We start from the raw sequence: 72089 nt of genomic DNA, 5'->3' as shown, positions 1-72089 counted from the left end.
CAAAGAGTCTTCTCAGCATGGATTGTCCTACTAGGTAATTTACATAATTGTTAAATTATGATTTTATGCATTATGAGATGCAATTTTTTCCAACATTTAAATCTTTTACTTATCTTAATAGGTGGAATTCAACATACATCATGTTATAGAATATCGTTAAGTTCACTAAGGTCTTGGATAGAATGGAGGATGAGGATAAAGTTTATAAGAACTACTTCAAAAAGAAAGTTAAACTATCTTCCAGCTCAAGCTATGTTGATAGGATGGAAGAAGAGGATGAAGATGGACTCGGTGATCATGATGGTGATGAAGGTATAGTTAAACCTCCCAATGCCTATAATTGGAATGTGGCAAAGGAATTTCTCACCTTTTTAAAGTTGTTCTATACTATGACTCTTAAATTTTTTGGATCAAATTATGTCACATCAAACACATGCTTTCAAAATATAGTTGCAATTAAGACATGATTGGATTCAATCCAGTTGAATCTAATTCTTTGTTGAGTGACATGGCAGAAAGGATGTAAAGTAAGTATGACAAGTATTGGGGAAAGGCAAAAAACATGAATCCATTATTAGTGATAGCTGTGATTTTTAATCCTAGATATAAATTTTCTTATGTTGATGTTGCTTTTAAACATTTTATTAGTGATTACATGAAGAGGAAAATAATGAAAAAGAAGATTATGGGGCTTTTGCATCGCTTGTTTGATGAGTAATCTGTAACTCTTACAGCTAGTGGTAGTAAACCATCTGAAATTGGTACAGAGGTAGGGGATAGCAGTGTCAGTGGTGGGGGGAAGCAAGTTCCTCCCTCTTTTAAAAAAATTATTGATGTGGCAATGCAAGATTTCTTAGCCACTGCAATGAATAAGTGTCCAAAGAAACCAATTTTAGAGGTGGAAGAGTACCTAAATACAGAATTAGTTGATGCTTGTGATGAGAGTTTTGACATTTTGGCATGGTGGAAAGTGAATTCTTCCAAGTATAAAGTTTTGGGTTTAATTGCATGTGATTTGTTGGCTATGCCTGTCTTTACAGTGTCTTTGAAATCTGCTTTTAGTACTGGGGATCGAGTACTAGATACTTTCAGGAGTTCCTTATCTTCAAAAATGGCTGAGGCACTCATTTGCACCCAGAATTGGCTATCATCAACATCATCCACCCCATTGGAAGAGATTGATATTAACTATTTTGATAAGACTTTACATGCTATTGATGGTAATAATAATATGAATAAGTTATTGTATTTATATTCATTTTAATTCTTCCTATTATATGATATATATTATTACTTATTAATCTAATTATTTTAATTTGTCTTGTAGAGGAAGAGTCAATAGCTCAATCTTCTGCCATATCAAGTGACTCTGAAGAAGATAAATGAGGATGATGAGACTCAATAGATTTTCACTTTAAAAATTAGAATTATTGATCGTTGTTTATTTAGTATTTTCCCTTAAAATATTTGTTCTTGTATTATTCAGAGATTTAAACTTTTAGAATGATGCTACTTAAGTACTTATGTTAAGTTAAAGTGGGATGAAAATCATATGTTTTGATTCTTTCCTCTATTTTTTTTTTAAAGAAAATGGGTGTTGTGGATAAATGGGTGGCCCAGACCCGCCTAGACCCATTTTCAACGGGTGCAAACGAGTATAAGTGATATGGGTGGGTGGCCACCCATTTACCCATAAACGGGAAGGTAACAGGTATGGCCACTAGTGGCTCATACCCACCTGTTTACACCCCTACCTAAGTCCAAACTTTAAGTCCCATCATAACCCATGCTTTACCATTCTACATTACACATTTAATAAATCAAAATCAGAATAATAGCCTTTTATTTGTTTTCAAAATTGCGGGATCCCAACTTCTCAAAACATGTAATTAAATCAATAGGCTAACGAAAGTATGAACACATTTAAAAGACACAAAATATCACAATTTATAACCCTAAAAATGGGTTATACATTGCAGCGTGCAACACATGCGCCGCGGCATGTGGCACAGAACCACCTGCCCTATTTCATATTGCGTCATGCTCCACGGTGGGCACATTATGTGTCACGATGCACCTGTTTGAAATTTTGCTATCATTTTGACAGCAAAAATGATGAACTTCTAGTGTGTGCCATTTTCACATCCAATTAAAGTAATTCAAGCGCCCACACAAAGCTTACGACATGTACTAACTAATGGAATAAGTTTCGACTTGATGTAACGGTCTAATCTAAAATTGAACAGTCAGGTATAAAAAGTCACTTTTTCTTTCAAAAACTTACACTTTAAGCGCTCAATTCTCATTCCTTATCTCATTAGATCGCTTCGGACCTTAAACCAAGTCTAAAAGGACCACATATACTTGATTAACATCATACATATCAAATACCACATCAATAGGCCATTTTTACCTCTCAAAATCACATTACATACTTGTGTTCTTATATGAGGAAAACACATATATAGCATATATTCACACATAAAACTAGACTTGTTCCACTTTCAATCCTCTAACTCTCACATATTGGGCTCTACCTTACCATATGGTTAGAAATCACAAATGTACTCGACTCTTCTAAACAGGGCTCAACCTCACCGTTTGTGTCAAGTTCTTACCATTTGTGTCAATTTCTCACTCTACCACATAAAACACATTCAATTCACAATCAACACATATATATACACTAGTGAAACAAGTTATAACATCATTTACTTGTTCGTTTGCATTTCGGCTGACCCACGTACCCTCCATAGGAGCACCCTTTGCACAATACAACATCATATACAAATATACAAGTAAATTCACATCACAACTCACTTTCTCATATTCACATATAATTATGCATCCTAGTTGGCAACTTAACTCAATGAACAACTTTATACATTTATTTCAACTCAAAGGTAGTCATGCCACTACCTATCGAGGCTACTCTTTCCTCACTTCCTTTCTTGGCCTTCTTAAGCTCTCTTCACCTATGTTTCAAAGTAACAAAGTAAGACATATGTCCTAATAACTAAGAGGTAACTCTAATTACTGATTAGTAAGCAAAATCATAAACAAGCAATAAAGTAGCATGAGTAATGATAGAAGCAATATATGTATATACAGGAATTCATTCTCTTCAACCTCATTATACTCATATAATGCAGTCCTAGTTTCCCCTGATAGAGTAAAATCTATACTCAAACTAGGCCCTCCAATCATGAGGAACAAGGCCTACTATACCATTGCTTAGACCAGGTCATTTTCGTATGGGTGGTCTCCTAGGTCCGTCATGGTCAAGCTCTATGCTCTGGATCATTAGGACTTCCTAGCCTTATATAGAGTAGGACCACAGCCCCCTACCCTAGTCTAAGGTAACCTCATGGATCATTCAATATCCTAGTAGAATCCACTACAGTTTGGTTGAGTCTTTGCTTCATCTAGATTTGTTTGATACTAATGGATGCTTGGATTTTTTTATTTTCTTCATTGTTTCATCAAATTTACATAAAAAAATGTGGAGTTTTAGTGTTGTGCTTATGCTTGGCTGTGGGTTTTTAGCTTGTTTAAGGTTTTGCTTGTTGGTGAGTGTTTCTATACTAACTTTTTTGAAATAAATTCATTTTAAGTGATTGAATTTTGGGTTAAAGTGCTAAACTTTTGTTGCATTTTTAATTTTAACAGAATTTATTGCCTATTTTTTTGTGTTTTTTGTTTGAATAATATTGAACTCATTTGATAGAAAATTTTTTATCATTTAATCCTTTGATTGATATTTGAGTAGTGTATGAAAATTCATAGTAATTGGAATTATTTATGAGTACTTTAAGCCTATTTAAAATTTTCACTTATAAGAATTTTGAACTATAAAGAATATATTATTGAGATAGATAAGTTTAAAGTGCTTGTTGGGTGAATAATAGTACATATTATTGATGATGATGAGTTTTTGTGTTTGAAATGAGGGTAAAATGCTCGAAAAAGTTTGATTTTCAAGTTGTTATGCTGCTGGATTTTTTTTTAAATAGTAATGAAATTTGAAAGTTGTATTGCTTTCAAATATTTTAAACTTTATTGTTATTAATTTGATTGATATTGGGATTGAGTTAAATTAGTATTAGGTTATATTAGACCATACAGAGATTAAATTAGTGAAAAGAGAGAGCAAAATGCCTAGAAAAATCTATTGTTTAAAATGTTATGCTGCTAAATTTTCATTTAAGATAGAGTACTTACAATTAGTTTAATATATCATTAGTATTATCTCAAATTTAATTATCTTAGAGAGAAATGGTGTGTGTGTGTGTGAAAGCAAGTGGCTCATGATTGATTAAGTTAAAAGTTAATCTATTCATTAAGCTAACTCTCTAATATGATTGAGCTACAAATATCATTTCCCTTAACAATTCTTAATAAATTGAGAGAAATGATAGACAGGAAATAGATGTCTGCAAATAGAGCCACGAAAGAATATATGGATGGGGTGAAGGAATTTGTTAGATTTATACTAGAGTATGGGAGAAATCATAATTTTTGGATAGGGAGGCGCGCAGTGAAAGATTAAAATTTTAAAATCCCTATCCTGATATGAACTGAACAAACTCATTTAAATTAAAGTAGATAAAAGAGTTACTTTTTAATTCTTCAAACTTGACTAATGTTCTCTTCAAGAGTTTAGATCTCAAGATCTGACAACATAGATCTACTCCCTCTATCGATATCCACACGAATAGTTCATTAACTAGAACAACATGCTAGCACTCTCAATGTCCATTCTTCTTCGAACGTTAGGTTTTCTTTCTCTAAGGTGTTTCATAACTCTCAAAGTGTTTGGCCGTCAAAACTTTTTTAATTCTCTTCATAAAGCACGTCCCTATCTATATATAATATATAGATTAGGGTTTTTGCCTTCTACTTAAAGAGCCCACAAAAATTTAATTAAATTTATCTCATAAATTTAATCCATGATATCATATATAATTTAAATTTATCTTATAAATTCATATTATAAAACTAACATGATATTCTCTCATATCATGTTAGTTATTAAATTTAATCTATCATATAAAATGAAATTTAATACTAATACAATATAATATAATATAACTACCCAATTTATATAGGGATCGATAATCCAATACAATCTATTATATAACTAGGGGTGTAAATGAGTGGGTACAGGCCACCTGTGCTGTACCCGCTACCTTCCCATTTATAGGTAAATGGGTAGCCACCCACCCGTACAAGCTTATACTCGTTTATAGCCGTTTTTAAACAGGTGCAAACGGGTTTGGGCAGGTCTGGGCCACTCGTTTACCCACAACACCCATTTTCTTTTAAAAAAAGGAAAGAATCAAAACATATGATTTTCATCCCACTATAGCTTAAGATAAGTACTTAAGTAGTATCATTCTAAAAGTTTAAATCTCTGAATGATATAAGAACAAATATTTTAACGGCAAAAACTAAATAAACAAGGATCAATAATTCTAATTTTTAAAGTGAAAATCCATTTCGTCTTATCAATCCTCATTTATCTTCTTCAAAGTCACTTGATACGGCAGAAGATTAAGCTATTGAATCTTCCTCTACAAGATAAATTAAAACAATTAGATTAGTAAGTAATAATATATATCATATAATATGGAGAATTAAAATGAATATAAATAAAATAACTTATTCATATTATTATTACCATCAATAGCACGTAAAGTCTCATCAAAATAATTAACATCAATCTCTTCCAATGAGGTGCATGATGTTTATGATAGCCAATTCTGGGTGCAAATGAGTGCCTCAGCTATTTTTAAAGATAAGGAACTCCTAAAAGTATCTAGTACTCGACCCCCAGTACTAAAAGCAGATTCCGAAGACACTGTGGAGACAGGCATAGTAAATAAATCACATGCAATCAAACCTAGAACTTTATACTTGGAAGAATTCACTTTCCACCATGCCAAAATGTCAAAACTACCATCACAAGCATCAACTAACTCTGCATTTAGGTGCTCTTCCACCTTTAAAATTGGTTTCTTTAGACGCTTACTCATTACAGTGGCTAAGAAATCTTGCATTGCCACATCAATAATTTTTTTAAAAGATGGAGGAACTTGCTTCCCCCTACCACTAACATTGCTATCCCCCACTCTATACCAATTTCAGATAGTTCACTACCACTAGTTTTAAGAGTTACAGAGTACTCATCAAACAAGCGATGCAAAAGCCCCATAATCTTCTTTTTTATCATTTTCCTCTTCGTGTAATCACCAATAAAATGTTTAAGAGCAACATCAACATAAGAAAATTTATATCTAGGATCAAGAATCACAGCTATCACTAATAATGGATTCATGTTTTTTGCCTTTCCCCAATACTTGTCATACTTACTTTGCATCCTTTCTGCCATGTCACTCAACAAAGAATTAGATTCAGCTGGATTGAATCTAATTGTGTAAATTACCTAGTAAGACAATTCATACTAAGAAGACTCTTTGAATCAATTCTCAATTTTTCAACAAGCTCCTTAAATCTTTTAAGCCCACTAGGAGAAGATCTAACAAACTTGATTACATGCCGAATAAATTTAATAGATTGATTCATATCTTTAAGGCCTTCTGAAACAATTAAATTCAAAATATGAGCAGCACACCGCATCTGTAAGAATTCTCCATCACACACTAAACCTCCCAAATCCTTCAAATGCTTTTTTAAAAACACAACAGCAGAATCATTAGAAGAAGTATTATCAACTGTAATTGCAAATACTTTCTCAATACCCCAATAGAATAAACATCCCTTAATTTCATTGCTAATGGTATCCCCTTTATGGTTTTCTACCACACAAAAATTCAAAATTCATTTATGTAATATCCATTTCTCATCAATCTAATGAGTTGTCAAACACATGTAGTTGAAATTTTGAATTAAAATCCAACAATTTGTGGTGAGTGACACACGAACTTTACATTTCTTAAAATACCTTTTCAAATGTTTTGCTTCTTCTAGATATATCTTGTAGCACAACTTACCCATAGTGGTATGAGAGGGGCATGTAAATCTCGGTTCAAGCACTTTCTAACATTTTTTTAAAACCTTACCCCTCCACAACTCAAAAAGGAATCTTATCCAAAATAATGAATTCAGCAACTGCTTTTTTGCATCGTTTTGTATTATACGGGTAATGAGTCATTGATTTACTAAAAGAAGCAGAGAATAAGGACTGTCTCACTTTGGCTTTGTTTGGATTCTTTGGGCAAGAATCAAAATGCTGCCAAAGGTTCTTAGTCCCGGTTTTAGAAGAATGGCCAGCAAAATTCTTTCCACAATAGTTGCATTTGGCCCGATGCTCACCTTTTTTCTTTATAAACTTCTCAAAATGATTCCACATTTCAGATGTTGTGCTCCTTTTACATTTGGAGCATGGTGCTTCTTCAGCTTAGGTAGGTTTAGATTCAATAGTTGCTGCGACGATGGTGGTAGTTTTAGGTTCATAGTCCCCTTCCACAGCTTGCACATTTTCCATAGTGAATTTTAAAGTAAAAACTATATAACAATCAAAACAAACCAATCATAGACATATTTGATATTATGGTATAGCACATTAACAATCACGCACAATACAATTACATTTACTAACAAGTCTTAGGAAATTGACAATGTCTTATAAGAAAGACTAAAGAGTCCCTAGATTAAAAAATAACAAAAAGGATAGACTTAAATATTAAAAAAATGCCACCAACAGAGTACTGAACCAACAACAGCCATCCAAAAAAATTAAATAATATGATCAATATATCTAGAGAATCATGAATCTACTAAACACTCCAACACGCATATAAATTTAAAATTCAATATAACTAAAGAGCCGAACTAGAGTGTTCATATCAAATTACCAATATAGTATAACCAGAGAGTTCAGACTAAAATTCAATATAATCAATATATCAATCACCTAGAAGAACAGAAGTTCGGACCAAATTACCAAAAAAATATAACCAGAGAACTAAACAAAAGAACAAAAATGTACAAATATAACCAGAAAGGAGAAAATGAAATTAGTGACAGTGAAGGTGAACTTGTAAAATGGTGAACACCATATAGTAAACTGAAGATGAAGCTAAAATTCTGAGCAAATGAGGAGGCTCCTCAGAGGAGTTGAAATTCCAAACAAATGTCTCTCGACTGGCTATGAAAAGGCAGCATGTTAGAATAAAGAAAACTTATAATTTTAAAATCAAGATTATAAGCCTCATCACACTCACCAACTCATGCGAAGTCATAACTCACGAACAGAGGAAGGGAGATAGGAGATAGCTGAAGGAAAGTTGGGCAAGGGCGACTGGTTGTGGCGAGTGGCGACGGCCCACTGGCGAAGGAAAACCAGAGGATGAGAAGCAAAGTATAAACTATAAAGGATGAAAGGACAAGAGGTAGCTCGTAGCTTGGCACACAGTACATACTACGTACTACTCACTACTCAGGACGGCAAGACCAAATGACCAGTTTAAGGCACAGCCGCATAGCTAAGTCTCTCACTGTTTCAACTCTCACACATAAACAGCAGAGGCATAGATGCATAGTCGCACAAAGCTGAGCAGATAAGTGATCACTCACATTATTCACGTTCACGGGTTGAATTTCTTGGGGGCTTGGGGCTTAGTTTTCTCTATTTTTTAACAATAATAGCCCAACAGCTCAACCCAGCTGAGGAAGAACTGCTGAAGCTTGAAGTCTGAAGCTTTTTTTAAATATAAATGGGTGGGTATGGTCTGCTTGTAGCCTTACCCATTACCCACCTGTTTATTGATATACGAGTATATACCCGCCCATATGCATTTATTTCCCTTAAATAACGAGTATGGGTTGACCCGTTTAAACATGAGTCGGGCAGGTATAGGGGTTTTTGAGTAAATTGCACACCCCAATATATAACCATATCACATTCATTTTGTCATGAGATATTTTGGTCAAGTGTGAGACATGAAATTGTCATTCTCTTTTACCTGACCATTACTTTCTCAATCTCTGAGTGAACTGACATAATAATAGAAAAACCCTTTCTATTATAGTATAGCTATACATTTTTTTCAATCTTACTCATCAAGGGGCCCAGTAATATCTCTCAATTAATATGAGGGACGAATTCCATCTTGACCTCTTATATTCCTCTACATGAATATCACTAAACTCAATCATTGCCTTTATGATCACTCAGACAAAGGTGACTTTTCACTAGGTCAAAGTTCAATGATCATTATATAGGAATCCATGATTATTTTAGCTCAAAAGACTTAATGATATGGTTACATATGAGATAAACTTATGACTTGTACCATGCAACTTTCTCATAGCGAGTTAATCCAGCACCTCAAACCCTTTCAAGTGCCTACGACTTTGATTTCTATCTCTATAATTAATCAAAACCATATTAGTCTTGTTTCATCTATGATTCCTTATAGATGACTGACTAAGGACATTTAAGATAATTAATATAGTATATCCAAAGATACAGTTATCATAATGAACGTGCAATTAATATGATAACAAAAGAAAAATTCTACAAATAACAATGTTCATAGTACAATGATTAGCCTTAGGGCATAATTTTCAACATACATAACCCAGGCTAGTGGGCATATTAGTTCTACAGTCCATGAATTGATAAGACTCATTGTCAAATAAGAGCACTGGGATGCTTTTGTTGCAAGGCGTCTTGACAAATCATTGTTGGTAAGAATCATGTTATTTTGTGTAATAATTATATACTAATTGATCACTAGGCTCATTATGATTTTTTTTTGTAGGAATTGAACCAAAAGAATAAAGGGTTGAAAGTGAAAAATCTTTTCCCCTTTTTAAAAGAGTACTTAGGGTATTCAAAGATTTAACAACAAGTAATATATTTTGAATTTATTAAATGATATGCAATATATTTTGTCACTAACATTTTCTAATGCATAGATTGATGAAGAGGACACGCCAAAGAGCTTTATATTACAGTCTAAACTTTTTATATTAGGTTGGATAGACAAAGATGCAAACTATACAAGTGAACATGTTCAAGAACTTTTTGAAAATTGTAAGTACTATTATTCTCAAATATAGATAACATGTTAATAATTGCTATTTTTTGGTAAATTAATAATTTCTATTTTAGTAACTTATGTTTTTTAAATTATGATGAACAGAGTGCCATTTCAGAAGAAGTTTCTAAAGGCAAGCTTCCCTTAAACTAAGATGTCTTGGAAAAAGCATTGAAAAATCATAATCACCCAAGTCATGTTAAGGGTGTTTGTATGGGCATCACTAGGAAATAAATATTGGATGAAAAGAAGACTCTAAAAGGTGTGCCTTCTTTAGATAAGTTTAACACGCTAAACGAACAAGTAGAAGTTCCACAAAAAAAGACTGAGGTATTGCTCAAGGCTAATGAGATTAGGAAGTCACCTATGGATCACATCAACCCCAGCAAGATAGATAGATACATTGTGGCACAACAGTTTAGTCAAATTCCTAAGGTATACATTATTTTTTATTCCTTAACTTTTATTCAACATTATTTTATAAATCATATTTATGTTTGTTTAAGATGAGCAAGACTGCATTTTCTTGGCAAATTGTAACACTTGCCTCAAATGTTAACAAAAGCACACCCAACCAAATAAACTAAGTGTGGTTAAGGAGTTGATCCTAAAACCAACTTAAGAAATAAACCATTTAAATTACCAAAAAATATATACAATAGAAAAACAAATATTTAAAACCTCTTAAAACATTTTAACTGATTGCTATATAGCAAACAAAAGTAAATTGAGCAAACAGGGGAAATTAATTGCTATCATGACAACATTAATTTGCTATCATGACATCCTTCCCAGACAAACTTCTGGGAGGCATCAATTCACTATCTAGCCTCTGATTAAAGTGATTTCAAAGCTCACTTGTCACTTTTAATGAGTACTAGTAATATTTTGAATTTCAAAAAGATCTAACAGTCAAATTAAAATTTGGACACATTACAAATTTGGCATTTTTGCTATCCTTTAAACCAATTTTTAGAGTGCACCATTTCATCATCTGACCTCCAATCAGAGCGATTCTAGAGCCCACTCGTCACATTGAAAGAGTACTACTAATATACCAAATTTTAAAAAGATCCAATAGATGGATGAAAATTCGTGCATGTCGCAACCTTAATGACTGTTGTTGTCATGACAGCAATAAATAGTTATCATGACAGCACCTCCAAACTAACTTTCAGAGTGCACCATTTCTCAATCTAATGTCCGATCGAGGTAATTATAAAGCCCACATGAATATTATAAAAGGTTTTACTTGTGTTTCAAATTTCAGGAAAATCCAACAATCGAATTGGAATTTAAACACCCGAATGTAAAAGTACAGCTTTTTGGTAAAAATCATTTTAAAAATTATTCAAATCTCATCCTAAGGATTACAAAATGATGGGAACACTTTGGACATGTAAAATAGGATTAGGAGTACCTAATAGAACATTTAAATAATATAAGAACCCCTTATATTAAAATTTGACCACTTAGTTGCCATTTTTCAAAATAGACCGTAAGCCCATAAAATGCACAAATCACACAAGAGTGTTCAAAAACCAATTCAAACACCATATACTTATATAAATATACATGCTAAATATTTTTAATTGGCTTAGAGATCCCCATAGGGCCCAAACCCCACTCTCTCTATCCAAGATGAATGTTTGTTTATAGCACATAATTCGCAATGCAACCACTTTGCATGTGCTTGTAAAATCACATATATTCATATACATATCAAAATAAACATTTGTTTGTAGTGAAAACTAGGTCTACCAAATAAATTCATCAAAACCATACACCATAACTAAGTCTCTAAGCCACAAGTTTACAAGAAGTAAAAATTCATACACAAGCACATAATTCACACAAATTCACACATACATACATATATATATATATATATATATGAACACATCCTACTAGTACCTTAATCCTAAATATATTACAATAAGTTTTCTCAACAGAAAGAGGTTACAGTTCTTTACAATTCACAAACAACCCCTAACTCTGCTCCTTTTCCCATCTACCACTAGATCCTTCACTTGGATCTGTAAATATTATAATGAAAAGGCTGAGACAACCACAATCTCAATAACAAAGGAATCGATATTCCTTATTATAAGGAAATTCATAGTCAAGTAAATAAATAATAGATTCAAAATAACATATAATTAAGTAATTAAAATGCTTGAATATATGAGATAGGCTAATATGGCCTTTTCTGACCAATAGAATGCCCCCTGACACTCTTTAACTTGTAAGTAAATCTTATACCCACTGTACCTCCACAAGTACAAAATACAAACCAAGGCATGATCTGATCTACCGAACCGCCTGTGCCCCTTCAACGTGAATCCTAAGTAGTCAAAGCTAACTCCTTCCCAGAGCCAGCTCGACTTACTCTCAATATGCCACCATATCCTATGCACTCAACCTCACACTTCATATACCAGATTTCCTCCCCTATTGAGAGGTGTCAAACACTCAATCCACTTATCATTTTAGTGTATGGAGCGCACATTATGAAAGGCAACACTGGGTACTAACAGTGAGCCATAGATTATCACAAGACCACATCTTCCCATTGGTGAACTCCCACCAAGTTCATGCCTCCTACCCTTTTCTACCTTTCTCGAGTATTGACCACTTCAACACTCTAAAATAGTATAACACTCATAATTCATCCCTTAAGCAATTTCTTAGCCTATCTAAGGTTCTAAACCTAGTTGCATTCCCTAAGTGCAACTCCTCATTTTTATGACCACAATGCATACTAATAATCTTATTTTCATAAATAACATAATTATTAAATAGATAGTAAAGATAGATACATTATTATTAAAAATATCCTATAAACCCTTTTAAAACACATTTTATTTCTATTCAATTATTTAAAACATGTAACACATGCTAGATAATATTATCTTTTCAAAAATGGCTAAACAAAGTAATAAAAAATATAAATTTTCCTGTTACCTCAACCCTTTTATACCAAAAGGGTTTTCCCTTATGCAAAAATAAGACTTGGCTTATCCCTTAACTTTCAAATAAATTCCACCAATAATCCCTACAACATATAAGTGATCCACATCAATTATCATGGCAAATAGCATAAAAGAAAACTATAACTCATATCACACAACTTGGGTCAATAAGCTATAATTTATTTCAATAGTCCATATATTAAACTAACCATTCTTATAGTACCACTTAACTACCAAAACCATGTGTTAGCCACTACCAGGCCAATTTCCAAACCATACAATTTTTAATCAACTAAAAAATTTCACTTAGTGTTACCAACTTTCATAATTAGCCCTTATAATGAAAACCAGAGCTTAATTTAAATCTTATTAGATTCAAATAGCATAATTATAACTAAGTCAATAGACTTAAACTATTAAAGAGCAAAACCCAATTCCTTAGGGTTTAATTTTTTCCCTCAAACTCCCTTTTTCATCCAATTGCCTACTAAAAATATTAGAGTACTATATAGAAACTCAAAACAACTCCTAAGGACCCAAATAAACTAAAGCTTACAAGAATAAAGCATTTTGGATCAAAATTTAGAAATTTTCTCTTCTAAAAATTGAAGAAAATCAAGAGGGAAAAAAGAGAATTAAAGTAGGGAGTTTACTATTGTGTAACTGAGCTCGCAATAGTCACAAAGGCTCCTAAATTCGAATACTAGCTTCTCCCTCTTCCTTTCTCTCTCTCTCTCTCTCTCTCTCTCTCTCTCTTTTGTGCTCTTTATTCTTTTCCTTCTGCATTTCATTTTTGTTTCATCGTTCAATCTCCTCTTAAAAAACTTATCATAATACGTTGGAGAAAATTACAAAAAAGGGCCCAACATTTTTTTATTATAGCACAAAAGCCATGGCAACTTTGGTAATTTTTTTCATAATTAAAAATAAAATAAAACCAAAATTTTACTTAGTAAAATTTAAACTCTGGACCTTTTATCAAATTATTCTTAATTTTAATTTAATTATAAATATTTTATTTTAAATTAAATTAAAGTTTTAAAATTCTCAGGATGTTACATAAACAGCCCTAGTCAAGATTCCTAGAGAAAATACTATATACAATAGGCTTATGCTTGCAGACTATTTGTGAGGGTTGATTCTTCAACCTATTAATGCTAATGACTCGTTGCCCTTTCCCACCTTGGATGCAATCATTGTTGGAGAAGCAGGTGACAAATTTGTTGCATGACTTAAGGTTTGCTTCGATATAGGAAATAAAGCACAAAATCAAGAATAGGTATGCCAGTCCTATTTATATATGTGTTGCTTGTATAAATCCCTAGCTATAATTAGTGCATAGCCCAAGAGGAAGAACATCGCTAGACAATTAGGCTAGTTATCCAAGGCTAAGATAGTCATGCCAGATCAATTGCCAAAAACCTACTAGAGTGTGCTAGAGGCATATGCAAAATTGTTTGCTAATTTTACTGTGCTTATCAACTTTGACCAAGGCATGTATAGCAAAGAACAACATGATATGATTAAGGTCAAAATGGTCAATGAAGTCCTCAATCACATTTTGATCAACCAAAATGTGGTCCACTTTTATATGAGATATATATCATTTACATAACCTTCTACTGTACTTAAACTTAATATAATAATTTATTTTTTTCATTTAGGTACTTATATAAAAATTTTATCATCCCTAGTGATCTTGCATCGAAGTTTGTCTTTATCTATCCTTATAATATTTTTTCCTAATTTTATCCTTTATTTATTTATTATCATTTGAATTTTTAGATAACAATTTATTGTTGTTGGTAATTGCAATGAAAGGTAAAATTGAAATGTTAAATATTTTTTTACCAATTGTAAGGATATAACTACCATTTCTTAATAAATGTGAAGTTTGTCTTTGTTTTATATTAAGGATTGGAGGGAGTATATAGCATGGTAGATACCACGTTTGCATTATACTTGAAGTACTGTGGATAGTTGATCATTAATATTGAGAATGTTTACTATGATTTGTCACTTAAATTAGAGGTGTTCAGCTTGTATCCGTCCTAATAGGTCCGGTACCGTCCCGGCTCAAAAAAAATCGAGATAGGACTTTGCAAGATAGGATTAGACCGGACATGGGATTACTATCAAGACATCTCATCTCGTCTCGAATATTATATATATTATTTTTATTTTAAAAATATACATTAAATATATTAATTATATTAATATAATTTATACTTATATTAATTATATCAATTATAATTTCAATACTTGAAATTCTTATATATAAATAAATTTTTTTATATTGATAATTTTAATGACATAGAGTAAAAGGATGATATCTTTTTTTATAATATATAATTATATTAATACAATTTATTCTTATATTTATATATTTAATAACTTTTATTTATATCTATTTCTTGTTTTATGTTCGAAAGAATAATTAGCTTAGCACATCTCAACTAAAGTAGAAGAATAATGATTTAATATTGTGCTTGGCTTGCCTATTATTATTGCTCTTATAGCCTAAAAATTACTTATAATTGCTATCATAATGTGTAGTTATGATTAATATAATTCAATAATTGATTTTAAATTGTTATGATTTGTGTACTTGTGTTATTTTAATTTTAAACTTAATAAATTATATGACTTAAAATTTTAATGAATGGTGTTATCCAAATCTTTCTCTGACAATGTCTAATTTATAGGGATAGCGAGATGTCTTGATCTTGTCTTGGTCCAGTCCTAATTCCTAATGGGATGAGACTACTTTCAAGATGAGATGAGACACGAGACAAAAAGGCAATCCCGATCTTTTTTCGAGAGAAGACACGAGACTGAGGTGTCCTAGTGCCGTCCCTTCCCATAAACACCGCTAACATGAATAACACACGGTCTCATGACATATTATGATATTAGTTTATTAATTTCTCAATTTGTCACATCCTCATTTTATATTTTTAAGTTTAGGTATTCTAATTTTGGTATTATTCTTATACCGTAGAACTCTTTTTACTTTTTAATATATTGATCTTTTTATTTTAAAAAAAAACAGAGAGTCTGATGATGTGTAGGCTCAGTCTTACCTTGATGATCACAGGCTGGGATGTAAATCGGCCTTTCCCTTGGATTGGGCCATTATGCCCTAATATAGATATGTATGTTTTGATTGTTTGATCCTATAAAGGTTTTTTGTTGTTACATCATCATATTAAAAAAGAAAGTACACACGCCCAGCATCCGCATTCAGCGCTCATCAGTGCTCGTCATCAATTTGAGCCTCCCATTTCACTCTAAAATAATTTATGTCATTCATTTAAATTAATTTTTTAGTATTTTTAAATATTGTGTTTATGAATGTAAAAATTTTAAAAAAAATTAATATTAAATCTGGATTGTCTTTAGTGCTTATCAAAGAATGGGCACCATGATACTCATGATCTCTAATGACACCTAGATCATCTAAATTTAAAATTTTTTATTTTTGTTTTACATTTATTAAAATAAAAAATTATAAAAAAATTTAAGAAATCTGTTTATCACCAATTTAGTGGGTATATATTTAATCTAGCAATCAAATTTAAAATTAAAATTTTTACAATTTTTAAATTTGACTGTTCAAATGTATTCTAGACAGTTCAAATATAATGTAAATGACATAATTTAATATTAAAATATTTTATAAATTTTACAAATTGACCATTTAAATATGTTTTAAATAGTTCAGATTTAATATTAAATTTTTTTAATTTTTATATTAATAAACATAATATTTAAATATACTTAAAAATTAGTTTAGATAAAAACTATAGGCATTATTTCAGATTGAAATGGAAGACTCAGATTGAACCATGCATGATGAGCACACAATGCTAGGAGCATTGAATGCGTACGCCGTGTACGCCACACACCTTGCGTTGGTGTATGTTGCTCTTTTCAGGTGGATTAAAGGATATTTTTGCTTCCTTACTATTTGCTTAAGAGTATCTCATACCCTAAATTTATATTTGGTACAGCTTTCTCCCTTCATCAACTGATAATAATGCGTTAGGCACCTTCTCGTTAAAAATTTAATAGTTAGTTAACTTAAAAAAATTATATAAAATTTTGGTTAAATCAATTGGCGCTTTAGCGTATGTTGCAATTGTGATTTTGAGTTGTTTAACAACAATAACCCAAAATCGCAATTGCCATTAAATAACTCAGTTCGGAGTAAAATTGGAACTTAACTAAATTTTATGAACTCATGTTAAGTATTTGATGATCTTAAGATATTTTATACGTGTTTGTGGTTGTGCCTATAATTCTCAATTTCCATTGCTCACATAGTTCTGTTGGGCTGGACATGGGCCTGGTGAGCATGATAGTCTAGAATTAGGCCCTAACATGCATGTATTCAATATATATATATATATATATATTTGGTAAAATGTTTGTGTGTGTATAACTAACAAAGATTAATTTAGTTGTTAAGAATTTGACACATAACCTATGAAATTATGGGATTAAATTTTGTTGTCAATGTGAGGACTTAATTGGTGGATAATCTATAAGTACTTTTGTAAGCGCTTTTTGAGCCTGGAAGCATGTCCTGACTTTGATAAACCCCTAAACCCAACTCAACTAAACTTATTTATTACTGTATATATATATATATATAAACAAACCTTTTTTTAGATAATTTATAAAACGTAATAAATGATTATATTTATTTATTTTGGAATCATCACAATGTAATAAAAAACAATTTTTTTTTTGGTTCGGAAAATTGTTTATCCTTTTACCAGTACTTAAAGTATTATATATTATATAGAAAGGTTTGAAGTCAGGGTCACCAAGCACTTCTAAACAATAATATAGTCGACTACATCCAATATATATATATATATATATATATGCGCTCTTTTATTCTCTTTCTTTTCTTTAAAAAAAAAAAAAACAGGAAAGAAAGAAAGTCCTGGGCATCCACATTCCATAATATTCATAGACCCAGACCAACGACAAGCACTAAACTTGAAATAAAAAAAAATTGAAGTGCATGCTCTTTTTGATATTTATCGTTCATATTTATCTCTTTTTGATATATCCCTTTCTTGTAGTAAGCAATTGCTCTTCCTCATGCGTCGCCCTCCTCCCATACCCAAAACCAAAAGATTTCAGATGACAAAATGTGTTATATTATTCATGATTTAGTTATAAAACGACTTACTAAAACTTTTGCATATATATGTGTGTGTGTGTGTGTGTGTAACTTTGGTTGATGGGGATTTTGGCCTAATATATTAATTAAAATGAAAAAAAAAGATAAAAAAGGATAAATGGGCTTTTGCAAGTATAACTCATACTATAGGACTATATCAAGCAAATATCATAATATTTATTATATTTTGCATTATGTATGGTTTATTATATTTATCAATGATATACCATTGTTATCAATAATAAACTCCTTGTAAATTTTCAATGATAAACTCTTTTTATATTAATAATAAACTCTTTTTTTTTATCTATGTGAACTGGTCATACTCCCAAATTTTTAAAAATTTAGATCATATTTTTGGGTATAAGATTTTTTTTTCCAACCATATAAATTGATGTACATAAGAAACGGGAAGAGAGAAAGAGGAGAGGAAACTGGATAATTTTATTTAAAATTCAAGTTTGAATAAAAATTAGAAAATGCTCAATGAAATGCACAGGAGTTGGAGAAAATTTACTTATTTCTTTTTTCCCCTTTTTTTAAATTTATCTTTGGAAATTTTGTGGTGTAGAAGTTCTGACTTAATAAAATGTGACTTAATATTACACTTAATGTATGATGTTCAGTAGATTGCATAGAATATGATTACATTAGTTAAATAAAAATAATGGACTAGATCTTTGTATTTGTTGCATAAGTTGGGAGATCTTTTCTAGAATAAAAAGAGATGCGAAGTAATAAACATTAAATTTAATTAGACTTGACTTAATATAATATAGGATGTAGTAATTAGAGGGAAAAAAAGAAATGAAAGTCATTCATGTGAAACTCAAACAAAACATAATTTAAAAAGTCTTAATTATTCTTAAAAAAGGAAAAATCTTGATTGATAAGTTATAATATTAAACCATGCTTTGAGTTCAAAAAAAGCATAGCTAAGTAAGTTGTTTATTATTGTTAAATATATCTTCTCTTATCCCATTGCTCTATTACTGCTTTGAGTATTATTAAACTCTAACAAGACCACTATGCCCAGGGATGGATCTACTTGTATTATAGAGGGGGCAATTGCCCCCACAAGCCCAAAAAAAAAATGCACATAATAACTCTAAATATTTTATTTGCCTCCATTTAAAAATTTCAATTGCCCCCGCCCCCTCACAAAAGAAAAGAAAATTCACATGATCCTCTATATTTATTATTGTTAAATATATCTTCTCTTATCCCATTGCTCTATTAGTGCTTTGAGTATTATTAAACTCTAATAAGACCACTATGCCCTAGGATGGATCTACTTGTATTATAGAGGGGGCAATTACCCCCACGAGCCCAGAAAAAAATACACATGATGACCCTAAATATTTTATTTGCCTCCGTTTAAAAATTTCAGCTGCCCCCGGCCCCTCACAAAAGAAAAGAAAATTTACATGATCCTATAAAAAAATTTCACTAATTTCCTAAAAAGTTTATTTGACCAATGTCCTATTTATGTGTTTTAAACTTAAATATAAAGAGTTTTAAAAAGAAGGGAGCAATAGTTTAAAAAATAATTTCTCTAATTGTATGTTTAAATTAAACATTTTGTCACTAAAAAAGTATACTATATAAAAGAATTAAATCTTGTTGGTATATAAAAATTTAGATGTATGAGACAGATTTTAAAAGATCATGAACTGAGTCTTTATCTATTGAACTCACTTTTATCGATCAAAACTCAAGAAACTTAAGTTTTATTAATTAAAAAAAAAAACAGAATTCTAATAGATATAATTTTATGTTATTATAATTTTATATTTTATGTATAGTTCTTTACTGGAATTTAATTTTAATAAATTTTATGTTTAATATAATTTAATAAAAATTATAATTAATTTAGTGATAATATTAATATTTATCTTATGTACAAATTTTGTTCCATAAACTAATTTTTCTAGATCTGTCACTGACTATGCCCATGAAAGGTAAAGATAGGTCACAATTAGCCAATTCCATGAAATAGAGTTTATATGCATATAATGTATTGATATTCCAAACAATAATTAAAGAAAATATCCATGAAATTATAACATAATAATTAGGCCCTGATCAATCTAGTTATGTTAGATTCAACTACTCTAATACTACAAAAATGATAGGAAAGGAGATGAGATTTATATGAAACGAAACTAATACCTAATGCACAATTAATAATGGCAAAAAGTGTAGTGATTTATGAGAAAGTAAAGTGAAATAAACCAATAAAACTCATAAAATATAAAGCTGAAAGTGAGAACAGGCACTCATTTATTATGTCTACATATTTTTGTAAAACAATGGCCCGAAACAAATAAAATATAAATATAATTTGTACTGATTTGAAGAGCTTACAATTTGCTGAATTTTACAAGAAATATTACAATACATAGTTTCTCCCTCCTAAAACATGGACACATACTTTTACTTTCATAAAAGCTTGAAATTACACTTTGATGGCATATAAATTTTTAAGCCAAAAACTCTGTTCACATAGCTCTACAATGGATTTTGTAGCTTTAATTATTGGGAGAATAACAAGTACGGATCTTATAAAAACATTAATGTTAAATTAAAATTTTGATAAGTCATTAGAAAAGACCATTTAAAAAATGTTTTCTTTTTTTAAAGGCCTCAAACAAGATTTATTACTCATGTGATAAATGTAAGATAAATTATTTTTAATATGAACTTGTTACTTTTTACAATTTATTACTTTCATACATATTAAAAATATAAACATCTTATTTTATTTATGAACTTATTATTCATAAAAAATTAAATTAAAAGGTGATTTCGAAACTACATATAAAAAATGTTAATATTATAAATAAAATATAAAAATGTTAATATTTTTTATAAAAATAAAATATAAAATATGTTAACATGATATTATAAAAATTTTATTGAATGTTACTAGTCACGATCACATATACTTTATTTTTTAAAACAAGTAAAAAAAGATAATGAACATAAAAAAATGTAAACCAAATATTGTATTTTGAAAAAAAGTCATTGGTAAGATTTATTATCTATACCACAAATGTATGATAAGTTTTTTTTTCAGTAAAAACTTTTTTTTCTTTTATCATTGGGAGTTGAATTCAGGGGAATGAATTAATCCCTCACAATGTCATGAACCAAGATTGAATCCTCATTAAAAGAAGTATTTACATTCAATGCTTGATCATGCCATAAATATGATTTCTTTCAATAAGAAGATATCGGTGAGCAATTAAAAAAATAACTTATTTTTTTTAACAAAATTCTTTGCTTTGTGCATACTAAAAATATAAACACTTTATTTTATTTATGAACTTATTACCTTAAAATAGAAGATAATTTGAAAACTATATTAAAAAAAGGTATAGGGGGTCCCATAATTACCGTTAATTTCAAATGTTCTGAAACAGTTAATTTTTTTAATTTACCATAGATAATAATATATATATATATATATATATAATAATATAAGATGATTACTCTTAACTCAATTTATAGAGCTCTAAAAATAATAAAATAATAGTTCAAATTTACCAAGAATCAATATATGACAATAAAGTATCTAGATAGTCTAAATATTTTATTTTATTTATAATGCTTAAAATAAATCCTAAATGTTAAATCAAATAATACTAAAACCAAGATAAGAAATCAAATAATATTATATTATATTTTTTTAGCCAACCCTTGTCCTATATTCCATCACAAATCCTAAGAACAAGTTTATTGATCTTTCATATATAAGTCACTTTTAATTATTTTCTGAAATAGAAAAAGATGATTAAACTATAAATGTCATCTGAAAGAAAATAAATTTTTCAATTTACTTTTATTAAATATATCGTCTTTAAAAATATTTTCTTTTCCACATGTAACTTTTTATTCTACATTGATCATTAAAAAATACGAAAGGCCATAAAATAGAAAGAAAGTTATTGATGATCCATCTTTTTATGTATAATTATATAATTATTAAATTAAAAGTACCATCAATTATTTTTAAAAGTTGATTTATATGTAGAATTAGAGAAAATATATTGCACAAACGACGTTTAATAGAGTATTGTAAATCACCAGCCATAACTACGATGATATACCAAATATCGACCCCGGCGACCAAAAATATACTCATTCTGAAAATTGTTTTTAAACGCCCAAAAAAAAAATTGATTTCTTTCTTCCTCAGGTTTTACATCCATTAACCAAACAGGCCAAGCTTTAAGTCCATAAATTCTTAACAAAAAAATTATATCAATTATTTTCACTTATACGTTCCTCATTCATTCATTATAATATATCTTCTTCTTTTTTTTCTTTTTTTGACTCATCTCATCTATTGCAACTCTCTCTCTCTCTCTCTCTCTCTCTCTCTCTCTCTCTCTCTCTCTCTCTCTCTCTCTCTCTTTCAAAAATCAAAAGAAAATAAAATAAAATAACTGACGCCTACATCACCACTGACCAAACAATCCTAAATGACAATAGCATACCACAAGAGATATATCCTTTTTTTTTAAAAAAAAAGTCATACATATCCATAATATGTATGGACAAGCACTAAATTTGAAACCCACCATTGAAGTGCATGCATTGCATGCAGGCGTTCTGACCTTCTGATAACTTGTTTGGACTTATGAAAATAATAATCGGTCTCATATACTCCTCTTTAAATATAAATATGTTCTAAAAATAATTCAAATTACCCAAAAAAATTAATGTGTATATTTTTTTTCTGTCTTATTTACATTTTAAATTTTTTGATTATATAAATATATTTATTAAGTAATTTTTTTAAAAAAGAAACTTTATAAATTGGCTAAAAAATATTTAAACATGCAGTTAAAAGTTATAAATAATAATTTATATAATAATTAATAATATAATTTATGTTTATTTTCCTTTAAATTTCATTAATTTTACACAAATTATAAATTATTTATTCAATATTGACATAATTAATTATTTATTTTTGTAAATTGGGAGAGAGTAGACAATTAGACCATAAGAAAAAATTAATAATTTTAAAATGTTTAACATAATTGAAAATAAAAATTATCTTTTAGAATATTTAATAAAATATTTTAGCAGTGTTAAAATTGGACTAAAATTTAGGTTTTAAAAATTAAAAAAAGACATCTATAGTTTTAAATATACAAAGGAAAAGTTCTTATATTTTACTCTAACATTTTTTATGATCCTCCTTCTCTGTGCATAATTTTATGTAAAAAATAGCCTACTTGTTATTACTTGAGGATCCAATTATTGTTCGTGAGTTTTGGCCAAAAAAAATTATTGTTTGTGAGTGACTGTGTGCTGAAATAGATAATGCTAATCGTTCTTTCCTTCTTTCTTTGTATCCCTTTCTTGAAATGAGGAATTGTTTTCGTCACGTCACTCTCGGGCCATTCTTTTCCCAAAACCATAAGACATGAAATGACATTGACAAATAAATGAATGATGCCACTCTCACTTTTTAGGTGATCAATCCACTATCATTCATTACTTCAATTTAACATTATTTAAGCAAGTTTTTTTTAGAAGTACGTTAAAGTTTTACATAAAAATTAATTATTATAAATTTATTAATAATTAAATTAAAAAATAATGAAACATTGTGTTATTAATAATCTTACTTAAATTGTTATTAAATTTTATAGTAATTAATTTTTTTTCTATGAGACATGTATATAATTCTTCCTTTTTTCCAACATATGTTTTAAGTAATATAACTAATTTGAATTTAATTATTGTTAAGATTTTAAATAGAAAATAGCTCTTGTAGCAAGTATTTATTTTATTTATTCCCATGACTTAGGTTGAAATTTAATTTTTGTTAAACTTTGAGTTCCTTTATAACCTACTCATCATTAATCAAGTCACTCTAAATTCCCTCCGTCGGCTTTACCATTTAATTTAGGAGTTATATCCAAGTTTTACTTATTATATACATATACATATATATCATCCAATATAATGCAACAGACAATATTAAAGACAGCAAGTTATTGAGAAGAAAAAAAGATAATGAAGACTCTCGCAACATTATTTTGCTTCCTCTTTCGTTGTGAAATGTTGGCAATGAGAAATTTAAAATATTATATGAAAGACTAGAATGCTTATTGCCAATAAGCATTATTTTGCTTCCTCTTTCGTTGTAAAATGTTACCTAATTTGAATTTGATTATTGTTAAAATCCTTTAATTTTATCTGTTAAAGAAATAAAATTAAGGGCTTCTATATGGATTTAAAAAATCATATAATTTTAGAATAATTTTCCAATTTTTTATAATTCAAAATTTATATAGTTAGGTTATGTTTTCTAAATAACTTATATGTATAATTTTCATAAAAATTAATAAAAATGTAAGTATTGTATTAGATCAAAATTTTTTAGCTAAAAGTATTAAATTAAATTTTCTATAAATTTTAAAAGTTTTTTTATTTTCAAAAAGGCAATCATTAATTAATAATTTTAATTATCAGAGAGTAATATATTTAATCAATTAAACTATAAGGGCTTGATTAAAATAAAATAACTTATGAAGACTTAATTCAAAATTTAAAAAAATAGAAGGACTCTTAGATTAATTTTGCCAATTTTTTTATACATTCTCTTTATAAGAATTTTTTTTATAAATCTTTATAAGAATAGTTTAATTAGTAACATGAATCATGATAAAGAAAAGCACTTGAATTCATGTCCTTTTTTAGAGTAATATGTAGGGAATAAATTGTTGAGTAATGCTTAAGGACTCAGAAATCACTAATTTAGTGAACAACTTGCGGAGGAATGCACAATGAGTCATTGCTCACTATCAGAAAGTTAAGTATTATTTATCAATCCAAATTAAAGGAGCTCCACTCTTTTATTTAGTTGTGTTAATTTAAAACATTTTTAGAATTAAAAAATCAGTTGATAGTAATAGTCACTAGTAATTAATGGTGGTGTTTTATTGTAATCATTAGTCAATGTAACTGCAGTTTCTAATAATCAAATGTAATATATTTAAAAAAAGAAAATGAAATGGAAACAATTTTAAGATGTTTCCATTTTTTATTTTTAATAATAAAATAAGAACAATTTTGAAAACAATTAAATTTGAAATACTTATCTAAACAATTTTTTTAAAAAAATAAAACACTATTTTTAAAAACAAAAACCAAACATGCTCTAAATCTCTAATCACACTTATTTAAAGAATAAGAACCCCTACAATTTACATTAATTTTGTTATATTTTTTTCACTTGTTATTTTGATGGATCTTTTCGATACAACCAAACGCTTGCTTGATCGTGAGAGTGGTTAATTGACTGTTTTTTCTTTATTGGCTCTTTTTTTTATTAGAAATGTTATTTGGTGTAAAAAAATCAAAGTAAAATTTCACACCTAATTACGAAAATTAATCTCTTCTGCAAGTGGATACATTCATTCGTTATTAAAGGAGAGCAGATGGGAGGAAAAAATAAAAATAATAATAATAATAATAATAATAATAATAATAATAATAATATAAAAAACAAATTGAATTTTTGAATAATATTTAAAGGCTCAATATTGACCGGTAAATGTTAAACATTGAAATTTGCGGAAAAGACTTAAGGATCTCAAATTGACCTTTTAAAGGTTAAGATGTAAATATATAGAAATGGAGCATTCTATTATGTGAGAGTTTTATTAAAAGAAACAAGGAATGATTTCATTTGATAATTGTCTGAGAGATTTTATAAAATTTAAAGGTGAAAGGATATTTTTGCTTCTAAACTACTGCATGAGGGTTAAGGATGAGAAGCACTTATTATCTTAAACTATTCATTAGAGTAATGTCACCTCTCAAGTTTAAAATTAATATTTAACTAGTGATTAATAAAACATCTGTAAATTAATTTTTCTTCATTATGTTTTTAACTTAAAGTGAATATCATGCATGCTTATAGAGTTTTCTTTTCTGCTTTACCTTAGATGCATGTCACCTTCTCAGTGAGACATAGTAGGACTGGTAATAAAAAGAAGAGTGAAATATAGTGACCTTTCTTTTATTTTGCTTAAATTACATTCATCGTCTATCTTTTTTATAAAACCTACCCTTTAATTCAATTATTAACACCATTAAAAATATTCAATTAAATATTCAAAAATATTTAATATTTTAATCATAATATATTGAAAATTTTAATTTAAAATTATTATTTTACTCTTATAATCTAATTGTCTACTCCCTCTCCTAATTTTAAAAAATTTAAATAATTATGTACATATCTAAATAAATAAATTAAATTTTTGTGTTAAAATTAATAAAATTAAAAATAAATATAAATTATAATGAGTAATTTATTGTATTAAATCCAGATCACATTAAGTTTTTTTTTAATAGTGTGTTTGAAATATTATTTTGGCCAATTCATCTGTTTAAATTTTAGAAAATTTATTTTTTGTCGATGAAATTGTTATTGAATAAATACGTTTATATAATTAAAATTTTAAAGTATAATTAAAAAATAAAAAAATATATCCATTAATTTTTTGTAATTTGAATGACTTTTAGACAACATTTGTACTTAAAAAAGGGGTATTTTGGTCCAATATATGTAACTTAGTGGTCAATTAATGGTTGAGTAAATGGAAATAAAATATTAAAAATAGAGAGAATGTTGTGTTTTATTATAACTATTTATATTAAAGGAAGTTCATATAGGTTAATAAAATAAAAGAAAGGTATCTATAATTAAAATAAAATAGAGAGATTAGAGTATTTTACTGTAAATACTACTATTAAAAAAACAAGAGACTTTCATGGAATTTAAAATTTTAATTTAATAGCATTTACAAAACATTACAAGTTTCAGAGCTATTTAAAATCTTAAGTGATATTTTATTAATTAATAAAAAGTCACATTATTATTGTATTAGTGAGGGTGTTTAGTAAGAAAATGCCACCTCTCTTATTTTTTTTTTTTTGGAAAATAAAAGGCAAAAGGTGATGTTTCTTTATAGAGGAAATATTCATGAGATAGCGTTTCTTTTTGAAAGGAGAGCCATATATGTTGATATATGTGTATATATATATATATATATATTAAATAAATGAACAGAGGTGACATTTTTTAGGAAGAAACGTCACTTCTTAAATTTATTTTTGAAAAAATAAATAAAGGTGATGTTTCTTCTTAAAAGAAAGAGCCACCTTTAAATTTTTTGTAAGTAATAGTTCTACACCACCTCTTGAACTTATTTTTTAAAAAAATTAACCAAAGGTGGCTTTTTCTTAAAGGAAGGGCCACCTCTAGATATCTATTTTCTTTAAAATAAACAGAAATGGCTTTTCCTTTAAAAAGAAATGCCACCTATTTCATTTTTTAAAAAAAAATATATGGCTATTTCACATAGACACCTCTTATAGTATATTTTTTAAAAATATTTTTTATAAAATTCTATACATCCAAATTTTTCTTGTATAACAAAGCCAGCAATACATAGCTAGGTACATAACTTATCTATTATAACCTATATAAGAAATGCATGTACAACTAAATCTATCTAATTCTCCAAGTAGTTAACACTTATATAATCCAATGACAAGTTCCAGCAATTTCACAAACAATGTCAATAAATGTATAAAATTAACCTTATACATGTTTCTAACCTTAAAAGATAATTCAAAGACAATTCAATTTCATTCCTAACCTTACAACTAAACTATGCTTTAATTTGAATACATACCATGCTTTTGGTGGCATTTCTCGAGAACAAATGATGATCACTCTTCTATTAGATCATCAATTTTCTCATCATTGTATTCATTGTAATATGTGCCCTCAAGTGGCATTTCTTGAGTGTGGAAACACCACCTTTGGCTTTTAAATTTAAATTTATTTTATTCTAATAATAATAATATTTAATAGTTATATAATTTAATAATAACACTAATTAAATAATAATAATAATAATATTATATTCATTTTTTATAGAAAATGTTTAGGTGAGTAATTATTATATTAATAACATAATATTTCTTAGGACAATACTTAGATACTTAGTTTTATATACTTAATGTACTTGTATCTAATTAAATCAAGACAAGTAAATTTTAATGTGTTAAAAATATTAATAATAAAAATTTAGTATAGAAAAATAATTTATACAACAAATAATACACACGTTTTACTTTAATTGAGACAAGCACTTTAAGTATGTAAGGCTAATTATCTAACTTTTCCTCTATTTCTTATATTATATTTCTTATAATAATAATAATAATAATAATAATCATCATCATTATATTAATTATTTAAAATTATATATATTTAATTTTTATAAATAAATAAATTAATGGGAAATGCCAGCTAATGTGTTTTATTTTTAATTATTTTTATAAATATAATGATTAATGATTATGCAATTTAACTATATGTAATCTATAACATCCCCAATTTTAATTCCTTGATTTCCTAAGCTTAATTAAGGATAATTAAGTAGATTGATATGGTGTGTGGTCAGAGGAAAATAATAAGTGTTTTTAGTTAAAATTTCAGGTATAATATAGGTCTAAAGTGAAATTGGGTCACTTGGGAACCAAAAAGTGGAGAAAAAACAAGCTAAAAAGCCTTTGTGCTATATGCGATGGTGCATTGTGATGCGCAAGGCTATCAGGTGAGAGCTTCCTTCTCTATATCACATGTTGCGACATGCGGGGACAGGCGTCGCTGTGCATGGTGCAAATTTGCAGAGTTTAATCGTGATCTGATACAAAAAACAAAAGGGAAGAAAAGGAGGATTTGAGAAGGTTTAAAGCTTCAAATCATACAAGTAAGATTCCTAAACCCTTTTCTCCTTTCTCTTCCATTTTTCTCAAGGATTGGAGTTAGGGTTTGGATGAGGATGGTGATTTCAGTCCATATGGAGTATGGGTCTGAATTCATTAACTCAAATAGAATTAATGAGAGTTGTTTAGAGTATTTAAACTTAGTATTTATGATTTTAGTGGTGGTTGGAAGATAAGCTCCATTAACATTCAAAATTGCATTTATATGGGTGGTTAGAAGAGTGTGATGCCATTAATAAGAGTTTAATGGCTCATTAATATTATTGGAGACTAAAGAGGGATAATAAACCTAATGGATTGGCTCAAACTCATGTAGAGTGAACATTGGGCAATTTAAAAGTAGAGGATTGAGGGTTTAATGCTTGAGATGGTAATGTTGATAAAATTTAACTTGGTTGATTGTAGTTTTTGACTCTTGGTCACCTATTTGGCTTGGAATTCAAGTTTGGAAGCTCTTATATTAAGAGATAAACTTTTGACATCTCAAAAGTTTGAGGTAACCGAGAGAACCTTACTTTGGGTAGTTGTATGTTAATTGTAATATGAAATGTGTGTTTATTATGAAAATTATGATTTGTGAAATTAGGCTACATGCATTGAAATTAGTATTCTTGTAATTGTGTGATGTGTATTAAACATGTGAAAGTGGTTTCTAAATGAGTTTTGAAGTGATAAATGTGGTGTTCAAAAAGCATTTCCCTTCCCAATGTATTGTGAATGAGTGATTGATGATGAATATGTTAAAGAGGAAGTGTTATAATGGAAAATGAGAATTTTGCTCACTTGAGTAGCACGATTATGAGCCTAATGTGTTGATTAATTTAGAGTAAATAAAAATGTGGAGATAAGTGAGTATGTTTATGGCATGATCAGTAGGCAGGAGTTCACCTAGGAATTAGGAGTAGAGAAAAATCTATATGGTAGTTAGGTTGCCCTCCTGTGCACGAGGGTATGGCCTTGTCCTACAGTTTGTTGAGGGACTATCTCATAGTTTGTCGAGAGACTAAATCCTAGCTTTCTCCACCAGTTCAATGAGGAGAATAGTTTAAGGTATGAGATACCCTAAAAATTCAAGAATGGAGGAAGCTGTGATCTGAGAGTGAGTCATGTGATCTTTGGCTTGGTCACACCTCACGATTGGTGAGCTTAAAAAGTCTAGTCACACGGATAGAACCTTATTTAATATTATAGCCCATGGTTTTAGTTTAAGAAAATAAAAAAGTTATAAGGTTAGTTGATCATTGCCTATACAAATATATGATATGTCACACGTATTGAGTTATAACAAGTCATGTAAATAAGGGTCATGTAACATATCTGAGAATATGGTGACAATGCATCAAATTTATGTGAGATAAAGAAGTTATTAAATGAGAAATGATGAGTTATGATATGTATGAGTATGTTTTAAGTTCTTGTTTTATAATTGATATATAACTCTATGTGGTAGGTTTTACCTTGATTACTGAATGGCTAGACTTATCCCTTTCATTTAACACTTTTCATGCTCTATCTCTGGTGCTCAGAGGGAAAAGATTCAAGTTAGGAATTAACATATTCCTATTGTTTGCCTCTAGTTTAAATTTATTTTGTATAATAGTACATGAATGCCAATTCTAGATTGCATGCCATCACACTTACACTATTTTGTTATTACAAATGTCTGATTTGTATTTGGGCCCTGAGTATTTGAATATGTTAAGATATATATGTTATAGGGCCAAAATAGTGCAAGTGTAAAAATAAAGATTTAAACATGTTTTGATTAATTTGGCTACAATGCAATGAAAAATTACCTCCCCTCTATTTTTGGTAAAAAGGGGTTGAGGAGTGAGAATTTGTTTTACTATTGTTTAAGTGTGTGTGACGTATTATACTAGTAATCCTAAGTTCAATGGACATAGTCTAGGTGTCAGAAAAGACTTTTGGCACTTGTTGAGGGTTTTTGACACCCTTTTTATGTGAAAGTTGTGAAAAATGATCAAAATGTGTTTAGGTGTCTAACTTTTTGGTGTGACTTGTTTTGGAAGTGAAACCCATGCCACTAGTTAGTTCATGTTAACAGCTTTCTATAAACACCTAGATCACGTCATTCGGACGTCAGACGAAGAATCAGGGTACATTAAAAGTTCTCTAATTCTATTGTCAAATGATAATAGAATCTGCTAATTTTTCATGCAACACACCATGGCACAACGTGCATGAGCTGTGGTACATTACCTTGTTTCACAACATATGAATTGTTTTCAATTATTTTCATCCTTTTTCATTCCTCTAAAGTATCACATACTTTCATAACTTGTTTTTTTTACTCCAATACAAAGGTTTAGGATTTGTTATAAACTTATTTTGATTATAAAAACTTGAGATCCCTGGATTTAAACTAAAATTTGGTAATCACATTTGGAGTTAATCCTTTAATTACCATGAGTTATATTGGTTAATTGTGTTTAGTGGAGTGAGATAATACATAATCCTTAACTAATATGATTGATTTTTTTTCATTATTAATCAATGAAATATTTGTGCAAAAAAATGAAGATAATTATTATCAATAATAAAATAAGTACAACAATTTATTAATACCATAATTATTAGGTGGCATTTTTTATTGAAATAATACTTAATTGTTCAGTAATAATAAGCTGTGACGTTTCATATAAAAAAACATCACATTTTGTTGTTTTACTAAAATTGTAAACAAAATAACAATTGATAGAGGTAGCATTTGATATAAAAAAATGTTATCTAAGATCTTTTAGCTTTATTTTATTGACATTTCATTTTCAATGATTATAAAATATATACTGTTAAATCTCATTTTTATAGCAGTGAAAAAGAAAGGCAAAGACAATGGGATTTTGAGCATTACCGTCACAAATTCTCAACCACTGGCTTCTCCATGCATGACAATCACATATATAGCTATGGATGATGGGGTCCAATATGAGTAATAGAGATTGATTGGTGATTCGACCCAATACTAAAAATGAATTATTAATTATGTAATTTAAATATTTTTATGCCATAATTATTACCTCATACATTGATGAGATATCAAAGATTTAATATTTTTATTTTATTATAATGATCTTTTATATTTAGATTTGATTTGATTTGAACAAATGTAATCTTTTGTATTTTATATTTCTAAAATATTAGCATGCATCGAATGATAATAATACAAACAAATATTTTAGAATTTCTAAAACTAAAAGAAAAAATCACTTGATTTCTCATACAAAGATTTTTTTAAGTTTATAAAAGAAAAATCCTGTCTCTTAGCAGGATCTATAGGATATTCTAATTAATTAGTTTGCAGCACGGAATTTTTTACTGGTTTCTATTAAAACAAGTCTAAATGCGTTTCAAATTTTCAAATCTGATTTCGACCTACCAGTATTTTTTAAAAAAAATAAAACGAATATAATCTTCTTTGAAATTCTCCTGTCATGACACTGTTGGCTCATTCGGAATCTGCAATTTGAGGTGAAATTTTATTTTTATCAAATATTTTAATTATTTTTTTTAAAAAATTGAAGTATGAATCATACTGCTACACTACTATAAAGATGCAGAGATTCTACTGAGCAAATCATGCTTGTATGAGAAGAAGCAGATTTGAGAGGAAAGAGAATAAGAATCATTTGAATAGTACGATCTGATTATGTTCTTGTATGTGTACATCATCTATATTTAAAGTGTAAAATCCTCTTCTTAGCAGACTAATTGATCTGTTAAGGCTAATTAATCATAGCAACTAATATTGTTATAACAGACTGACTTACAACTGAACTTATATTCTAATATCCACCTTGTTACAGCAAGAAAAGAAAATTGAAATTAATTGGAATCTTCATCAGACACAGCTGGAAACGAGAATTCTTCTAGGCCCATGACACTTAGACAATGCTTTAAGTAAGAAAATGGTGCTGAAGGAAGTGCTTTAGTAAAAATATCAGCAACTTGTTCAAAAGAGGGAACATAATTGACTGCAACGACACCACTAGCAACTTTTTCCCTGATAAAATGCAAATCCAGCTCTATGTGCTTTGATTTAGCATATAAAACAGGATTAGTAGCAAGTGACATAGTACCAAAGTTGTCTACCCAGATTACAGGTGTACCTACTGGTTGGATCATCATTTCACTTAATAGAGACTTGAGCCATATTATATCAACAATTGCATCAACCAAACTACGATACTCGGCTTCAGTTGACCCTATGGAAACCACTGCCTGCTTCTTCGAATACCACGTAATTGGGTTAGAACCAAGAAAAGTGCAAAAACCACTAGTTGATCTACCATCTCCTCTATCACCTCCCAATCAGCATCTACAAAAGCTTGAACTGAAAATTGAACAGCAGGTTTGATTAGCAAACCATAAGTCACAGTGCCACAAAGATAACGCAGTAGACGTTTAACACAATCCCAATGTTTTATAAGTGGAAGCTGCATGAACTGACTGAGTTTATTTACAGCAAAAGATACTTCAGGTCTAGTGTAACAAACTTACTGTAAAGACCCAAAATGCTTCTATATAGTTTAGGGTCATGAAAAGGCTTGTTTTGCTCTTTTTCTTTATCCGATTTCTTAACAGTATCATCTGAAAACGGATTTTTGATAATTGAATTCCAGAAACCATAGGAGTGGGTGATGAATTAGCATAATCATAGAGGTACGTTCAAGCAACTGAAGAATATACTTCTTCTGAGTTAATAAAAGACCATGAGGAAGATATTTGAACTCAATCCCAAGAAAAAAGGACAAATCACCAAGATCTTTTAGAGAAAACAACTTGCTCATCTGATGAATAAGACCTATAATTTCAACTTCATCACTTCCTGTCACAATAAGGTCATCTACATAGACTGCCACATAAGCAACACTATGAGCACTCTTTTCACAAACAAACAGGATCTGCTTTTGTATCAATAAATCCCAAACTACAAAGTAAATCCTTGAGCTTATAGAACCAAGCCCTCGGTGCTTGCTTTAGTCCATAAAGTGACTTTACAAGCTTACAAACTAATGGAGTACTACTGTCAGAAGATGATATTTCGAAACCAGGAGGCTGCTACATGTAAATATCTTGAGTCAAATCACCATTAAGAAATGCATTATTGAAGTCTACCTAATGTAGTTTCCATTTATGAGTAACAGCTAATGTAAGAAGTGCTCTAACAGATGCAGGTCGAACCACAGGGCTAAAAGTATCTCCATAATCTGGACCAGCTTCTTGAGAGAATCCTTGAGCAACTAAACGTGCTTTGTCAATACTGTAGTGAAGCAAATTCTGAATAAGAATAATATTTCTATTTCTTTTAAGCAATCTTCTGATGTTTGCTCAGCATGTCAATCAGGCAAAAGTCACAAACTACCATTTTCAGACTCCCTTACTACTTGTACTAAACCATTAGAGCTTATTGTTACTAATCTATGGGGTCCTGCATCTAAATTGTCTAATGGTTTTCGATATTACATCACTTTTCTCGATGCTTATAGTCGTTTTCTTTGGATATATCCACTTCAAAGAAATCTGATGCGTTACAAGTATTCAAAGTATTCAAGACTGAGGTTGAAAATCGATTTGAGACTAAAATCAAAATATTGTAAACTGATTCTGGTGGAGAATTTATAGTGTTTAAGTCTTTTCTCGCTGCTTCTGGAATCTCCCATAGATTCACTTGTCCTTATACATCTGAACAAAATGGATTAATAGAGAGAAAGCATAGACAAGTTGTTGAAGTTAGTCTATCATTGCTTGCTCATTCTTCATTGCCATTTTACTATTGGTCTAATGCATTTATTACTGCAATTTTCTTAATCAACCGATTACCCACTACTGCACTTCAAGGTGATACCCCCTTTCATAAATTATATAATATACAGCCAGATTACTCATTGCTAAGAGTTTTTGGGTGTGAGTGTTTTCCATGTATTAGGCCTTACAACAATCATAAACTTGCTTTTCGTTCTATCCCTTGCATTTTTTGGGGTATAGTATTCAACATAAAGGGTACAAGTGTTTGGATATGACTACTCGAAGGGTATATATCTCAAGGCATGTCAGATTTAATGAAGCTATTTTTCCTAGGAAAGTATTCTTTAAGAATAAAAATCTTGATGTTTATGGCTCTACTCAATCCTCATTTGATTCATCTACTAGTTCTTCACCATCTCCTATTACAGCTCCTCCTCCTACTGATTCTTCTTTTAATAAGTCTCTTATGCATATTTCTAATTCTGATTCTACATCTAAGTCATTTACAGAGTCACCTACTGTTGATATAGATTTAACTCCAGGTATTTCCTCAGTGCCACTTCCTACTTCAGCCAATACTCATCATATGATTACAAGAGCAAAAGCTGGAGTTTTCAAACCAAGAGTATTCTTAGCTACTATTCCGGAAGATTGTTGTCCTCATAATGTAACTGAAGCTCTTAGTCAACCTCACTAGGCAACTGCTGTTAAAAAGGAATATGATGCGTTGATAAGTTTTAATACATGGAAGCTTGTTCCTCTTCCTCCAGAACGAAAGCCAATTGGTTGCAAATGGCTATTCAAAGTAAAAACTCATGTAGATGGCTCTATTGCTCAATACAAAGCACGTTTAGTTGCTTAAGGATTCTCTCAAGAAGCTGGTCCAGATTATGGAGATACTTTTAGCCCTGTGGTTCGACCTGCATCTGTTAGAGCACTTCTTACGTTAGCTGTTACTCATAAATGGAAACTACATTAGGTAGACTTCAATAATGCATTTCTTAATGGTGGTTTGACTAAAGATATTTACATGCAGCAGCCTCCTGGTTTCAAAATATCATCTTCTGACAGTAGTACTCCATTAGTTTGTAAGCTTGTAAAGTCACTTTATGGACTAAAGCAAGCATCGAGGGCTTAGTTTTATAAGCTCAAGGATTTACTTTGTAGTTTGGGATTTATTAAAAGAAATAGAAATATTATTCTTATTCAGAATTTGCTTCACTACAGTATTGGACAGATGTCCAAGTCGATAATGCCAAAGCATGGCTACATCATCATGAAGCAAAATATGAAAACACTGCTCAAAATGTGACTCCATTAAGGAATCTTTATGTAATGCACTCTGGAATCCTGATTCATTTAGCTTGTACATGCCAACAGTTTCATGACCATGTGTCAGGAGCTTTCTTGTCTGCATGTCCCTAACAAAGCAACCATGAGGCCAAAATTCTACAAAAACCCCATTATCCTTAAAAATTTGAGAAACAGATATCAAATTTTTAACCATAGCTGGAACATGAAGTATTCTGAGCATTTGTAACATAGACTGAGAAGTCGAAAGACAAGATTTACCAACCGCAGAAACAGTCAACATATTTCCATTACCTACTACAATAGGTCCAGTGGTCTGAGAATTGTCAACTTCTTGAATTTTCGATGCATCTTTAGCAATGTGTTGAGTAGCCCCTGAATCTAGATACCATGCATTATCAACAAGAGATACAGCCTGAACATTAGCAGTGTGACTCTATTGCGACGAAGCTGAACAACTAGAGACAGAAGGATCCAGACCAGTAGGAGTAGAACTCATATATTCAGAGTAGTCAGGATAATAGGAAGAGTAATAAACTTCAGAGGCAGGCAGAGTAGAGAAATCATAGTCAGTATTATATGTATCAGACGTAAGATGAGCTTGAGAGACAGAGGAAGAAGAACCATGAGGTGCATAATTGTAATCAAACCTGAAATAACACCTCCCTGCTGTATGTCCAACTTTGTAGCAAATCTGATAGATAGGAGTGTGAGATAGAGGAAATTGACCACGTCCACGACCTCCTCCTCTAATGAACATAGGCCTCAATAGACGACCTCCAACACTACCACTTGAAACTGGAGTGGAATTTGCTGAATATGGAGGAGATACTTCTTGAGCTTGAAAAATTAATGGAGCGGATGAACGTATCCAAGGTACTAAGGTAGCAAAATTGACTTGAGGAGCATGTTGAAAATACATTTTCTGCCTTGCTTCAGAGTCAAGAAGCATCGTGCTCACAGTGCTGATGTCATATTGTCCTTTTGACATATTAATCACAGCAATAACTGGCTCATATTCAGGAGTCAAGCCATTCAACATATAAGAAATTGAGATGAATCTGGTACACGTTGGCCTAAAACTGCCAAATTATCGCAAATGGACTTGATATTGATGAGGTACTCTTTCATGGAAAGATCACCTTTTCACTGATTACTGAGAAGGTTTTGATAATGAAGAATCTTAGACTCTAACTTGGCAGAGTAAAGATCACAAAGACGATGCCATATTTGTGCAGCAGAATCAAATCCAACTAAATTTGGGAGAATAGAGCAACTCACAGTGGAAAGAAGCCAGGAAGCTAATGCTGTATCATGTTGCTCATAGGTCTCAAAATCAGGATTCACGACTGTTCGTCCTTCAACATCACGAATAGTGGCAGGTGGAATAGTAGCAGTTCCTTCCAAAACCAAGTATTGTATATGTTGTTTAACCATAAGGGAAACCTGTTGTTTCCAAATAAGAAAATTAGAATCATCAAGAACAACATTTATTTTCTTATTGGAGAACGACTTTGCAGCAATCGGAGCTTGTGAAACAGCAAGAATAGGGATTTCAGCCATTGATTAGTCAAGCTAGAGCGAAGAGAAAATAAAAGAAAAGAAGTGAAAAAAATGAACAGGTTCGGAGTCACCAGATCGGTGGCTCTGATACCATATGAGAAGAAGCAGATTAGAGAGGAAAGAGAATAAGAATTATTTGAATAGTACGATCTGATTATGTTTTTGTATGTGTACATCATCTATATTTAAAATGTAAAATCCTCTTCTTAGCAGACTAACTGATCTGTTAAGGCTAACTAATCATAGCAATTAATATTGTTATAACAGACTGACTTACAACTGAACTTATATTCTAATAGATTGCGTGCACATAAACAAAATTACTGACTCAGTCACAATCAGTGGATTCAGAATGCTCTGTTGAGAATGAATGTGTCTAATTATTAGTAAATAAATATCAAGAATTACAATAAATTAGAAATAACTTCATATAAAGCAAAGATTTTTTTTTTTTACCAACAAAGCAAAGATGAAAAAAAGGACTTTTTTTACCTTTGCGGTGTCCCATGTAACTTGCATTTTTATCCCTTTATCTAATAATTCAGTTTTTTTTAAATCATTTTCTCCCAAATCATAATTAAATATTTCTGTAAAAAATGATTTAATAATATATTATTTGATTAACAATAGGTCTTTTATTACCTTCTTTTAGGTCTGATTGATAGGTCTAATTAAAATGATTCCTTTCTTTGGTCAAGTTCGGTTATCATGAACATGAAAGAAAGATCGTCCTTGGTGCTGCCCGTACACTAGAACAATTGAGATATGCCATCATTATATTTTACTATTATTAACGCGATTATAATTATTTATTATTCATAATTTTTATTTGAAGGCACACACATAAATATCTCACATTTTAAAAATAACTTTTTTTTTCATTTCATTCTTCTTTTTATTCTTTTTCATTTTACAAATAAAATTAAACCTTAATATGAGAAATTCTTATGTAAATCAAGTACGGCATATCATTTGTGGTTTACTTAATTAGAATATCTCAAGTTATCTAAATAAATCTTTTGTAATATTATTTTAATTAATTTTATTCTTTATAACATAATACATATTTAATTTTTATTTTTTTCTACTATCATTAATATCAAAATTAATTTATATTTAATATTATTTAAATATTATGTTTTTATTGAATTGATCACAAATAATGTGACTTGCCCAATCTACTTAAGAATTTATCTTTTAATATGGATAGCAAATCTTTATGTACATATAAAAGAATATTCACTGTGACAACATTAAAATAATTCTCCTTCTCTCTCTCACTCTGTATATATTCTCATATATTAAACAAGTGATATGTTTCCTAAAATTGAAGCGAAGGCAAGTATCAAACTGTAAGCAACCATCTGAATATGAAGATTTAGGCACAGTGTGAAGATTCATTGGTCTGATCTCTCTGACTTTTTTCTCTATAATTATCAAAGCGTGGCAGATAAACAGGAGAGTCGCGTGGCAATAATGGCCACCTTGCACTCAGCAATCTTTCATCTTGTAAGTTTTATATTAATTAATTAATTAATTGTGGCTTTCATAATACATTATTACAACATCAATTATAAATAATTTACTAAATTGATAATCCTGTCGCGTACATCCAGGAAAAGCAGATTTCATGTAATATTCCTCCATTTCAATTTCTAAAATACTTCTAAAAAGGTTCAATGTTCTAAAATATATAGATGCTCTGAGAAACATAATTTTTCAATAGTTTTGCTTTTTCAATGTTATGTCCTATCTTTTTAAATATTTTTATAAATTAATTATTTAATAAAAGACTACTTAAAAATTTATATTTTTTAGAAAAATAAAATCATAAAGTGTAATTAATTAATTTTATTTATATATATAATTTTATTTAAAAATATCTAATAAATTACTTTGAAGGAAGAAAGGAAGCAATAATTAATTGTAGACTTTAAATAATTCACTGTAATTACCATCCCTTTCACTTACGTCCATCAAGGAAAAGCAAATTTGAATTCATGCACACCAGTTTTGACCAAATATTAAAATGCACAAGTTCCAATGTCCCCATTGGTTGTTTGAATTATATTATTGTTATTACTACTCGACGAACGGTCTTATCAGTACTTTTCTGTTGTCTCTCATCTTTTACTTTTGGTTACAAATCCAATAACTGTTTTTCCCATTTTTGGGAAAATACTAAGAACCATTTTGAGATCTTACACAAGTTTAAACCAAACCCTAATTTGGAAATTCGTTTTGCCGCTCCTGTTAGCTAACCCTAATTTAGAAACTCTTTTTTATTACTGTTCAAGAGAGTAATATGTGCTCTATTTGGATGAAGGGACAAATTGAAGAAAAGGCAAATATGTTAAAGAAATATTTTTCTTTTTATGTATAAATGAGGGAAACGTGAAAAAGATGTGAGTCCTTATGTTTCCTAGCTTTTTCTTTTTTTAGGAGCAATTTTAAAAAGCAGGTTCTTTCGCAATTTTTTACTTTTAAATATAAAGTTTTGGAAACAAAATATATAGATATTGTTCTTCTTTATTCCTCTACTTTATTTTTTTTTAATTTTTTTACTAGTATCTTCAAACGAGGAAAATTTATTTTCTTTCATTTTTTTCATGTAATTTTTTTCCCAGAAAACTAATATTAGAACATATGTGTGCGTATATATATTATTCATGAGCTAATTTTCTCCATGTACAAAATAAGAATTCAAATACCTAACACCTATTTAAAAAATTTCGTCCTCCACCATTTGTGCCAACACTTTTTTGTGTTTCAAAGAACACTACAAAAATATTTGTAACCCATCTAAGATTCTTATATTATCAAAAATAATGAGAAATTTTTAGGTAAATTGAACTTACTGTGTCATTTGTGGCCTATCCAATTAAAATGTCATAGGTCATATAAATAAGATCTTATGTGACATTATTTTAATTGATTTTATTCTTATAATAAAATGCATATTTAATTTTTTGCTTTTACTCTCTCTATTATCATTAATGTCACAAATAATTTATATTTAATATCATCTGAATATTATATTTTTATTGGATAGACCACAAATGACATAACAAACCTAATCTACCTAAGAATTTTTCCAAAATGACTCGAATCTATATCTTTTATAAGACATCGAATTGGATTCTTACTAATTCAGATCAATGAATATTTTTTGCTGGCAGAATTTTTCTCTCTTATCACTAGGTAGTAACTTTCTATTTCAGCTTGCAGATCAAGTTATCCTCTGTGAAGGCTTTTGAAACATTAATTGGGTGTTTGGTGTTGATGGGATACATTTTGAAAGGAAAAAGAAACGGAATAAAATAAAGAAAAGATATGCCATGTGGGCATGTAAGTGCGATGCATAATTATTTCAAGCCTTAAAACAAGCGATGCACAGTTCCACTAGTGCCCGCTACTTCCACCTTCTTATAAACCTCCTCATAACTCGGAAACTTCAACACACAACAGTTCACAAAACTGCACTCAAACACAACACAAAACACACCATGACCACTTCTTCTCCTGAAGACGTTCATGCTTCTTCTCGCACTACTTCCTTATTCAAAACCTGTTTCCATGGCGTCAATGGCATTTCAGGTTCTTCTTTTTCACTTCTCATTTACTTTCATTATAGTTTCTTTCTACTTCTCAGACTTCGACTTAACAATATCTGATGCTGCCAAATATTTGAGAATCTATGCATCAAATATCATGAGCACAAACTTAAAGAAAGAGTTCATTTCAAAAGATCAGTGGCCTATTGTTGGGATGTCAACTATGAGTTGGCTTGACTTAGTATGAGAAAAAATCTCACATCAAATAGAGTTGGGCTAGAAAAAAAGTACATAGATCCATAAACTTAGTGAGAAGGCTCTCCACTCCATGTTACTTTACTCAGCTTACTATTAGTTAGGATACTCAATAGGTAGCCCTTTTTGGGAGGTCGGTCTCCTAATGAAAGACGTAATGTTATGAGTACAAGTTCAAAAGGAGAAGCGTTTATTAGTTGGAAGAATTCCTTAAATTTATAAACTTCACTATAAAGGTATCTTATGTAAGACTCATGACAATGGGTTGAGTGAAAGAGGTTTAATAATACTCGAATCTAACTTGACAGTATCAGATGTACAAAAGAATAGTATATGCTGTGCTCTCTATTGTTAATTACTTGTTTGGTTTATTTCAGGGATTGGGATAGTCTCCATACCATATGCTTTAGCATCAGGAGGATGGCTAAGCTTGATACTTCTGTTCATAATAGCCATCGCAGCGTATTACACAGGAATCTTAATAAAACGATGCATGGACAAAGATTCCACCATAGAATCTCTTCCCGACATAGGCCAACGAGCCTTTGGAGACAAAGGAAGGTTGATGGTGAACATAGCCATGAACTGTGAACTGTATCTGGTCGTAACAGGTTATCTTATTCTGGAAGGAGACAACCTCAACAAGCTCATAACACATGTGCATGTGGACATAGGAGGGATAAGAATTGGTGGCATGCAATGTTTTGTTGTTCTTACGGCTCTGATAATTTTGCCCACTGTTTGGTTGCAAGATTTGAGCCTTCTCTCTTATGTGTCAGCCACTGGGGCTTTAGCTTCTACAATATTTCTCTGTGCTTTGTTGTGGAACGGTGCGTTTGATGGGACAGGGTTTCATTATCGCAAAGGTGTTCTTTTTAACTGGAAAGGACTTCCTGCTGCTGCTAGCTTATATGCTTTTTGTTACAGTGCTCATCCAGTTTTTCCAAATCTCTACACTTCTATGAAGAACAAACATCAGTTTTCTAATGTAAGTACACCAGTACTGTTTTTTTTTCATTTTTTTAAATATATTTTTGGCTCCCATCTAGGGTTACTTGACTTTTAATTTTATTTTTGGATAGCAAAATTTTCGGTCCCCTCAAGTTTTCCTCAATTATATATTTGGTTCATGAAGTTTAATTTTTATTAATTAAGTCCTAAAGCTTCATAGTCATATGCAATTAATTCTTATAGTTTGAATATATATAATCCTAGACACATATGTGGTGTGTAATTTTTAGCTCAAGGATCTATAGCAACTTTTTCATGCATTGTATAAAAAATTGCTTGATCAGTGGGATCAAATAAAAATATGAAATTAGATACTCCCTTTAGTCTAAAATATACATTTTCTTGCAGCTAATCTTATCCAAAATATAAGCAACTTAGTCTATGTAATTTTTTTTTTCATTTTACCTCTTGTATATTTATTAACCTAGATTTTTATATCTTTGAATTTATAACCTTTTTCTCTGTCATCATAAGTTAGAACTTAAGATAAAAAAGAAAAATAATATATTGTCATGGGAATAAGAATTTTATTGGTGTGCGAATTATTATTAAAAGTTGCTTACATTTTGAACAAGAGAGAGGGTATAAAACTTTAGGAACTTAATTGAGCAAGATTAAAAATTTTGATCAATAACTAATAGAAATTTGAGGGATCAAAAATTTTGTTAACCCAAAACTATTTTTAATTTAATCTTTGTTGATGTGACGCTGTTAGTATTATGCTTTAATATATTTTATTGATGTAGACTAATTAAGTGACATCTTGTCACTTTAAATATGCATTATCTAAATCAATATCCTCAAGTTTTTAAACACAAGTTGCAAGGAAAAATATTTTTTGTGATTGCTTAGCTTGTCAAATGAATAAATATATTTGAAGCAGATAAATATATAATAAATAAACTTGCATCCTAATTATTATTATTATCATTATTCTTTCAGGTTCTTCTAGTGTGCTTTACACTATGCACCTTAATATATGCAGCAATAGCAGTGCTGGGTTACTTGATGTTCGGATCAGAAGTTCAATCAGAAGTAACCTTAAACCTTCCAAAAGGAAAAATAAGCTCAAAGGTTGCAATTTATACAACATTAGTGAATCCAATAACAAAGTATGCTCTGATGCTCACACCAATTGTGGACGCCATAAAAGCCACAATCCCTTCAAGCTTCAACAAGAAGAAGGCCTCACATTTAGTTCTGAGCACCGCCTTGCTCCTCAGCACCGTGGTCGTCGCCCTCGCCGTGCCATTCTTCGGATATTTGATGTCTCTGGTCGGAGCTTTGTTGAGTGTGTCTGCTTCATTTCTGGTTCCATGCGTGTGTTATTTGAAGATCTCAGGCAATTATAAGAAGTTTGGATGGGATATGATCGTCAATTATGCAATCATCCTTATGGGAATTTCTATTGCAGCTGTGGGAACTTACACTTCCCTGGTAGAAATAATTAAACATTTAAAAGTCTAATTGATTGGACTGTTAATTCAGGATTTATGAAGTTTAATTGGTTAATATGGTGTCAATATGATTTGGTTCAGGGTTTATGTAGATTGGGCTTCTTTTAAAATTTCAAGCCTTTGTACTTTATAGAAATTGTCAAAAACTCTTGTTTACTTGATTGATATCATGTTTTAAGATTTTAGAACTTAACAATGTCTTTTTTATTTTTGGGTATTAGTTTTTCTTTAGTTTGCTCAAGTCATGAGGATATAATTCAAAATGTGCTAAAAACTAGACCAGTTATTAAACTAATTATTAAAGGCACTAGTTCGAGAGTTAATTGTTAAAATCATAATTAAATTAGTTATAAACAAAATATTTCATTAAATCTGTCAAGGTATTAATTCAATCGATCGAATTAACCTAGTCTTTAGTACTATAATAATTCACTAAAAAGGCTAGTAGGCCTTTGATTATAATTTCCCCACCTTGGGTTGGATCCTAAAGGTGTGAATGAGAAGGAAGATGGGGTGAATGAGAAGGAACATAAGAATGATCCAATCCAAGTTTGGAATATGATAGGAAACAAGGCTTTGCTAAAGCACCCAAGAATTTTAAGGTCCAAATAGAGACAGTCCAATCATTTGCTAATATGTTTAGCCATGATGTATATTGTGGGATTTGAGCGCACTTGATTATGAAAACCAATAGCCCTTTTACAAACTAGAGTAGATAACCTCAAGTTCGAAAAAACTCTAGGGCAAGGTTGAGAAAACTATTTTTTTTTTTTATAATTGGGCTTTTATGGCTAGCCCGAGTACCCATATATGTTTATATATTGGGAGAAATGCATCTAATGCCTTTAGAATGGAAAAAATTAAATCACACCTAAGATCCAATACATTTTGTATTGTTTCTGCAAGCCCAAAAGCCTCAAATGCAAATATATTTTTTTCATGCAAAGATGCATTTGACTCAAATGTATAAATTTCTCAAGTGTATATACAACACAATGCTTACAAAAAACATGACAAAGTATACACATAAATAATGTATGTTTATTATACATTGTGGTTAAGTTGAACTATAATATCTGTATAACATAATGTTTGTTTAGAGAACATAACAAGATTCATATGTAAAAAATACAATATCAGTTTATTATATATAATTCATGTGGTTAAAGGCAAATGTGCCTTTTCATGGAGAAACATATGTGGGGGCCTTTAGATTTGCAAAAACAATTTAAAAGGTTTTGGGCTTTAGGCACAATTGTTTTCATTTTGGGGGCGGGCCTTATATGCAATTCACCCTTATACACACACGCACTCTAATTCTTTGTCTTTATTATAGGAAAGGTTACTTACTCGGTCGATAATATAAGCCACATAGAAGGCTATTAATTAAAATTTTTCAATTTTACCCCTATTGTCAATTACTGAAAGAATATTGTAATTCTATTTTAGTGTTTCTATATATAGCTCCTCAGTTAGTGTTTATCTCTCTTAAATAGGGGAAAAGTTTGAATATTTTTTAATTTTAAGATAGATTTAATGAGTTAACCACTCTTCCTTGGCTCCAGTAACGTAGTTGAAAGTGATTTATAATATGAACTAGAGGAGGCATAGATTAACTAGTTGTTAATTAACTTATTATATTAATATAGATGCTTGTTAATTAGTTGTGTTTTTAAAGAGGAGAAACGCACAAGAGGTGGAACAAGATTGGGAAGAACTGGATGATGAATGATGGCGATGATGGTGTTATTTTTATTATTTTTGTATGTTACAGAAACCAACTAGCAAATGATACTTTTGTTAGTTGTTATCATATACTTCTCTGGTCATATATTTATAAGATAGAGAAAGTATTTATTTTGATATTATTTATAAGAAATCATAATAATTATTGTGTTCATCTTTACCTTCTTACCCCTATTAAATGTTAGAAATGTTATTAAATATTAGAGTATATTATTTTTAAAATATATATATTTAATAAGAGTAAAGTTAAAAATTTGTTAAATTTTTGGATAGAGTTAATGAGGTTTAAATTTTTTCTTGGTTAAAATAAAACATGCTAGAAATAATTTATAAATAGGATTAGAGGATGATCAATTAACTGGTTATATTAATAACTTATTGACGTTAGTGTTGATGATAAAACTTGAAGTATGCTTCAACCTTTTTGAAACTTGAAGGTAATAGATATTTTGAATTGTTTAGGGTGCTGGATTAGTGGATTACAAGAAAAATTAATTATGCCTTATTTCATGGTTGAATCAACTTTAAATGGTATAAATTAAAAGACATTTGGGAAACTTGCAACGCACGTTTTGCAAGAGATCTTTCAAATGTCCATTTCATACACAAGGGAAATAGATTTTTGGGAGTTTCCCAAAGATAATGCTATAAATTAACAGATATATATATATATATATACATATATTTTGTAGTGAAGCTCATGAAGAATATCTTCAAACAAGAGGTTATGAACTTATTAATATCCAGTGTGTGTTTCAGCTTGAATTAGGTTCAAAGTTTGTTTTAATTAAATTTTCTATTAAGCTCATTGTTTTAGACATGATCAAGGCTTGTTTATTAATGTTGTATTTGATTCATGGGCTGAGTCAAGATACGGGCGAGCTTGGCTCACATGAACTAATTAACATTCATAAATCCAATTATTATATATACTAAAATTATTTGTTTTCTCAAGCCCTGTTCTTATTCAACAGGAATTGAATGTGATTCTCCCATAAACTTATGTGATATTGGGATATAATATTTTGGACTAATGATTTGTGATACAATATAATTATAAATGATATAGGCCAATGATGTAGTTGTAGTTAGTAGCATAATATTGCAAATGGGAGGGACAAATTAAACATATCTTTATCTCCCTTCTTCAGTTTTTCCCACCTAAAAACATTCCAAAATTTCAGCTCCTAGGATCTATATATAAATCACTTCTAACTAATTTTGCTAAAAAAATTGGTTAAATTTAATTGATGTTCATAAAATTATTCCATTTTTAAATAAATCAGTCCTAATTAAATCTTGAATAATATTTTCAAACCCATTCTCACAATATGATTTTTTTTTGGGCCAATCACAATGGAATATATGAAAGTTAGCAAATTACTCTTTATATTATAATCAACTTATCAATATATTATACGAAATAAAAATATAATAAAAGACATGGCTGGCTCTACTACTCATTAATTTGTTTCTTTACTGCACATCATTTGTGTTAACATTTTTTTTTTGTCATGTAAACAATAAATATTCTTTTTTGATTCAGAAATAAAAAGACTTAAATTTGCAATAATGCAAACCAAAATTTTCCGATTGAAGCTTGCAATTCTAACCATTCTTCTTATCCAAACAGAGCACATAGAACATTGTGAACCACACTAGTAAGTGCATATATTTAAACACTAACAAGGTCACACGCACCCAAAAATACAAGCTGAAATAAAAATCAAACCATACTCTTAAAAAAACTGTCAAAATAGACAGCTTTTATACAGATTTTACAAATTATGAACAATATCTACTAGAGATGTGTAAGTTCCTACAGCAGCAATAGCCAAACCCATAAGCACAATTCCATAGTTGATGATCATTTCAGACCCAAATCTCTTGTAAGCTCCTGAGATCTTCAAGTAACACACAGAAGGAACTAAAATGGAAGCAGAAACACTGAGCAATGCTCCTACAAGAGACATGAGATAGCCAAACAGAGGAATAGCCACAGCCACAATGACAGTACTGATGAGCAGTGAAGTACTCACAATTAAATGAGTGAGCCTTTTGTTGTTGTAGTGACATGAAACTATTTTCTTCACAGCGTTCACAATTGGTGTGAGCATTAGTGCATATTTGGCTATTGGATTCACTAAGGTTGTGTAGATTGCCACTTGTGAGCTGAATTTTCCTGTGGGAAGGTTTAGAGTCACCTGAGACTCAACGTCTTGCCCAAACATTAAGTAGCCCAAAATAGCTGCTGCTGCATATCCAAGAGTGCAAATTGAAAAACATACAAGCAATACCTGCAAAAGAAAATGAAATTCTAAGTTAAAAGCTAAGAGAGGAGGTATGTATAAGTTGAAAGACCCTGTAGATGTTATGAATGATGGGGAGCGATTGCCCAAAAACAAAGAAGAGTAATGAAAGGATATTGTATTTTAACTCAAAATTAAATGTCACGGCTCAAATTTATAAATTATTCCTTTTTATTTTATATTAGTTACTAAGCCCAATTTTATATTAATTTAAGTCCATTCACACTTGGATAACCTTACAATCTCTCCTCAAGTGTATGTCTACATGCTCCACATACCAAAGATGTTCTCATCAACTAAGAATATTAACTTGGTTAATAAGTAATATCTCCTAAAATCTTAATTATAGATATAATAGAGATATGATAGATTTTAAGCCAAGATAATAAATAAAAACAATCATAAAGGATAATAAATATTTGAGTCATAATCTCAACAATAGATTTGATGCCAAGATGTGCTGTTAAGTCCAGTTATATGCATTCTCTTATAATTCCATGCCTACTTTTAACTAGATTATTAAAGAAATTCTCTCATGTGAAGATGTAAATAAATAAATTGATATTATAAATTCAATATCTTGAGGTTTTGAGTTAACATAATTTTGAGTACGACACTCGTATGCATCTTTTATAACTCTAGGTCCAAAAGAATCTTTCTCTTTTTAGATGCTCTCCTATAGATCCAACATTTATACATGTCATGAGAAAATGGAAACAGAATACTTACATTGGAAAATTGACTTTTGTTTCTCATGGAATTGTAGAGGGTTGGCAAGACTGGATGTGCACTGTAACAAAAGGCATACAAGCTTACAGCAGCAGGAATTCCACTCCATTTGAAAATGGTAGTTCCTTTTCCATGGAATCCGGTTCCATCAATGGTGGCGTTCCAAAGTAGAGAGACGAGGAAGACGGTGGAAGCCAGGGCGCCGCTCGCCGAGACATAAGAGAGAAGGCTCAAATCCTGCAACCAAACAGTAGGCAAAATAACAAGAGCTGCAACAATTGCAAAAAGAGTGGTTCCACCGATAGTTAAGCCTGCAATGTGAAGATTGATATTTGGGATTAGCTTGTTGAGATTGTCTCCTTCCAAGATCAAGTAGCCTGTGACCACAAGGTAGAGCTCTGAGTTCATGGCAATGGAGACCATTAGCCGTCCTTTCCGGCCAAAGGCGCGGTCTCCGATGTCCGGGAAGGTCTTGATGTCTGAGTCCATGTCCATGCATCTTTGAACCAACAAGCCAGTGTAATAGCATGAAATGGCTATGAGAAACAACAATGATATGCTTAACCAGCCTCCTGATGCTAGTGCATAAGGGATAGATACGATTCCAATTCCTATATGATGACAACAACACAAGCATAAGTATCAAGTTTTAATTTGCATCACATATACAAAGTATGTATTAAAAAGGAAAGAAAGTGGAATTCATTATTCATACACACTAGAACTATTTTTATATGCTTTAATTTTCTCTCCTTAATTAATGTGGAGAACATCTAACAAGTCTCTCAAATTCAAAAATGATCGATCATGCTGTCAAACGACTTTAGGCGTAGCTAGTTTGAAGATGAAGAGGTTTAATAATTTGTTTTTTTCCCCGGTTACTGACTTGTTTTTCTTAAAAAAGATCCTAATTAGTCTGTGGAGAGAACAATATAAAACCTTACATTAATATTTAATATTTAATTAAAAAAGAAAATATTAGACACAATCAAGGTTTTAAATTAAAAATATAAAATCAGACGAAATATTAATTCAAAGGTCAACGGTTGGAACGTGGTTAAGCTGTGATCATGATTAATTTAATTTGTAAAGTTTACTTTTAGAGTGAGTCCCATCAAAAGAACAAACACCAAGGAAAAAAAAATGGAAAACAAACAAACAAAAGAATGAGCTAATAGTATATGTTATGCCCAAAGAGGTGCTTCCTCCATTCAAAAATGTAAAATATTTTTAATTGAATCTCACCTCACAATAAAGCTTTTACCTATTTTCAAACTAACCCTATTTTTTTATATTTATCCCTATTAACTATCTTGTAATAAATATAAAATCACTATCAATAGGGACACTTTTGGAAAAAAAAACAATGATTACACCTTGAAAGACTAAAAATACTTTACATTTTTTAATACCCAACTCTTCAAAAAATATCTTATATTTTTTAACAGAAGGAGTAATAGATTGAGACTTGGGTGGGGGAGTTGGCTTTTCCCCTTTCTAAAGGAAGGCAGAAGAAGAATTATTGCAAATCTAGATAGTTAAAATAAATTTGATGATTTAAATTTAATAATTTTTAAAAATACACATTTAATTTGAATAGTTTAAATTTTTAAAAAGGTAGTGGAAAAATAAAAAATAAAAAATAAAAAAGCGGTGGAGAGGGTGGGCATAACATCTTTCCTATGAAAGGTTGGGGGATTAGAAGTGTTGTTGATCTGTGTATTGCAAAATTACAGCTCTTGGCCCCCAAGTTCCAAAAATTTTCACCTGTACTATGCTTATGTTTTAAAACTTTATGTTCATGTTTTATTTTAGTCTGATTTATTTATTTTTTTTTGGGAACATGTCTGATTTTTCAATGGGCTTTACTTGGTTTTTTTTTTTTTTGCTCTTTTAGTTTCTCACATGTATCCTTTTATTAAATATAATTTTATTTAACATATTGTTAGACATTAAATGTAAATATTTTTTTAACAAAAATTTTAATTTTGATTCGTCACTTTACAAAGGACTAGTTCTTTCTGTCAAACCCAATTTCTATTGGTGGGTTTTAGTTGTTGGGCTTTGTGGCTAGTTTCCTCCTTGTAGGGCTTCTACTATATTAAACTAACAGTTGTTTTGTTCTTAAGCGTTTCATTAGGCCGGTCCAGTCCGTTCTAATTTTTAAAATCATGGTCAAATTTTGACAGCCACAAAATTTGAATCCACGCTATTTTATCTCCAAAAATGCCAATGAATCCACTTGTCTCAATTATTGAATCCGTGAAGATGCTAAAAAGATAGATTCCTACTTCCTGCCATTTAAAGACAGACAGATAAAAAGACAAAACACTTGGGGCTACCTACAATGTACTTTATAACTTTGTTGACAACAACATATAATGCATCTCAAAAACTATACTTTTTATTATTTTACACATTTATTATTTATTTAAAAAAAATTGGAGGACAACGTTTCTCTGATTGCTAGCTAATTTTTTTTCTTCCGAGATCTCGCCGAAAACTATTTTATAGTAATAAAATAAAATAAGGGACAGAACGTAGACGCTATATACATCTGTCACTTTTTAGTGTTGTCGTGATATATGTAGAAATGACTCAGAGACTTGGATTAAGTATATTTGTCCATAGTATTTTTAAGAATATTATATAGAGATTTTTGTTTGGTTCCATAATTCCATTAAGAATTGAATTTGAACACACTTTGTTTATATATCTTGTCTTCCTTTGCACATTAACTTTTTGGAAAAACTTTTTGTTTTCTTCCTTTTGTTTTGGGTATAAAATAATGAAAATAGTTTTGGTATTCAATTGAAGTACTTCTTTCTTATATGGCTAGAAGATTCCAGCTCATCACGATCCATACCAAAAAAGGCTAAAAGTTAAGGTACTAATTGGTCCACATGTTCCATCTTTGAAACAAAACCTAATATATACGTATTATATATATATATATATATATGAATCTCGAGGACCGCATATTTATAATATATAATATTAAAAGAGGGAAAAACAAGCTTGGTATGATACAGTTTGGAAATTATTTCAAACTTTATTAATTATATGAATCATATATGCATGGTACTTTCTAGAACAGCTTTTGGTTTCTACAGACAGTATCAATCAATTTATACTTTCTAATATCCAGAACTTTCGATATTTTTTCACTCATAATTTTCAATATATAGCTTGTTACTAAATCCAGGATCTAAGAATCTTATTAAGGAATATATATATATATATATATATATAAACACTTTTTCCTGGACAACATAGAGTTTTATCTTCATTTTTTCTTTTAAATCTTTATTCTTGAGACCGAAAACGAACTAAATTATGAAACAAAAAGGATGAAGAGTCGATGTGCTTTATGAATTATTGTACTGAAAACTTGATCAGTTATGGAACTGGTTCAAGAGTTAATAATCAAAACTGCAATCCAACTATAATCAAAATTTTATGAAACTGTTCAGTACACTAGTTTAATAGTTTACTCGTTCAATCCAGGCGGGTTGATTCGGATTTCATACTATGTTAGGAACAGTTCTCCAAGACAACCACTGAAGTTTTTAGAACTTAAAAGTCTTATAGCGAGGGTTTAAACTGAGACTATTTTCATAGTGACTAGTGATCTTGAACCACCAACAAGCAGATCTGAAGCTTTTTCAACTAAGAGAGATGAATATCAAAAGAAAGAAAGAAAGAAACCCAGAGACAGATTGAAGACAAAAGCTTTTAAGAGATATATAGAGAAAAAGAAGAAAGAAAGAAGCTGAAGAGGCATTTAACACAGACATATTGAAGACAAAAGAAGAGAGGAGATTAACGAGAGCAAACAGACAAAGCAAAATAATTATATCGATCAATAGAAACAAAAACAAAAATTAAAGAGCAGAAATTAATATATATCGAACCTGAGATAGCATTGATCCCATGAAAACAAGTCTTGAAAAAGGACGTGTTTCCCACTTGAAGGCTGTGAAGATCATCGCCACCTTTCTCCGCCACCGTCACATGGTGGTTCAGAGCATTCTGATCAGCCAGAAGTGGTATGATTACTGAAGACTTATCAGCAACTTGCTCTGAAGCCATGGATACGATCGAGAAGAAAAGATCGTGTCTCTCTGGGTAAGTCTTTTAAGCCAGCCACACGGAGTAATATATATATATATATATATATATCTGATAGCTTCTTCTGTAAATATATATAATTTATATGAAGAAGATAAGTGTGAATTAATTGTAATAAAATAAAGAAATAGAAAATTCTGGTTGGGATCAATAAGGGAAAATTTAGGGTTTGTCACTTTCTATTTTCCCCACTCTTTTATAATGGTGTGGCTTTGGACGGAATTGATTTTGATAAATGATCAGAATGGGAACACCATGACCAGTGAGCAATAAGTACGACGGGTGGCTTCAGATTGTGCAGAAATGGAGGGACTACACATGCTGAGTTTGGGACCCACTTTAGCTTAGCCCTGGCCCATATTCTTGGAAAGTTGGAATCATGATAATAAGTTTGTCTATTGTTTTACTTTCCTCTTTGGTAAACAAGTTTTGTCTATTGTTTTACTACGTATAAAGTCTACTCCCTTCATTTAAAAGTACTCCCTTTAGTTTAAAATGTAAACTTTTTTTAAGTTAATCTTGATTTAAGCTACTATCCCTATCCTAATTCATAAAATACTTTTAAAAAAGATCCGACATATTAAAATATAAAACATTTGATTAAAAATAAAGTTTTCTTAATTATACAAATTCAATATAACTTTTATGTTATATTTTTTCTCTTTAATATTCTTTTATAACATGAAATATTAAAAATAGGGTATTTTTAAAAGTTTTATATTTTTGTCTTAAAAACTAAGGCTATAAAGTGTATTTGATAAGAAATATTAATATATATAATTTTATCTAAAAGTATTTTATAATTTGAATGAAGAAGTGATAGCAACTTAGTATTTGTAAAAAAAAAATCCCATTAATTTTACCCTTTGTTTTTATTAATCTATATTTTCGTTTCTCTGAATTTATAACTTTTTTTTACTCATCATAAATTGAAACTAAGAGCAAAAAGGAAAAATAATATATATTTTTAAGAAAATAATGATGTTATTGGTATGGGAATTATTATTAAAAGCTGTTTATATTTTTGACCAAAAGAAGTATAAAGCATTTTCAACTAAATTAATTACATTCTCCAATAAGTTATTTAATTGTCTTTAAGGCAATACTATCTTATTATTTTTATTATTATTTAATAAGGTGTCTTACTTAAATGTGAAAGTTGAGTGGTTTATTTATTAAACTTATTAATTATAAATTAAAAAAATAAAAATGCCTTATATTTTTTAACATTCAATTTTAAAAAAAATATCTTATATTTTTAAATGTGGAAAATACGTAACATGTATAAATAATTTCAGAGAAATGAGTAAGTAAGACGATACAATAAAGTTTCTGCGAAAAGTTTAAAAATCTGATGGTACCATTAAGTGCTTAGCATTTTTTAATGCTTATCGATAAAAAGACATACAATAGAACAAGATCTACACGCAAACGAAGAGTGGGAGAGTCAACTTATGTTGAAGAGATAATGGTATCTTATTCAATGTCACGTGCCGGTGGGTATATATAGAAAGTTTACAGATCACATCGAAAGATGATAAATCTTGCCGTAATTTTTTTTCTATAAATAGAAAGAGATAGATACGTACGTAGAGATTATTTGATTTGCAAAGAAGCCAATTTAACTGCTTTTACTATAAGCTTCCTTGCTCATAACTATCAACATATTAATCAAATACAAGAAAAGTGTTATATAGTACAAATACTTAGTTTAACTGTTGTTATTATGATGAGCTAAAGAAAAAGGAGATCCCATGTATTCCCTTCATTATTTAATTTATATACTCCTTCCAGTTCTATTTATAAGATAGAAAGAAAATTTTGTGTGTATTATTTATAAGTCATATTATTAAATTTTTATTACAAATGTCCTCTTTTACCTTCTATTAAATATTAGTAAAAGAAAGCATATTATTAAAGTATGTATATTTTATAGGAACAAAGTTAAAAATTTATTAAATTTTTAAACTGAGTTAATGAGTTTTAAAATTTTTTTTATTATAATAAAATATATTAGAAATGATTTATAAATAAGATTAAATATAAGTCAAATTAAACCACCTGATACTTTAAACTTATAAAAATGTGTAACTTTCCAATTTTACCATTTCATTTATTAAAATTAATGAGGATAATAAAGTGTTGTATAAAATTTAAATGCATGCCAGAACCTATTACAATTAAGAAACGGTAATGTTGAATAAAAATTAACTACCATCACATCTTTCCCCTATATTTTGAATAAAGTAGGACTTTAAAACTTTGTGCTATAAATAACACTAGAAGAAGTATATTCCAAAATATAAATCACAGTTAAAATATTTTAAGCTTTCCCGATGTACACTTTAATTTATTAAATATAATTAATTCTTTTAATAAGGAATGGACTAATTAAGAAATTTTTTATATGTCAACAACATTTTTAGGATAAACACATTGATCATTTTCAACATTATGCATAATGACTTAATTATAAAATGAATTATAAAATACTTATGGAAGATACCTTTATAATAGGTAACATGATAATACTTATCAATATACTTCATCTGATCCTAAATATAGGAGCTAATAATAAACTAATTTACATAAATTAAAGAATTTAATTAAGTTGGTTATTTGTCATGGCAAAACAAAAATTGAGCTTGTTATTTGTTATTAGTGTATTAGTCATGTAAGAACAATTAATTTTATTTCTATTATAGTCAAATGGTCAAATTTTGAACTATTAGCAATCACCTGGGTGGCTGGGTCATGGACTACCCTATATTGTTTATTAATTTTTCTACAATACTCCTTTTAATGGGGAAGAGAGAAAATCAATTCAATCCAATCTACTCCCTCAATCTTTATAAATAAGGTATTTTTTTAGAAGTTTATTGTATCTTTAAATACAAAGAGTGTCATGATATTTTTGAATAATTAGACAATTTTACCTTTATCTTAAAAAAAGAGAAGAGATATTAATTGTGAGCTTTGCCCATTACTACTATGATATTAATTAATTGACAGGAAAAATTAGAAAATTATTGTGATATAAAGAGATTTCAACTAAATAACAAACTTTTATTGATATGAGGAATCTGGTTAAATACATTTTATTTATAGGGGTGAGGTATTTTGTAACGAAAAAGTTGTGCAATTAATAGGGATAGTTTGAAAAACTAATAAATGTGAGGTAAAAAGGAAATAAGGATCTCATATTTATAATACAAATAAACCCCTCAACTCGCTAGAATTGGTAATATTGCAATGCTATGAATAGAATATTTATAAAAGCTTAAGAATTCCTTATTTTTGCTTGTTTATGCTATTTCAAAATCTGACTTGATTTAATAGAAATTAATAAATACATGTTTGGTAGAACGTATAAATGTAGGTATTGTGTTTTGAAAGAGTGGATGTGATTATGAGTTTGATTATCTTTATCAAATGGACACGTAATTAGAATAATAAAGAAATAAAGAAATAATTAAGATGTATTTAGTTCAAAAGAGGGAAGGGATTTTAATAAAGAAATAATTATGGGAGAAGGAAAAAGTGAAACATAACAATAATATTTATATAAAAACGAATAAAAATACAGGATTTAACTTCTTTTTCTGTTATTTAATTAGGAAAAGTAAAAGTATATAATATTAAATATCTTAGTTTTATTTTTAAGCATATTTTCACTCTAAAATTTTTTTACTTTTGAAAAGACAATTTTGAGAGAAAATAAAGTAGACCAAATACCATTTTTCTCAATTTTAATACTCCTTCTTTCCGAAAATTAAAGCACTATCCTAACAAGAAAAAAAAATATTTTTCTTTGTTACGTTTGCTAATTTTCCTTTCTCTTTTATTTTTTCTTTGAACTTAAAAACAGGCCGTGCAAGCTTCTAGATCATCAAGGCAGCCGCCTTAGGCCTCAAAATTGCATTTATGTGCTATATAATTAGTCATTATTAAGAATTTATTGCTTTCTTAATTATATCATGTATAACCTGTCATTAATTTTATATTAACCATTAATGTTAATTATATCTTCTTTTGCTGTGGCCACTGTAGCATTTTTTATTTCTGGCAACAGAAGAAAACCATTGCAACAGGATACAAAAGTTATTAAAAGATGAAAATAATAAATTTTTTATCAGTAAAAAAAACAATAAGCAACAGTTTTTAAATATTGTCAAAAGAAAGATTTATAGGAAACTTTTTTTTTGTTTCCTATTAGAATAGAAAACAATTTAAAAATGTTGTGATATATATGTAATTTGAATATTTTATTTCAACACTTGAAAATCGTTACTAATTCTATTTTAAGAAATAGTTTTTAAACATTGTCATTTGCCAAATATTTGTTATTTAAAGTAGAAATCATTTGCAAAACAAAAAATTTATTACTTATCTTACATTAAACAACCCTTTTAAAACTACAGCAACTTAAACTGTTGCCTAAACCAAAAAGCTGTAGTGGGGTAAAAGAAGTTTTTAAAATTAAAACTAATTAAAACTTATTTAAGATAATTACTCATATTACAAAATAGATTAAATGAATTAGTTATATTATTCATTAAAAGTGAAATGTGAAAATTACTTGATTACAAAATTTTAATATATAATTTTATAACTCAAAAAAAATATAAAAATGATATAAAAATAAATAATTAACAATATATTAAGCCAGTGAATACATTTCAGGGAAAATAGCAATGAAGCACCACCAAAAAAAATTTATATTAGTTAAAGACATGTTATTAAAATTTGAATGAAGAACAAGCTTAAATAAATCATTATTAATTTAAAATGAATTATTATTAAAATTTAAATAAATAATTATTAATAAAAGATAAATTGATATTGATAAATATTCATTTAAATTTTAATAATAAATAATGTTTGAACGATATAAATTTTTTTTAACGATTCTTGTTTGATATTTTCCCAACCTTCTTCCCAATCCAATTATAAACATAAACATAAAATAAGCATTTGGTAAAATCGAAAACATCATGGGTAGATGCACAGTGAAGGGGGACAGCTAGCGCGGACCACGAGCTTTGAAAGTAATGACACGGACGTGTTTTGGATTGCTTTCCATTTTTGGGTCCCAGACCAATTAAGAGTAGATGCAAAAAAATAGAAAGTCCAAAATTACACGAGACCACGTGTCAGTCATTAATAGCACGTGCACCTATCAATCCACCTGTCATCCCCTTTTCCCACTTGCGCACACTCTCTCTCTAATCAAATAAATAATTAGTCTGCTTGGGCAGGTAAGCGCGAGTTATTCTCAATCTAATCTCATTACGGTGGTTGCCTAGCCATACTTCTTTTGATTTTATGTATTTGAATATTGGAAAATATAAAATATTTTTAATATTTAAGATATAATTAATATACTTTTATAAAAAATAATCATAATAAATAAATCACTTTATATTTATTTTAAAATTAAACACTTTATTAAATAAAAATAAATATGTTAAGATAATGTTAATTGAGAGACGATTAACTATTTTATCTATATTTATAATTTAATTAAAATATTTTATTTTTTTAAACAAAAGAAATATAAATCACTTTGAAACCACTAGATATATACTTGGATGAACTGGCTAAGGATTTAATTCCTCGGAGAGGTCTTGGCAAGTTTGAGTTTTGGATTTTGGTTAAATTCTTGAAGAAGCATGCCTCCTAAAGAATTATTCACAAGTTACTGACAGGATTAGTCGATCCCAAAACCAAGGATATAAACTAGAGCAAAAGCAAAAAATATCTCATTTTGTAAAAAATTTGATTGTCATCTTCATAAATTATTTTACAATAAAAGATGGATTATTAATTATATTTTTCTAATTTTATTCATTCATAATCTTTTTATAACTAGGGTAAAAAATTACATACTAAGAAAATATGTTTAAAGACAATGAATTTAATAAAGATAAATTAACAAAATTTATTTATGTTTAAACAACATCGATAATTTAATTTTTCTTTTTTTTTTTTAGATTCACGTGACATAGATAGAAATGATTTGTATATAGAATCGAAGGGGATTAAGTAATGAGTCTATCACAAAATACCAGGAGGCCCTGGACATCCAGGTGGAGTAATATTTTTGATAATTCCTTGAGGTTTGGTCAAATTAAAACTATGTTTTGATTAAAAATTACTCTTGGTTGATGCCAATTATAAGGCACCGGAAGAAAGTTTGCTAACATTATTTCGATTTATATGTAAGTAAAAATAATTGTTTCAAAAAATTTATAATAAAATTAGTTATTTTCCATGATATATGAGATTAATTTGTTTCTTGAAATGATTCTACTAGTAATGATAATTATTCATTTCAATAACTTGAACTACTCATTTTTTTTTCTAATTTTGAATAAGTGACACAATTGAAAACATGCATTAATCAAATTTAAAATTGAGTAGCTTTTTGTTATAATTAATATTAAGAAAATTTGGTGGTTTTTGTTTTTGTTTTGTTTTTGCCAAAGATAGCTTTTGTTTATAATTGGTCTAAAGAGAGTACACGCTGTCTTACATTTTAGACACAAAAAACATAATTAGAACATGATCTTGACTGAAACCAACTCAACATCAAAATATAACACTCCTAAAAAATAAAAACAAAAATTAATTAGCACTAATTCAAAATTTAATGTGACTCTAACAAAACATGGTCAACAAGCCCATAACAGGATCCTGCCTTGTGGAAATCCACCTACAAAAGCAAAACCAAAAAAACATTCCATCGCAAACGAGGGGACAGCCGCTACGATGAGCAAACCAACTATATATGCCTTAAACCACATAACACACAAATAGACAACTCCATAGAATAACAAAGCAAAACAGAGGGGCACTAGAATTTCAGTAATTAATTACAAACCACTAAAGAATGATCATATACCTAGGTCAAATCAGTCATGAGTCAGTGCCTAGAGAGTGAGCTATAGCTCTCATATGAAAAATGTTAGAATGAGGGGTGAGACATGAAATCACAGTGACTGAAGAGAAATTTTCTAAACAAACTTATCACAATACAATATAGTTTTGATAAAAGGGTGCATGCTCTAAAAATACCATATATGAAAATAATTTCAAAAGTAGGGTTCTTAGCTTTCCAAATATACATAACTGCTAAAAGGAGTTTATAGAATTTGCCTTTAACCAAATATCATAACAATATTCATAGGAAAAATTTCACTAAAGAACCCTAGACTAGGCTTATTAAAAAAGAAAGCCCCTAAATTTTTAATATGTCAATGCAAGTTTGGAATACTTATTTGACATTAAATTTTATAGAAAAATGATAATATTGCTTGTTATTGAAAGAAAAAAAAGAAAAGTTAAATTTCAGTGAAGCAAGGTAGCAAAAGAGACAAACAGATGTGCAGGAATGCTCTCTCTTTCTCACTCCCCCAACCCCACCTGATCATCAAAGTCAAATTCCTTCCAAGACTTAGTTAGGGGACAATGGCGAAGCCAGGATCTTTAGTTAGAAGGGACAGAATATTATTTAAATATTAAATAGTTATTTTTTAATTATATCTAAATAAATTATGTATCTTATAATTATAACTTGAGAGTAATTCTTAAAAAAATTTATTTTAATTCAATATTATATAAATTTGATTTATATTGTTTAAATGAAAATTGTTACTCTCCCAAACTCGAATAACAATTTCACCTTAATGTAAATCATATTTTAAAATGAGTTTCTCCAATTAATTAAAAAGTCAAAGAAATACAAATTTAAGATAGCATTTAAATAAAGAAAAATATAAAAACAATTGTTTTCTTAAAAATTTACAAATATCAGAAATAAAATATTATAAAAACTTCTTGGTCTCTCTCCTTTTTTGGCCGAATCTCCTCATATCCTCAATCTCATGTCAATCACCCACCTCAATTGCTCCACCCACTCTCAGTCTCCTTCTTTCGCCCTCTCCTCTTTCTCTCCTGTAACATCTCATATATTTTTTCTCTTTTAAATAACAAGTATTTATAAGGATTATGGCTTAAACCTTAATGATCATTAAGAAGAGAAAAATGCCAACCTGATTTTTTAGGACATAAGCATTTTTTTCCAGAATTTATCATCAACTTAAGAAATTCATAACTGATTCTATAAAAATCATATTGTGATGATTCAAGTCTCTAAATTAAGCTTAGGAAGTCCTCTACAAGGAAAAAATAATTCCTAATTTCAAACATCCATCTATATTCAATGAGGAATTTTCATTTCTCACTGTTGTAGTTATTTCCAGAAAATTTTTCAATTTCCTGACCTTATTTTATAAAAATATTATCTCATTATATACGAGTCCAAATTTAGTGATCTAGGACTTCATTTGAAACTTGAAATGTCATCTAAGTGACTAAATATTTCAAGGTAATAATTACCGTATAGCTACTACAATACCCTTACTAATATTGTTCCTTAGATAAATATTTTATTCTAGTAGCTTTTATCACACATAAAGAAAAATATTTACATATCAAAATATAATCTATCCATGATTATAATTGAACTATGGACATATTTGTAATCTACTCTCATAGTTATAACTCAAAATATAATCATGAAACTAGGTATATATATTACAACTCCAAACTATACCAAAATATAATTAAAAAACGAGGTGAAGAAGATAAATTCTTCATTGCTTTCTCTCCTCGCCATGGTTCTTAGATAAACCTGCACCTATTATTTGTAAGATAAAAAGAGGGGTGAGATTTATAAAAATCTTAATAGTATTAATCTATTCTAAGTTTCAAATAATAATGGTCCACTCATATAAATAAACTTAAACCATGAGTTATAAATTTCAGCAAGTAAAGACATACAATGACCAGAGTATCATACTAGCAATAACACATCTCATTAACTCATAAAATTTTTATAATTCATGGTAATAAAAATTTCTATAACATTAAATCAATCAATATTGCTATCATAAGAATTAGAGAAATACTACATTTGATCAAAATACCTTCTTGTCCCAACTTTTCTTGAAAATGAATATCTTTGGGCTTCTCACAAATATCAAAGCCTAGAAGAATTATCCACCACCACTATATCATTTTCCACAATCTAATATGAATTCATAATTTCATATATACAAAATAAATAAATTCATAATTTAATTATAACATCTTATATTACTCTTATTATTATTATTATTATTATTATTAAGAGAAATTGCCTCTAAGATGTACATGTAATGATGCTTCCAATAAAACCCCTATTCCTATTATTATATTACTACTACCCTATAATAGTGTGAAACAACCCATCATAATTTTTGGTCAGCGAAAATATGGACCCAAAATCAAGAAATAAATCACACTTTAACTTCCTATATTAGCCACAGAGATAGAACTCTCCACTCATAGAAAATAAAAATTCTTTCTTTTCTCAAATCTTCAATAAACCAGTATTCCCTTTTACGGTACACATAATAAATGAGACTCCCTTGTCCAACAAAAATAATTGAAATAACAGGGCAAAACTTATTTTTAATTTTCTTAATCCAATCTTAAGTGGATACATACATAATACCTTCCAATCATTTTTTTATCTCAAAATACCCATAAATAAGCTGTAAAAAAAATAAACATCTCACTAATACTTTTCAATCCATACTTTAACTTCTGAAACTCATCAATACATCTAAAAACTCATAAATTTATGCTTACCTTACTCCATGCATTCCATAGTTTTGAATTTCTAGACTTTATCTTCCTAAACTCCTTCTAAAATTTGAAAATCTCCATGAACTACTAGGTTTAAATGAAAGCTTGAGTTGAGTAGGTCTAGATTCTAGTTTTGCATGTGGATTTTGAGCTAAAAATGATGGTATTTGGTTGAATTACAGTCTCTCTATCTCTAAACTCTCTGAAACTCCATGGAAGCTAAACTCACTTTCTCTCTCTCGCTCATGTTGCAAGAATTCTAGCAACAGAGGTGTTGCTGATCTTCAGATGTATTACTTTAAGTCTTAAAGAGAAGTTTGTAAAGCTCCACTACGTGCACCATCCATCTTCTATGTGTTTGCATTGTGGGTTTAGCTAGCTAACTGTTTTTTTTTTCTTTTTTTCTATCAATGAGGGGCAATTTTATTATTTTTTATAAAATTTAATATTAAATTAGTATCCTTAACTTGCAGTGACATATTTCCTTTTTAATAAGTTTGGTCTAAGGGTCTTCAGTGAAATTTTCCCATATTCATATATTTAATCCATCCCCACCCTAACATATTGTTGAATTTGCAACTCATTTTCTCAATTTTAATATTGAAAACATATTGTATTATATAAAAATTCCAATTAAGAACAATTGAAGTTTTAGTTTTAAATATCAGTTAATTTGACCTTTAGTTGACAAAAAAATTACAAAAAATGACCTAAAAATTTAAGAGGCTTAATTAATATTAAGTTTTTAAAATATTATTTTATTAATAAATATTAAATATTTTAACAATATTTAATAAAGTATATTTTAATAAAATTTTAAGGTGCTCATCGCTCTTAGAAAAAGAGTTAAAGTATATATTAGCACCAAAGAACATGCCATGTCAGTAGAAAAATGGTAAGGTTAATGGATCACTAACAAATGAGGATTTTTGCTCCTCTAGAAAATAGTTTAAGAGGAAAAATGCTATCTTATTAGTAAATGGAGTATTGGTGACATCCATATAGATTAATGAAAATAAATGTAATTATTTAGATAAAAATAGACTTAGAAACTTTAAAAAATAAAATAACAAAATGTGGCATGAGGGACTAAATTGATAAAAATTAAACTGATTTGATAGCTAATTTATTCTTATTTAATTACATATACATGTCGAGTTATCAACATATTTTACACATTATATTAATTTGAGATTCAATTTGTGCTTTAAAACTTAAAGGACTAGTATGATGATTAAATAAAATGTAAGGGACCAAATCAATAAAAATTAAACTTTGGAAATAAAATCTATAACTAAGATAAACTTAAGGGACTAAAAGTTTCATTATTTGTTTAAATATTAATAGCTCAACTAGTTTTTCTTAATTTATAGGTTATTTTAAAATTAAAATAGTATGATAAATTAAAATGTCTTCTTGTAAAATTAATAAGCCCTCCTTCAGAAGTTTGTATTTCTTAAATGTTGACTTGTCAGGTGTGTATGAAGATTTGTAAATAATAATATTTAATAGGATGTCATTTAAAAAATTAATATGTTTAATTACTTATCCATATTATTACCAAGAATGATGATATGATAATCACCTAGTAGTCCTTAAAATGATTGGTTAAATGATATTTTGGTCTTTTATATGGGTAAAAAATAACATTAGCCTATTGGAATTTCTTTGTAAGTCAACTAATCAATATTAATATTAATTTTATTTTAAAGGACTTTTTATGTAATTTTCTGGGTTTTTTCTATAATTTTCTAAGTTCTTTGCCATATTTTTTTGGGTCAACCAATGATCATATTAACAGATATTATTTAAAGGAGGGGCAATATTGCTCCTTAAAAAAACTGTTTATGGAAAATCTTACCCCGTCCTTCACCAAAAAATATCCAGCACTCTTAAAAAAAAAAGGAGTAAATTAGCTCTTTAATCCAAGTTTGAAAATGCATAAATTATGAATTACAAAGTTGCAAAAAATATTATCTTTTAAGAAAATTGCAAACATCACTCAATTTTGTTAATAATGTTATCGAAAAAAAAAACATTTGGGAATCATAAATTTTATAATTTTGGAAAAAATTATATATTTAGAATTAAATATTTAAAATTCTTATTTTCAATTAAATTAAGACATGTGAATTTTTTCAAAATATTTATTTTATTAAAATTAATAACAAATTATTTTTTATTAATATTATTAATACATTAAATATATAAAGTTAAGTATATAAGTCTTAGCCAATGTTTTTTATGTAAATTTTAAATATTTGGGGGGTTTTTTGATGTAGTTTTCTTTAACTTTAGGATGTGTCAAAATAAAAAAAAATACATAGACTTGATACATCATGTTATTAGTATACTATCCAATAAAAATATGTTATATTAGACGCACATAAATATAAGTTAATTTTTTCAATAAACCATTGATCAATGATAGTAGAAAGAGAAAGGAAAAAAATTAAAAAGACACTTTATTATAAAAATAAAATTATTAAAAATAATGATATATATACAATTTTATTTGACTAAAATTATCTAATTTTATTAAATAAAGCATAAATAACGTGGTGCGCAGTCTGGGTGCAAGAATTTCTCCAAAATCAATTAGTCAGACCAGCCCGGAAAAGCAACGCATGCGGCGTGCCAAACGTGTTTCTTGCATTTAGGGATAATACAGGTTTAATTTGTATAGTCTTTCTTTTTCTTTTTAACATTTTTTTAAATAAAAAAACCAAAATAAAACAAAGGATAACTACATTTATATTTCGCATATCAGGATTAAATAATACAAAGTTCATTGACAAATGACAACTGACCATAATAAAATAACAACGAATTTTGTTTTATTCAATTATCAATAGATTTTATATTATACTCACTTCATCCTAATTTATAAAATAATTTGAGATAAAATTACATATACTAACAAAGTTCAATGACAACGCACTTTACAAACTTTCTTAAATAAAGATACAAAATTAACCATAAACTATTTTTTAAAAACCACTAGTTATTCTACGCCCCCTAAGCTGGCCCGTTAAACAAGAGTTAGGACAATCTTAAAAAATAATTGATTTTATAATAATTGAACTTATGGACCTAGCTCATAAGGGCAAGCCTACATAGATCCAACGTGCATGTTTCTTGGCTCTAAATATGAATCCCCTTATATGTGTGTGTCTCTATTAACAAACAATATATAACTCAAGAAAATAATTATAAAATATCTATATAAATAGGCAGACCTTTCAAAATTATTTTCTTAAATTATTGTAACTTTATAGGTTATCTTTTGTTGTGTATAAAATACAGAAACACGAAACCCATCTTCTATATGTGTCATAATTTATCTCTCAAACCAAAAGATCCTCATCCATCAAATTTGGAATTGATGGAAATCAAACCATACGTATATATTGTAAAGTATATATTGAAAAGTTCAATGGATTCATAGTTCATCAACCAATATTTTAAACAAGAACCCCACCAAATTTTTGTAATTGACAAATGTACTTACCGATAAATTTTTTAAAGAAAAATATATTTGATAAATTTTTTAAAGAAAAATATATTTCTTTGAGTATTTCTTTTTATAGTTGAGAGAGATTGTAAAAATGTGAGGGGGTGAATAAAAAAATAACTGTGGGACCAATGGTTAAAAAAAAAAGATAGGTGTAAGATTTAAAGTAAAATAAAAAAATAATAAGAGAGCTAAAATAAATAATTGCAAGTGTAAATGAGCAACAATAATATTACAAATTTAATTTACATAAATTATAAAAAAAGTATGTACATAGAATAACAAATTGGGGCTTTTACAAATATAATTTATATTATAAGACTGAACCAAGCAAACATGTTAATATTTATTATATTTTATATTTTGGTTAGTTTATTATATTTATCAATGATATATCATAATATATCAATGATAAAACACTCAAAAATTTTTAAATTTTTAATAATAAACTCTTTATATATCAATTATAAATCTTTTGTATATCAATGTGAATCACTTATACTTTCAAAGTTTAAAAATTTGGTCCCTATTTTTTGAGTGCAATATTTTTTTTAGCAAGTGAGCCAATTTATCCTAACAAAAAATTCTACATAAAATAATTTTTTAACTGTGTTTTTAAAATGTACAAGATAATAAATTATAAAATAAAATAAATATATTTTTTAATTCCACCTTTTAATAATTTTTTATGAATAGATGAAAAAGGTACATATAAGAGATAAATTATGTCTTTCAAATATGATAATTTAATAAGAATAAATTGAAAAAAAAATCTTTTTTGACAATACAAATGATTTAACGACATCTTTTTAATTATAGCGAGGTAATTAGAAATTACTTATATATCAGACAGGAGGAGATACTATAATATTGACTATACTATTTTCTTAAAATTATTATTTAATATATATATATAATTTTATTTATTTTTACTTTCAAATATCACTACCAAAAAAACAACTGTTTATGGCGACAAATTTTGCCCTTTTTTTCGGGACGAAATTTCCATCGCAAACAATGTTTGCGACCGAAATCGCGGCAGCCAGCCTTTCGTCATTATTTTACTGGTCACAAATTTTTTGTGATGGAATTCTAAAATCCGTCAGGAGTAACAAATAACATACTTATCTATTCAAAAATATAAAATATTTTTTAAAAAATTAGATGTTTGAAAATATAAAATATTTTTATTCTTTCGAGGTATAATCATTGTCTTTTTTTAAAAGTGCCCCTATTGATAATAACTTTATATTTATTGTATGGTATTTAATAGGGGTAAATATGAAAAAATAAGGTTAGTTTAAAAGTAGGTAATAATTTTATTAGAATGTGAGATTCAGTTAAAAATATCTTATATTTTTTTAACGATGGGAGTAACATTTATCTAATTTCTTTCATATCTATGACTATACATCAACAGATATGAAGGATATATATATATATATATATATCTAATATATATATATATATATATATCTAATGACATATATGTGATATATATATATATATATATATATTTTGATGAACTACATTTGGGTGTTGCAAGTAACTTAGTCATTACAGAGTACAACACAATTTTCAAGAAATTTATAATTTCATTGGTCATGTGAAGTATTGTATTTTCAAAGTCATCTATAATCTTATGTTTGAAAACTCTAGCCACACTAACTATTCTAACATTTCTTAAGAAAGATATAAAAGGTGCAAATCCCAAAAAGGAAAATGATGCCACATACATACACTCACACATATATATATATATATATATATAAAAGCAGGCTAAATAAAGATATTCAAATGACATTTACACTCTCTATCTCTGCAAATGCCACCTTTGGAAACCGTATAATCACCAGCAACCACTTGCAGAGCACCACTCTCTCTTCTCTGTTTTTTTTTTTTTTGGGGTTCCTTTTGTTCCTTTATGCTTCTGATTTCAAATTTCTCAGCACTAAAATCACTCTACACTATATGCAGTGTTGGGAGCAATTATATGGTAGAGAGACTGAAAATGTATGACTTAAGTACTTAATGTCATGCTTTATGAATGATTGTTAAGTCGTCATGAATATGCGATAAATTATTTACATATAACAGTTGATTTAATTATAGTGCCATCTTTATGAAATAAATTAGTTAAATATATTTGATATTAGATAATCTTAGTATATTGTGAGTTACAATTTAGTGTAGCATAAAACAAGCCATGCCTTATTACATGTTGGAGACCTTATCATCAATGTTATGAAAACCGGACCAGCTATTGAACTGATTGAGATATTAGTTTATGATTTAATGGTCAGACCGTAATCTAAACAATGGTCTAACAGGGCATAAACAAGTTAATATATTATCAATATTATATGTTTATAATAAAAAGAAATAATTATATTGATAACAAAAATGAATATTTAAATTTCAAATGAAAAATATACAATAAAGAAGATAATATCCATCAATATTACATCATTTTCATTTAAAAAATATATAATTATTTCATAATTTTTAATTTATCTCTTTAAACTATATACATATATACATAATTCTTTCATTTTTTTTCATTTTATAATTCTTATTAGATATAAATATGTATAAATTATAATTAATAAATATGAATTAAAAAAAAAAAAGTAATATGTCTGGTTCAATTGGTTTCTCGTTGGTTTTATTGATTTTGGCCGGTTCGACTTGTTCATGGCATGTTCTTAAATTGTTTGATTTTTTATGGTGACTGGACTGGATTTGAGACCGGTTCCTAGTTCAACTAGCTAGTATGGTTTAATTTTAATAATACTACTTATCATTTACATATGCATTGCACTCAATTTATAACTATGAGTGAAGCACATTCAAAAAGGCAAAAAGGGATTTTCTCCAATCTACAAAAGCAAGATTCTTACTTTACAAAGTTGCTGTGCACATTTACTTGATTTTAGAGTTGATAATTCGAGTGGGTCGAGCTTATTCAAATTAGACTTAAAATATTATACCTTCTTAAAAAAAGCCTATGTAACCAAGCCTGATTTGGGCTATCTTATCGAATTTAGTCAAAATTACCAACTCTATATACATATAGATTTGGAAATTATAACTGTCGGGCTTATTTAGACTGAGCTTATTTGGATCGGGTTTGAAGTATTATATCCTTTTAAAAAATTCATATAGTTAAGCCCGACCCTAACTTTTTTCAGGTGGATTTGGGTTGACTTGTTGGGCATAGTCCAAATTACTGGCTCTACTTGATTTTGTATTATCTAAAAAGAGTATTGCCTCCTTCATTGCTCACATTTCACAACTTTCACTGCAGATCAGAAGTTGATTCAATCAAACTAGACTTAAATATTGAAAGAACTTAACGTGGGAAACATAGATAGCTCATGCCAAATACGACACAAAAAATTACAAATAAGAATTGTGAGTCAAGTTCTGGGTTAAGACCAAGAGTTAGGAACAAGTTCAAAGACATATAAGTTCAAAAGCAACTTGTTTAAGATTCCAAAATTATGCATACCGATATTTTAATCCTAATGAATAGAGTTCAGTAATAGATCAAACAATTAAACACAAATAAAAATGTGCCTCTGCACAATCATGCGATTTGCTGCAAACCTGCTAAAGCCAAGAGATATACATATGCCCAAATGTTCCCTTTCCAAGTTCTTTCCAATTCTTAGACAACTAAGAATTTCAATCCAATTGAACTATCACCTTCAAATCTTTGGCAAAACAAAGTTCTAATATAAATATATATGGATAATATTTTTCATTATTAATCATTTTTGACCCACAGGAAAAAGTCCACATTAGTTCTTCAAGAACTATCATGTATTGACTTCTAACGCGCGCGCGCGCACAAAAGTATATGTTTTCATTTCTCCTTAATAATAACATATTTCAATTTGCTTATTTTGATATATATTCAAAGCAAGAATATGGAATGTTTCAAATTTTCCACCGCATATTTTCTCAAAAGCCCCCTAATTGAAAATATATAATTAGTTTTCCTTTTATATATATATCTATATATATTTTGTATCATTCCAAAATCTATAATGAAGAAATTTAGAGGAACCTAAAAAATCCATAAAGATAAAAATTAAGATATATAAATATTAAAGTAAAATTAATTAATTATGTGTAGGGGTTAGATTGAAATGAAGAAAAGTTGAGAAGAATGCAAAAACAAATTTATTATTTTTTTGAAAAATAAGATCCTAACTAGTTCGCTTGTTCGAATAACCTTTAGAATCAATTTTAAAGTCTAAAATCATAATTTTGTGAAAATACATCTAAACACCCTTATTATATACCAAAATCAATAATCAATTCAAAATTATGATCTTCTTAAAAATATTCAAACACCCCTAATACATGTCAAAATTAAATATAAATTCAAAACCATGATTTTTTTTAAAAATATGCAAACAGTACTTAAGAAATGCAATAAATATTCAAAAGTATGACATATTGTATCAAATTTTCCCTTCATTTAACCCCTCTAAGTATATTATAATAACAAATAATAAATTACTCCAAGTGTAAAATAGGAAAAACATTATTTCTTTGAAATTCTAAAACAATCCATGTGAAACAAACTTTTTTTCAAAAAGCTAAATATAATCAAATAGACTAGTGATTTTACAATATTATACCTATATACATATGTTTATTTATCTTAGAGAATCATATTCAAGAACTTTTTAAGAGAATTATTTATAAATAAAAATTAATATAAAATTATTTATTGTTAAAATAATAATAGAGACTTATTTCTTGTTAACTATGACTTGTTATTGGTCTTTCTTTGTAAATAACTCTTTTAGTAAGTTCTTAGATAAAATTATCCTTTTTATTTTTGGTGAATGATGTAGAGAATCGGATCTGAATGATTATTTTTATTTAGTCAAAAACCAAGAGATGATAATCACTCCATCCCCGCCGCTGCCTCAGTCTTGTCATTCCAATTCATGCAATCACGTGCTTCCATTACTTCTTAGTCAGATCGACATGAACAGTATAAGCAAAGCAAAAAGTGCACCAATGATTTCTCATTCTTGTTAATTTGTGTTTCCTCTCGTGGTAATAAAAATATATAATAACAATCATCACCCGTATATTCCATGAAAAAATCCACCTCAGTCGGCGCAATAAATGCGAATGAAATGACAAATGAATAATGAAATAAAAAAAATAACTTCATGAATGTGAAATTTGTTTTATATCCTTTAAAAATTACTTTGATAAAAAATATAAAGTATTTTTTAAATAAAATGTTAAGAAAATAAAGGGCACTTTTGGGTCTTCATGGGTGCAAATAAAGATGTTTTTTAAAAATATTTTTAATTAGTGTATAATAATAAAGTTTTTTAATTAAAATACCATATTAAATAAAAGTAAATATGAAAAAATTATACAATTTTAAATATAATTATCTAACTCATTAGGATTATCATTTGATTCAAAGTATCTTATAATATTGAATAGAGGTAGTAATTAATCAGGAACAGGTAATATAATAAATACTACTCCTTCCTTTCCAAATTATAAAATAACTTTAAAAATATTTTGTTGCTCCTAGATATAAGATAATTTGATAAAAATAAGATTTTATTAATAATATTTTTTTAATATTACTCTTTAAGTAAAAGAAGAAATGAAATGATTGTAGCGTACTAATTAAGAGTGTAAATTTAAAGTTACTCCCTTCATATCACAATATAGAGTATTTTTTATAAGCTTTGATTAGTTTAAAATATACTCCTCTGGTCCTATTTATAGGGTAGAGATAGAAAAATTTTTTTAGTCTTATTTATAAGTCATGTCATTAAATTTTTATTACAAAATTTCTCTTTTACCCTCCATTGAATGTTAGAAAGAGAAAATATATTATTCTAGTATGTATATTTAATGGGGTAAAGTTGAGAATTTATTAAATTTTAAAACAGAATTAATGAGTTTTAAAGTTTTTCTTAGTACTGGTG

At 28.7% G+C, this 72089-nt stretch overlaps 2 protein-coding genes across 2 annotated transcripts; one reads left to right on the top strand and one right to left on the bottom strand.

The window, feature by feature from the left end:
• The first annotated feature begins 41145 nt into the window (after positions 1 to 41145).
• On the top strand, positions 41146 to 44197 carry LOC129302069 (amino acid transporter AVT1I-like). The gene is made up of 3 exons (XM_054940743.1): positions 41146 to 41306; positions 41896 to 42506; positions 43472 to 44197. Exons 1-3 carry the CDS (start codon positions 41216 to 41218, stop codon positions 43994 to 43996), a joined length of 1227 nt encoding a protein of 408 aa, XP_054796718.1. The 5' UTR covers positions 41146 to 41215; the 3' UTR covers positions 43997 to 44197.
• Positions 44198 to 47302: 3105 nt separating this feature from the next.
• LOC129300439 (amino acid transporter AVT1I-like) lies at positions 47303 to 53099 on the bottom strand. The gene is made up of 3 exons (XM_054939018.1): positions 52685 to 53099; positions 48771 to 49381; positions 47303 to 48029 (listed from the first exon to the last, which is right to left on the bottom strand). The coding sequence occupies exons 1-3, from the start codon at positions 52860 to 52862 to the stop codon at positions 47511 to 47513; spliced, it is 1308 nt and encodes a 435-aa protein (XP_054794993.1). The 5' UTR covers positions 52863 to 53099; the 3' UTR covers positions 47303 to 47510.
• Between the last annotated feature and the right edge of the window lie 18990 nt (positions 53100 to 72089).

This window comes from Prosopis cineraria, unplaced genomic scaffold, assembly GCF_029017545.1.
Source record: "Prosopis cineraria cultivar Desert tree isolate PC_DT_omini unplaced genomic scaffold, ASM2901754v1 PC2, whole genome shotgun sequence".
Lineage (NCBI taxonomy): Eukaryota > Viridiplantae > Streptophyta > Magnoliopsida > Fabales > Fabaceae > Prosopis > Prosopis cineraria.
This window is presented reverse-complemented; position numbering and strand designations above follow the sequence as displayed.

Excerpts from the sequence above, each read along its gene's own strand:
- LOC129302069 (XM_054940743.1), top strand. The coding sequence starts at position 41,216 with ATGACCACTTCTTCTCCTGAAGACGTTCATGCTTCTTCTCGCACTACT. Across the intron at positions 41,307-41,895 it reads TGGCGTCAATGGCATTTCAG|GGATTGGGATAGTCTCCATA; the intron begins GTTCTTCTTTTT and ends GGTTTATTTCAG. Across the intron at positions 42,507-43,471 it reads ACAAACATCAGTTTTCTAAT|GTTCTTCTAGTGTGCTTTAC; the intron begins GTAAGTACACCA and ends TTATTCTTTCAG.
- LOC129300439 (XM_054939018.1), bottom strand. The coding sequence starts at position 52,862 with ATGGCTTCAGAGCAAGTTGCTGATAAGTCTTCAGTAATCATACCACTT. Across the intron at positions 49,382-52,684 it reads TGGGATCAATGCTATCTCAG|GAATTGGAATCGTATCTATC; the intron begins GTTCGATATATA and ends GTCATCATATAG. Across the intron at positions 48,030-48,770 it reads ACAAAAGTCAATTTTCCAAT|GTATTGCTTGTATGTTTTTC; the intron begins GTAAGTATTCTG and ends TTTCTTTTGCAG.